The sequence below is a fragment of the Cryptomeria japonica genome, chromosome 5 (genome assembly GCF_030272615.1).
Source record: "Cryptomeria japonica chromosome 5, Sugi_1.0, whole genome shotgun sequence".
NCBI classification, from domain to species: domain Eukaryota; kingdom Viridiplantae; phylum Streptophyta; class Pinopsida; order Cupressales; family Cupressaceae; genus Cryptomeria; species Cryptomeria japonica.
In genome coordinates this window covers 2,445,540-2,517,628 of record NC_081409.1, presented here as the reverse complement: position 1 = coordinate 2,517,628, position 72,089 = coordinate 2,445,540, and positions in this window count along the sequence as shown.

Sequence of the window (72,089 nt, the reverse complement as noted above, 5' to 3'; positions counted from 1 at the left end):
ACCCCGAGGTCCCAACCTCCCCCGCCCCTCGGATGGGAGAGATGATGCTTGGTGATGTAGCTTGACTTCTCTATCATGGTGTGGATCTTCCTCTGGGTTGCCCTCTATTTCTCCTGTGGCCTTTGCTCCTACTGTTGCTGCTGATTCAGGGTGGCCCTCGACCACCACCTCCAAGTTTCCTCCCTCAGCTTTGGCAATCTCACCTCCCAGGCAGGAGGAAGGAGAAATTGAAAAAGATCTAGAAGATGGGTGGTCTGTGCTAGACCTGCTTCCTGGCCCCACTGATGTATGGGGAAAAAAATATGACCTCGATCCTCTCCCTCAGTTGCCACTACTTTGGCTGCCTGAGGAAGTTTTTTGATGAAAAGCTTTTTTTTTTTTGTTTCCAGCTACTGGCCGAGTGACTCTCGCGGGGTGATCTTGTATCCCCAACCTTTTTTTGTGTGAATATGTACTTTAATATTTTTAATTAATAGAGAAGGCCTATTCATAAAATAAAAATAAAAATAATGATGGATGGTTATGGGATTAACTGTATGCGAATAATGTTGTAATCATATGCAAAGGTTTTGGTAGGTCATATGTGATCGACTTGGGTTTGTGGAAGAGGTTTAAGGCCTCTGGCATTGAGCTTAACCGAAACTGTACTTAGGCATTGGAGATGTTATACTTGCAATTCAAGCTTCATTCAAAATTGTAGTCTGATGTTTTTTATAGTCAGTGAGGCTCCTTTTGTGATGAATAGTGCACTTTAGGATTTTGGCCTTCGTGCATGTGCAGGTGCCTTATTATAATATTTCTTCATCTGATCAGTGGATAGATATTGTGGGTCTCCAATCCCACCATGGTTTTTCCTCTTTGAGGTTTTCCACATATAAATTTGTGGTGTTATGGTGTTCATCTTTTTGGTTACATTGTTGCTTATTATTATATGCTTTTATGTTTACCGATTGCTAAGTTTTTGTGTTAATAAGGTTAAAAATAATCTAACCGATAGAAGACTGATTCATCCCTCCCTCTTAGTGTTCTTGGATTCCAACATGGTGGTGTTCACCTTGGTCCTCTAAAATTTTTGCACTCTAATGGGATATCGATTCATCACTATAAACGATGCTTATTCTGATAATCACAACTCAGTACCTATTTTCTATACATAGAAAGAAGGCGAAATAGGTTAGGAATAGGGGTGTTCCTAAGTCAAACCTTGATTTTGGAATTAACCATGAAATAGGAATGAAAGATAATTGAATTACAGTAATGGAAAGGTTCTTGATGTTGAATTGAATTTCATGTGTCTGGTGTAAGGGGAACTTCCAACCATATTTATTACAATTTCCACATAAACAATTAAGATTTTAGTCAAATCAACACATAGAATCCACAAGAAAAGAATAGACAACATACCCATGAAAATGTGACACAAGATATACCCTAGTAAAACCCTCATGAGGGAAACACCCAACCTCCAAAAGCATCATCCACCATGTATTATCAACAATGCATCCATTACAATACAACTATGGAAAGCCTTCGAAAACCCAACCATAACCAGGTATTACATGTGACCAAGCATGAATTCACACATCCCATGCCATGTTTCCTTCCTTAACGAATGCCTACCTGACTAACTGACCAACCCAAACAACTACCCTTGTGGTTGCTTTTATAAACACAAGCTCCCACAAAACCACCAAGTGGTATTACATCAAAACCATGTGATAATAAAATACAGTATTTTTCCTACCTACCTTTGACCCACATTTAATATTGGGTACTTCATCACAATTACATTCCCCAATATTAAATAAATACAATATAATAATACCAATGTGTCAATACAATTCATCAAGTGGTTACAAGAATATTCCAAGAGAATATCTACATGTTGCATGTCCATCTAGGTGCTCGTAGGTGCAATAATACAATATGATATTACAATATAATTTCATGTCCACCTCACACAATAATAAAATAATACAACAATGAAACATTATTATGCAAGGTTTACAAAACCATTTTCCTAGCATTCTCCCACTTGTTGTCACATGAACAAGAGACTGATCTCTCCACGCACATATACCATCATGGAATCCAAGTGTTCGATGTGCTCTATCAAGATAATTGCAACAAGAAATAGTGTGACCATCATCTCATAAATGAATTCTCCCACCCTCCATCATGCCACTGCCACTGGACATGAAAAGGCTATGTAAAGAGAAAGCCACACAATATGTTGCAACAAATGATAAGTCCTGCACCAAATGATATCGGAGCATAAACACTAATCCAAAGAAATCCAAAGAAAAGGTAGTTGTTTACATAGCTGAAATAACACCCACAACAATTGCTAAGACATCAACTATACATGCCTCCAAGGCATACAAACCAAGTGAATAACATCTTATCAACATATGCAACTTATGACATGCAACCATAAGCCCCAAGTGCAATACCTGCCACGTATGTACACCAAGGAACTCCCACTACATAGGTAATGTTAATATCAGAAATGAATCCACTAACAACATATCATAGAAGTGTAACCATGTAGTATCAAGAACATCCACATCAATATGAACATAATGTAAACTGATATCCTGCAAGTACCACTCTTACACCATGTCTCCAACATTCTACCATGTTCTCCACACCAACAAAATAAATAGATAAAGGAACCTCTATGCCATCTCCCGCATGGAAACACATGAACACAAAACCAATGAACACATAGCTCCAAAAAATCTCTAGCCAATGTAATGTGAATACAAAAAATCCAGGAAGATAACCAAAACAATGAGAGAAACACTACAAATCAAATCCTATAATATGTCCTTCTACACACACCTCTAAATGCAAAAATGTGTCGAGTATGATCTCCTCCATAAAACCCCACATGGAAAGCATAACAATATGTAAACACCATTCAATCCCTTGGATAAAACCAACATATATAACATGTAATCAACATGGATGTAAGCCTCTCATAACCAAGAAGATCAAACTAAAATCCATTCCCAATCTTAGGGAATACGCCTAATGAACCATCTCCCAAACTAATATCAATGACTACCACCATCATAATAATAAGTCAAATGCACAAGGAGATAACCAATGCCATATATCTCTCCAATGAACCCTCCAAAACTAAACATCTCCATAGCTCAAGGTCCATATCTATGAAAGATAGGCATGAATATAATGCACCTAAAAGGAACAATGGGCAATATCTCTCAAGTAATAAATCGCTGAGTAGACCAAGAGTGGGAAATGAGAATGCTCATCTAAGGTATCCATGATGATATGATGAATCAATAAGGATCTAGACAACTACTAAGAGGGCAGGGGGTGAATCAATAGATAGAAAAATGACTAAACTTTCACCAAACTCAAAAACAATCTCACAAGCCAATCTTAGAACTAACCGATTCAAACACTGAACTACAAACTTCAATAGCATTTACAGTTTACCGGTTTGATTGGCATATCAAAATAACAATATAAAAACTCTGAAACTCACAAACCATTTATCCAAAACATCAAAATACTTTACTAACAATAGTAAAAGCATATTTCAGATTACTACCGGTCATCTTATCATATCTAAGTGGATTTAACAGTTAAGCAAATTAACCATATCAAACATAACCACAAAAACTATTCACCACTTGACACAATGATTTTTGATGTAGAAACCCAAATGGGAAAAACCACAGTGGGGATGAATACCCACAAGTATTTTGAACTCTTCTCAAGTTCGCCTTGTAAGGAGCCAAGCCTGTTAAAGCTTTACAATAATTCCTGTTAAGAACAGATCCTATTAGGGACCACCCGGTTAAGGAATTGACTATAATGCCCTGTTAGAAGAAATAACCTTAATAGAAGGAGTAACCTCGATAGAGGATTTGAAATCCAAGCTAATGGATCACCTGGTTAGAGAATTTAGATAGCACTAAGCATGTTAAAGCTTACCCGGTTAAGGGATTTGACTGTTGTAATTGTTAGAGAATAATAGGGGCTTGCTAATCTGGTAAATAGCATTACTCTGCTTGATTAGATCCTTTTTATGCTTCTATATGCCTTCACACATACTATAGATATACCTTCTGGTTTTGAAATCAATCACACTAGAACTTAACCAAAATTGTCAACACTACAACAAAACAACTCATTGACCTTATAAGCAAAACAATAGGTCAGTAACACATCACAAACCTAAGATCTCATAGCGATTACAAAGAAATCGGTTTCAAGAATGATTGTTGGATAACATAGAAATCATTGCACATTGTTCAAGACAACCTCAACAACTCCTTGATAACCACTTCATCGAATCTTGTAATGCATCACGCGATTTCCTCTTCATGCAATGTACTCGCTCATTCCCAAGATAAAACCATTATCTCTACATGCCAAAAACCATTTGAAACTCATCACATACAACATGCATACGTGGCATAATCATTACCGTTCATCATTTGATCATAAACCAATACAACCGATTCACCAATATTGATTGGTTAGGGTTTGACACATCAATAGGTATGGTTATCGGTTGATCTCACTGCTTCTTAAGTAATACCGATTTCCTTCACTACCTCACCTACCGGTTGCAAAAAAACATCATATACCATTTACAATTGACATCAACGACAACATAAAAGTTCATCAATGCAATCTTTATACAAATACCAACAATCTCCCCCTTTGGCATTGATGGCAATATAAATATCAATATCCTTGATTGTGATGATTAAGAGTAATGCACATACACAGGTATAGGAATCCTGGTGTACATTTTACCATGTACTCTCCTTCAAATGAGTCTCCATGTCTTCTGCTAGTAATTGGCTATAGATCTTCTCTCTATCAATCATACAATTCTTCTCCATAATCATATAGTTCTTCTCCCCCTTTGACAGTAATGCCAAAGTGAAAGTAAAATATGCAGTGTCATACTTCAATGTTCTGCATCAACAATCTGCAACTTGATGCTCCCCCTGTGGAGTAACTCCACTCTACACCAATCCTGCTTCAGGATTCTTCAATGAGCTCTAAGACTGATGTAATCCACATCTTGCTCAATTGACCTCATGTAGGGGCACAACCCCTAGCTGACCTTTAAGATACTCAAAAGTAGTCTTAAGTAGAGATTTAGTAAAGATATTTGCTAGCTTCTCCTTAGTAGATACATGCTCCTGTAACATATCTTAACTCTACACTTTCTCCCTCAAGAAATGACATTTCAGCTCAATATTCTTGGTTCTAGCGTGCAACACCGGGTTTGTTGAAATATTTATTGCACTGGTGTTATCACATAAAATCTTTATTGGTTCTATGATCTTCAACTTGAATCATTCAAAAATGTGTTTCCTCCAGATTGCCTGGGTACAATTCATATACGTTGCAACATATTTAGCTTCAGTAGTGGACTGTGACATACAACTCTGCTTCTTGCTACTCAAAGATACAAGTCTTCCTCCAAGAAAGAATGCACCACCAGTTGTTCTCTTCCTGTCATCAACATTTCCTGCCCATTCTGCATCCGTATAAAATTTCAAATCAAATTTACTTGCATATGGATACCATAATCCATAATCAATAGTACTTTTCAAATATTTGAATATCCTTTTAGTTGCAATCATGTGTGTCTCCTTTGGGTTCTTCTATAATCTAACAGCTAAACCAACTGCATGAGCAATATCCGGTCTACTATGAACAACATAATGCAGTTTCCCTATCATTGATCTGTACTCCTTAGATAATTTACAACCTGTAACCATTGGTGTCCCAACTGGTTTACAATCATTCATTCCAAATGGCTTCAATACCTCTTTCACATATTTAGACTGTGTGATAAAAATACCACTCTTCATCTGCTGAATTTGCAAACCTATGAAATTTTTTATCTCTCCTACTAGAGACATTTCTAATTCACTTTTCATCTCATTTGCAAAGTCATCACTCATGTCATCATTTCCTCCAAATAAGATATCATCCACAAACACTTCACTAACTAGTATTTTATCTCCTTTAGTCTTGAGATATATATTGTTGTCTTCACTGGTTCTCTCAAAACCTATCTTCATCAGGTGTGAATGTAGTCTTTCATATCATGCTCTTGGTGCTTGCTTCAAACCATATAGTGCCTTGTGCAGTTTCCAAACTATATCCTTTGCATCAGTCAAAGCATAACCATCTCACTACTCAATGTATATTTCCTCTTCTAGTATTCCATTTAGAAATGCTAACTTCACATCCATCTGATATACTTTGAATCCCCTATATGGTGGAAATGCAAGTAGAGTCCTAACACATTCCAATCTAGCAACTGGTGCAAATGTCTCACCATAGTCTTCTCCTTCTTCCTATGCATAACCTTTGCATACCAATCTAGCTTTTTTTCTAACTACTACTCCATCTTCATTCAATTTATTCCTGAATACCCATTTAGTGCCTATCACATTTTTATTCACCGGTCTAGGTAATAGGTTCCATGTATTGTTCTTCTCAATCTGTTCAAGCTCCTGTTCCATAGATTTGATCCAATGATCATCTCCAAAGGCTTCCTTAGCAGTTCTAGGCTCAATAGTGGAGATCATGCAAGAATTTTCTCTAATTCTTCTTGTGGTTAATACTCCAACATCTTTATCTCCAATAATCTAGTTAGGATTATGATTGAGTCTCACATACCTTGGAATAACATGATCATTATGTTAGGCTAACTAGTGAACAACTGAGGGGGGGGGGTGAATCAGTTGTTAACAGATTATAACATTTAATCCACTTTATAACCTTAAACTAGATTAAGTACCGGTAAAGTAGAAATAGATACCGATAAACAATACAACTTAGCAATTAAACAGATAATCAGTGCAAAGCAACCATACCACATAACACCACGATTTTTACGTGGAAAACTCAGAAAAGGAAAAACCACAATGGGAAGCCTACCCACAGTCAGATGATACTTCTTCAGAAAGTATGTGTTACAACGAGGGACCTGCACATGCAGGAAGGCACACTGCCTAGAGCATACTGCTCATTACAAAAGAGTCTCATTGACTACAGAGGTTAAAACCACTTCAAGATATATAGACAATAATCTAGAATAATGAACTACCAGAGATAGCATCTACCATGCCTGATTATAGTCCCGATTAAGCTCAATACCGAAGGCCTTTGACCTCTTCCTTAATCCTAATTTGATCCTTAATGATCGAACCAATCCTCTGTCTGAATGAAATTACAATATTCGCATATTACATTCCAGTCCCATTATCTACAATGAGATCTTACATCATTTTATATCAACCCTAAGGCCTAAACCAATTAGGTCGGCCACCTAAAAGAAATTAAAATAAGATCATTACATAAATCCATATTACAATGATGTTCCATGTCGGCTTAAGACTAAAACAACAATAACCAATCCATAAAACATTGCGGTAACGTGTAGAGTACACATTAGACCCATAACCTAGATAGGTACCAGACCTATTCTGGGTCCACCACACCAAAGCAATGTCTTCAAGCAATTGAAGCACGATCAAAGAACATCTTCAGCATCCTGAAATCCATCTAGAAGCCACACCAACACCACTTATGCATCCTATCAAGATTCCTCAGTAAAAGCTCTGCCAGTTAAACCTTAAACCAATGCCAGTAAGAGTGTATGATAGCATTGGATTACCAAGTCAATACCAACTAATAAAAACATGCTCAAGGAACATGTAACACATAAAATACTCCATTGATCCAAACATGTCAAAAGCATCCAATAGATAGTCTCTTTTGTCGGTAACACTAGATCTTCTACTAGTAACCAAAACCTGTCTGCCAATAACTAACCATAACAGCTAGTGTTGACATCAATGACAAAACGTTAATGCAACACATAATCAATTCATCCATAATGCCAACAATCTCCCCCTTTAGCATTGATGGCAACACTAGATGTGAAAAACATCTAAGTATTGAGAAATGCCAAACAAGTCTCCTCCTGTGGAAGAAAACCAACAATATCATTAACTCTCCCCCTAATGTATACAACTCCCTTTTTAATTTATTGTTTACATCAATATCTCTCCCCCTTTGACATCAATGCCAAAAATCTGACAAAAATATCAAAGCAATAATGTAAACCTCTGAATCTCAAAGCTAACTACTTCCCCTGAGTAGTAGCACCACTCATCAGTGCCGAAATGAATAATATCTTTGATAATGCATGCCAGACTGATGACAAACTGCATCAATCAAGTCTTTGTCGGAGGGGCAGAAACCCCTAACCTATCTCTCAAATACTCAAATGATTCCTTAGACAGTGGTTTAGTGAATATATCTGCAATCTATTCTTTAGTGTTCATATAAACCAATTTTACTTCCTTTCCTTCTACCTTGTCCTTCAGAAAGTTATACTTTATTGATATATGCTTAGTCTTAGAGTGAAATACTGGATTTTTAGACATGTCAATAGCTACAGAGTTATCACAGTAGATAACTACCAGTTCACTACAATTTACCCTGATATCCTTCAACATTTTCTTCATCCATAAGACTTGAGTGCAATTAGTTGCTGCTACAACATACTCAACTTCTACAGTAGATAAAGAAATGCATGACTTTTTTTTGCTAATCCATGAAACCAGTTTCTTTCCAAGAAAGAAATCTCCACCAGAAGTGCTCTTCATGTCATCAGTATATCCTGCCCAATCTGAGTCAATATATGGACATAAAGTGAAATCATCATTTTTAGGATACCATAAACCATATTTTGTTGTTCCTTGCAAATACCGGAATATCCTCTTTATTACACATTCATGATTTTCTTTAGGATTACTTTGATATCTTGAAACAATACTTGTTGCATTCATAATATCTGGTCTAGTCTGAGTTAGATATAATAGATCACCAATCATAGACTTATACCTTGTTCGATTTACTAGTGTAGAAGTATCCTTGATAGATAATTTCTCACTTGTCACCGAAGGAGTACTTACCAGTTTGGAATTATCCATACCAAACTTCTTCAACAATTCCCCCAGATACTTAATTTGACAGATAAAAATGCCTTTGTCAGTTTGACTAATCTGAAAACCTAAAAAAAATCTCATCTCACCAATCATGGACATTTCAAATTCATTATGCATATTGTTAGCAAATTCCATGCACAATTTATGTTCTCCTCCAAAAATGATATCATCAACAAATACTTCAATAATCAAAATATCATCATCAGTGATCTTATAATATAAATTACTATCAGCACTGCCTTTAGTAAAGCCAAGCTTCAAAAGATATTTATCCAACCTTGCATACCAAGCTCTAGGAGCTTGTTTCAATCCATATAAATCTTTCTTCAATCTGCAAACCATATATTTATCATCTGTTAGTGAAAATCCATCAATTTTCTCAATGTATACTTCTTCCTCAAGTTCACCATTCAAAAATGCACATTTAACATCCATTTGATAAACCTTATAGTTCTTATAAGCTGCATAGGCAAGAAATAGTCTAACAACTTCAATTCTAGCTACACGTGCAAATGTCTCACCATAGTCAATTCCTTCCATTTGATAATATCCTTTACAAACCAATCTAGATTTGTTTCTTACAACTTGACCATCCTCATTCAGTTTATTCCTAAAAACCCATTTAGTTCCAATAACATTCTTATTTTTAGGCTGGGGAACTAAAGTCCAAGTTTCATTCTTCTCTATCTGATCTAATTCATCTTCCATAGCCTTTAACCAATGTTTATCCTTACAAGCTTCAATAACAGTTGTTGGTTCAACTTGAGATATAAGACATACCTCTTCATTTTCCAATCTTCTTCTTGTCATAACTCCCTTGTTTCTATCTCCAATGATTTAATCTTACATAGCTTGGTGTCTTCTAAACTTCAGGTTCACTGTTGTGATCATCAGTCACAGTTGAATTTTGTGATTGTGCTAGTGTAATTGTCTCAATTTCCTGTACCAATTCAAGCATTTCCTGTTCAGTTATGATCATTTCCATTGCTGATTCCTTGTTATATTATATAGATTGATTTTTGTACTACTCATCCACTTTCACATTAGCACTCTCCATAATTTTCTGCAATCTTTTGTTATAACATCTATATGCTTTTCTTTGAATTGAATAACCAAGAAATATCCCTTCATCACATCTAGGACCAAAATTTCCAATTGAATCATCTCTTTTGATATAACATTTACTTCCAAAAATTATGAAATATTTAACAGTAGGTGTATGTCCAAACCATAGTTCATAAGGAGTCTTACCGGTTTCACCTTTGATGTGAACTTTGTTGAATGTGTAGACTGTTGTACTTAGTGCTTCTCTCCAGTAGATATGAGGCAATTTGGCTTCCATTATCATAGATCTTTCTGCATCCAAAATGGTTATGTTCTTTCTTTCCACTACTCCATTCGGCTGAGGAGTTCGAGGTGCAGATAATTGTCTCCTAATTCCATTTGTCTCACGGTAACTATAGACACCAAAAGTTGTCCTATCAAATTAAATAAATATTTTTATTTATTTAATTATTTATCCTAATTCTTCTATTAATTGAATAAATCTTTATTTATTTAATTAATTCATTTATCCTCTTCTAGCCTTGTTCCTCATTTAAATAAATACTTTTATTTATTTAAATTATCCTTTTCCTAAATTAAATAAATACTTCTATTTATTTAATTGATCCCACTTCTTCTATTAATTAAATTAATCTTTATTTATTTAATTAATTCATTATCCTTTTTTACCCATGACACATGTAATTCATCTCTTAATTCCTACACTACCCACCCTCTCATTATTTTCTTATTTTCTCTACCTACCCTTTAATCCTAGCCGACCATTTATCTTTTACACCTCTCAATCTTATCCCTCCATTTCCTATAGTGTCTTCTATATAAGAAGATACTCTCTTTCATTATCAACCCTATTCAATCAACTAACACTCCTAAGCACTCCTGGGATTAGCATTTGAACTTTCATATGCGATCAAGCCTACTTGCAACCACATTTTCGTTCTTTGTTGAGCTCTTGTGCACACATAAAATCTGAGAGAAAATATATCAAGCAAGATCAATGGAGATAGGAAGAATGTAGATCCAAACCCTTTTGGACATGTGATGGTATAGTCTTTATGATTTCATTGATTTGCATTGTCTTAAGTAATCTTCATATGTTATGGTGGATCTTTGTTGTTGCTAGGATAGGGTGTTGTGGTTGAATCTATTTTAGTCTTTCAATGTTGTTGTTTCCATTTTTACCATAAACATTTTGGCATGCCTGGTGGGACCCTTGTCCCATTTGCATTTAACATCTTTTGTTGCAGATTTTGTATTTTTAAAGTTGCAGATCTGACATTTCCGACAATATTTTGATATTTTTGTGTCTACACATATTGGAACCACATTTTTTCTCTTCTTCCATGTCTGTGACCCCTGGGATCGCGTCTACGTCTTCAACATTTTTTTACTTTTTTTTGCATATTGCAGGGTCGTGTCTATGTTACTGAATCGTGTTTGTGCATCTTTTAATCATGTCTATGTTCTAGATACGCGTCTGTGTTGCTGAAACACGTCTGTGAGGGTTGAAACCGCATCTATGTCCTTTATCTGTGTCTGCATGAGATCCTATCACATCTGTGCTTTTGATTTTGCAATTTTGGTTTTTGTTTTAGTTTTGAGGGCTTTATTTCATCATTTTTTATTTCAAATCTAGTTTATTTGGACTAACATCTTATGATCTAGGTAACAAATTGGTGCATCTTATCCTTAAAGCAACACGTCTTGTCAAAGGCCCATTTTTCACAGTCTTTTGGATCTAAAATTTACCTAACTTGTGTGCTTGCAGGAGGGGTATTATTGCAAAACTCCTAACAAATATTTGTTGTAGAATTTTGGCAAGGGTTTTTGACCTTTATTGTGTGCCTCATTTTCATAGATTACCAAACACTTCAATTGGTGCACTAAAATTGAACCAATATCTTTTGTGTCTGAGGCAATAGGCTCTTTTTGTTTAATCTCTGGAGGGCCCTCTCCCCGTGTGGTCATTAGGACTACTAGTGAGGAGAGAACAACCCAAGTGGTAGTGAGAAAAACTCACCTCTTCTGAACCAATATAAATAACTATATCCATGGTGAAAGCCATGGGTAACATGTGTTGATTAGTTCATACCGACACTATGTCTCTCCATAAACCCATTTGATCAAATTTATTTGATCAGTTGTAGGGTGTAACCCCTACCGGCTGAGAGCCTTATGTATTTATAGAGCTGAAAGTGTCGCATGTATGGCCACACAAGTGGATGCCCTTACTAGCACCTTTTTGTTTTAGAAAGCCAAAATCCTTCTAGTTGTTGGGGCGGGAGGTTGGACCTCTAGAGCAGCCCACACACATACGGGTCTTAGTAGAGATACAAAGTTTGCCATGAGGAGTTTTTGTGGGGATTGGTGCTTGGCTTCCCCAGAGAACTGAGTGTTGAGGGTGGAGCCAGTGGGGTCAAGCATCTAAGTATCCGCTCTGAATAGCATAGCCTCAAGGGAAACCCCATGTGGGATCAACAGCTATTGTCCTGGCCAACCATAATAATTGTGCTTGTCTTCTTTTAAACATTCAAACATTCAAGATCAAACATCAAAACATTGTGTCTTTTGTATCTTCAAGTGTATGCAAAACATTTTTACATAAAACAACTTTTAGGACTAGGAGGCAACTAAGAGGGGGGGTGAATTAGTTGTCAATTAATTTCAACCCAAATATAACTTAATCAAACTTGATACATAATACCGGTAAACCAAACTTAATGTCGGTCAACAGATTAACAGTTAATATCAATACTGGTGAAATTGGTATCATGGATGTGTTGCATTGGTTTTGTCATTGATGTCAACAACATCCTCAACACATAACATAGAGATCTCCAGAAGAATAAGTATTGATAAGTGTTGACATCAATGACAAAACCAATGCAACACATCCATAATACCATTAACAACACACTTTTATTTGAGTCATTTTGAGTCCTCATCAACATTGTGTCCTCTTGTCATGAAAAATAGTCAAAAATTCAGATTTGGTCACAACAACAACTTTACACATTGGAAAAATTGCACCTAGTTTTTGGAAATGCGTCTATGCAGTGTTAAAAAATGTCTGTGTCCTCTATCCATGTCTGTGTAGGAAAAAAATGCGTCTTTGTCATCATAAGCAAAACTGCATTCACAAAATCTCATAAATGTGTCTATGCAGTGTTCAAACACATTTGTGTCCGTTAATCATGTCTGTGAAGTATACATGCATGTTTGTGTTCAGAATTGAAAAATACTTACAGTCCAACAAACAAAAGTATTCAGTTTCAGATTCATTGAGCTTCCTAGGTTATTTCTCTAGGTTTTCATCTAGCATTCAACCTAATTCTGGGTCTCGCAAAGTCCATCATTGATTTACACCTTGCATTACATTCACATTTGTCTAAACTTGACTCAAAAGGTCACTTGCTTTTCCTCATCTTACTTTGTCAACACACTACATACAACAACATTTTTTCTAAGTGGTCCCTCATCAAGGTCTATCACCTTTGGGTCTCATTTGGTCTTACTTAGAGTCAAGGTCAACTTACCTCATCAAGAGAAACTATCATCTCTTTTGAAGCCACACCTACTCTACTACATACACTTGGTCTTACACTTTGGACATTGCAAGTACACCTCAGATTCATTTACATTCCACCCAACTCTTGGTCTTCCATACTCTTTCCATTTTCATCTAGTCTCACACATCTTGGTCAAGACCTATTTCATGGTTGAAACCCATTCCCAAAAATCTAGGAGAGAAGCTAAAGAGGCTCAAGAGTCCACAAACATGAGTGCCTATGAGTATGACAATGGTATCTTCTTCAATTTTGATCATACCACATTACCTGACATGGACACTTATAGAAACACTCAAAATGTTGAGAATGTGGATAATACAATGAACACTGATACACACAATGACAATGTGGACAACTTTTCCATACATTCAGCAGAAGTGGAAGACTCCATCCTGGATCCCCATTTTAATAGATTGGTTGAGGAAATCATGAGAAGAGATAGACAATATTTATTATAAGTGATGGCACAAAGTGGAGCTAAGATATCTCATAATTTTGACATGTCTTAAATAGTGAAAAATTGACCTATGCAAGAAACTCAACTCAACATGGATCAAAGGAGGCCTAATAGTGGAGGTACTTGAGGACCATCTTTTGTACCAGAATCACCATCATCTTTGTTTCAAAAACCTAAGATCCCAAATACACACGGTCAAGTTTATGATACTCATGAAAGAGCATCACATGAACAACTCCATCTACACAGACCATTATGGAAGTCTTATGTGTATAAATACACTCAATTGCATACCCATACTAAGGACCAACCTCAAAAACAATTGGATATCCAAAGGCATGCTCAAAATTTGGATACAAGGAAACCCCATGTCAAATTTGGGGGCAACACATAAGAACAAACTCATGACATGCCTGTAGAATATGATATACATGGACAAAGCAGAAATTCCATTCCTCATTATGACTCTATACTAGGTGGTTCTCATACTTAGTATCAATATAGACCTCCTCCTTATGAACATGTTTATGATCAATACCATCCATACATGCAGTATGCTCCTCCTCCACTTGATGGCTCAGACATGGGATATGGTCCAAGAAGTCGGTCTCCACTTAAGAACAATTTGGAACAACAAATAAAGGTTTTACAAAATAAAATGGAGGATATAAATACACCAAAGCTAGCTTACACAATGAGAGACATATGTCCCTATCCATTTGAAAAAATCATTCCAATGCCTCCTTTTCCTACACATTTCATGACACCAATGTTTGATAAGTATAGAGGAAAAGGAGATCCTAAGGCACATATAAGACAATTTTTCACAGCTTGCATTGAGGTAGCAGAAGAAGAAACATATTTGATGAGATTGTTCCCACAAAGCTTAGGTGATCAAGCTATGGAATGGTTCTCCCAATTTCCACCTGGAATTAAGTCATGGGGTGATTTAGTAGAAGCTTTTATCCAACATTTCTCATACAACATAGAGACAAATATATTAGTTACCACTTTGTGCAACACCAAGCAAAAGGATGGGGAGTCATTTTTCATCATTCCTATAAAAATGGAGGAATTTAGCCAGCAGATGCTCTTGTGAAACTCCACAAAAACAAATGGTAGAGATGTTCACACACAATGCCCACAAAGAAATTGGTTAAGACTTAAGGAAGCTTGTTTGTCTACTTTTAAGGACATCATTGAGAAAGGCTTAGTGATAGAGAAGGTCTTAATTGAACAAGGAGTAATTAAGATATTCAAAGAAAACAAAGAGGACTTTAAAGGAAAAGACAAGCCAAGATTTTGGAACAAGAACAAAAACACAATAAATGATGGTGTTGTCGATGCTAACACAGTGAGACCCAAAATCATTCTTTCTGGATCAAGTTATACAAATAACCAAGTGGATACTCAAACAACTTCAAAACCATGAAGGAAATACACTCCATTGGGAGAACCACTTGAATTAGCTTTCAAGAAGCTAGTGGCAAACAAGATAATAACAATTCTAGACAATCCTCCATATGAGCCAAAGGTCAAACCAAATTGGTGGAATGATTATGAGTACTATGAGTATCACAAGAGAAAGGGACATAAAACAAGAAATTGTCATCATTTCAAGAACATCATACAAGATCTTATTGATAGAGGTGACATTGAGATCGAAGGACATTCATCCAATCAAGAACATGAGATGTTTAAGGAACTATTCCCTAAACATGATGAGAGAAAATCCAAAGCCATAGATGAGCAGATTAACTATACCAGAGCATCCTATAACTATGATTCAACTATTAATCACATTTTGATGGACAATTATGTCTCTACCATTATCATAAAGGACAAAACACCTAAAAATTCTACCTAAAGACCCAAAGTTGTCCTAAAAGGAATTGGATCTTCTTCTCAATCTACCTCTGAATGTAATGTCACAACCCATCGAGGTAAGGTCACTTTGCAAGGTGCTCCAGATAAAACCACCACTTACTCATCAACCAAACCTGAGTATGATCTGGTAGAACATTTAGGGAGGATTCCCGCGCTTATCTCCATCCTAGATCTTTTACGCATAACCCCCACACATAAAGCCATGCTTGACAAAACTGTGAGAGACACTTTCGCCCCCACTGATCTAAAAGTGGAATAGTTTCAATGCATGGTGGGATACCTTTCCATTCCACATTCCCTTACATTCATTGAAGCTGACGACACCTCCATAGGCCAACCACATAATGCACCTTTACACATTGAAGCCTTCCTACATAAACATCAAATAAAATGAGTCCTGATAGATGGAGGAGCTGGTCTCAATATATGTACTTTGAACACAATAATACAATTGGGATATTCAGATAAAGCTGTGAATGCTACAAAAAAAATTACCATCAAGGCATATGATGATGAAGAGCATTCATCCAAAGGCACAATCACTGTACCTCTCAGAGTAGGTCCGGTTACAAAGGATGTGGTTTGTCAAGTCCTAGACCTAGATCTCACATACAACATATTGCTAGGATGTCCATGGATTCATGAGATGAGAGCGGTCCCATCTACATACAATCAATGCATTAAGTCTCCTCATAATGGAGTTGAAGTAATAGTTAATGGTGATCCTAATCCATTTATATACTACAATAAATTGAGGCCAAAAGCCAAGACAATAATTCCAATTAATAGAGAAGCTATCCTATCTTCTGCATATATTAATCCTAAATCATTAGAACCTTCAACATCAAAGAAATGTGATCTTAAAGGGAAATATCAGGACAAAGGCATGGGTGAATACACTCTAAATCAAACCATGTGCTTGCAACAAGTTATGATTTCACCAAAAGAATATGGATGACTACATCCTTCTAAATGGGTAGCTATCATTATGCTAAAATGGGATTCAACTATATTCCAAAAGTGGGGTGAAATGGAAGAAGAAGACTTATACAAAATGCTTTAGAAAGACCCTAAAGATGGTACACAAGATCACATCAAGATACCATGTGAAAAATATGGCAAAGGATTCAAGATCCTACAAAAGTTTGGGTATGATGGTAAAAGTTCTCTTGGCTTAAGAAAAGAAGGTATCACTCAACCTTTGCAACCAGAATTGACATTTAAAAATCAGCGCTCGAAAGGGCTTGGTTTCATCTCTTCAAGGGTAAACACTCATAAATCAGAAGAAGCATTGCAAATCATGATTTCCAATGATCAACAAGAGAGCCTCTATTCCACTAACTCTAATGGATGGGAATGGGGTTAAAACAAATCCTCCAGTGACTATGAACTCACCGAGACATTTCAAGAACTAGGTGAACCCATAGAAGAAGAGGAATTTCATAGAAAATTCAAAGTTGGTCAAGAAACAACCCCCAAGGATCCCACACAATCTTTGTTTTTAGGTTATAGGTCAAAATCATGATGGATGAGGACACCTGTTCTCGAATGCGCTTTTAGTGATGACAATCTGGACTCGTTCACAATTGAGATAGATGAGGAGAGTGCCAATGATGACCTCAAAAACTACCTTGGCATACTTGAATGTAATTGTATCTACACCCTAACACACGCTGACTTTGAAAACATTGAAGGCCTTCCCCTTGTTCACCACCAACTTATTGAGTGGGACCATGAAGGACCTGTATAATTCGACACATTCCAAAATGATGAAGCCTTTATCAACTATTTAGGCATACGAGATGATCTTCTGCTTGGGGACCATAAGGAAGGATATAGTATATAACTCAACATCATGACATATTTTGGTGAGGGTGTTGGGCCTTCCAGTCGCAAAAATGTAAAAATAAAAACAAATCATGGGTTTTATGGTCAAAACCACATTGTGGCACTGTTTGACCCCAAAAAAGTAAAAAAGAAAGGACGTATTCGAGGGTGAAAACCTCTCTGAGGCACCCAAAGATGGAAGTCTCGACATTCTCCCAACATCATATGAAGAAAAATCATCCATGTTAGTAGAAGAGACCATCAAAACAAGCATTGGTACAGAGGAGATTCCACACAACATCTTCCTATTACAATCTCTGACAGAGAGAGAGAGACCAAAATTCATAAGTTTCTTCACACAATGACAAATCAATTTTGCATGGTCATAAGCCAATATGACTGGACTGGATCTGGATTTAGTAATGCATCATTTAATAGTTAAACCGGGGGCAAAGCTAGTGAAACAAAAATTAAGAAAGATGCATCCACAAGTGGCATTATTAGTCAAGGCAGAGCTTGCAAAATTTGTTGGATGCTAGATTCATACGCCCAATTGATTATCCTGAATGGATCTCCAACTTGGTACCAGTTAGTAAGACGGATCGCAGCATCAGAAAATGCACAGATTTTAGAGACATTAACAAAGATTGTCCTAAGGATGAATTTCTATTGCCAAACATCGACCTAATCATAGATCTCATAACAGGTCATGCAATGTTATCTTTGATGGACAGATTATCTGGCTACAATCAAATAAAAATCACATCTGAGGACCAGCACAAACCAACGTTTATTTGTCCTTGGGGAACTTTCTGTTGGAATGTCATGCCCTTCAGGCTAAAGAATGCAGGCGCTACATACCAACGAGCCATAACCACTATCTTTCATGATCTCATGCATGTAATTGTAGAAGATTATGTTGATGGCCTCTTGGGAAAATCAATAGATAGAGACACATTTGGACATCCTTTTAGTCATTTTTGATCGGTTGGAAAAATACAAAGTGAGACTAAGTCCCAAGAAATGTGTCTTTGCAGTAACCTCCAGGAAGCTCCTTGGATACATTGTTTCAAAAAGAGGAATTGAAGCCAAACCTACAAAAGTCAAAGTGATCCTAGAAATGCCACCACCAAGAAATATTAGTCAACTTCAATCTTTACAAGGAAGACTCCAGTCCATAGGAAGATTCATAGCACAACTTGCAGATAAATGTCATCCTTTCAGCACTTGCTACACAAAAACATCAAATTCAAATGGGATGATAATTGTCAACAAGCTTTTCAGATACTCAAAGATTATCTTCTGAATCCACCAGTCTTTATGCCACCGGTCTCAGAACAACCCCTATTACTCTACATATCAGCTACTTCAATAGCACTGGGGGTACTATTGGTGCAACAAGATGCTAAGGGCAAAGGAAAGACAGTATATTACATCAGTCGTACTTTGGTTGGTTATGAGATAAACTACACACTAATTAAGCGTGTGTGTCTTGCTATGGTTTTTGCTTCGCAAAAATTACAACATTACATGCTAACTCATAAAACTAAGTTGGTCGCAAGGATTGAACCATTGAAGTATCTTCTCAATAAGGTGACGCTTACTAGCAGACTAGCCAAATGGGTGATGCTCTTGAGTGAATTCAACATTGAATATGTGGACAGAAAAGTAATAAAGGGACAAGCTATTGCAGATCAGTTAGCAGATGCACCCATGATAGATGATACTCCTTTAACTTTAGAGTTTCCAAATGAATCCATCTTGATGGTATCACACATGAAGCCTTGGTAACTATACTTCAATTAATCATACACACAATATGGTGCAGGAGATGGCATCCTCTTTATCACACCTCAAGGAGATTCCATTCCTAAATCATACCGATTGTCATTTCCTTGCACTAATAACATAGTAGAATATGAGGCATTAACAACTGGATTACGAATTGCAGTTCAATGGAAGATCCAGGAACTTCTTGTTTTTGGGGACTCTCAACTTATAATTCGTCAAGCAATCGATGACTACCAAACAAAGGATGAAAAATTAAATCCTTACAAGAAAATGGTAGATGCATTTCATGAAGTTAACCTTTGAGAAGATACCAAGAGAGAAGAATCGAGCCGTAGATGCCATGGCTACTATTGCCTCATTGATTGATGTACCATAGAATGAAACCCACTATGAGTTCTTGGTGGATAACCTTTTGGTTCCCACGTATGAGATCACTCCTACTGAGATGATATGTGTCATTGGTCCTGATTCCCAGTTATACGGTTCCATTTTCACATGCCTTCATAATAACACTCTTCCTCTTAACTTATCCAATATTCAACACTGCACTTTCATTCACCAATATGCCCAATATGTCATTTTAGCTGATATCCTATACCGTCAAGGTCTAGATGGCACTCTCCTTTGATGTTTAGAAAGGGATGAAGCTCATATTGCATTACGTGAAGTTCATGAAGGAATATGTGGTCCACATTCTAGTGGTCCTATCTGAGCCAAGAAACTCATCAGGACTAGATATTACTGGCCCAATATGGAAAAAGACTCATCAGTTTGTCAAGAAATTTAAGCAATGTCAAATTCATGGAGACCTTATTCATGCGCTAGCACAAGAGCTTCAACCGATTGTGGCTCCTTGGCCCATTTGTCAGTGGGGACTCGATCTCAGAGGCAAGATTCACCCTCCTTCTTCAAATGGCCACAAATTAATTATCACTTCCATAGAGTATTTCACAAAATGGATTGAATTCATGCCTCTTACACAAGTCACTGGAAAACAGATTTCTACATTCATTCTTAACTATATCATTTGTTGGTACGATATTCCTCTTTCCATCATCACTGATAGTGTACGTCCCTTCAAAAACCAAGATGTTCGTGAACTTTGTGATCATTTCCATATTAATCATCATTTTTCCACTCCCTATTACCCCCAAGGTAATGGTCAAGCTGAGGCATCTAATAAAACTATTCTTAAAATCCTCAAAAAGATAGTCAATGACGCTGGCCGAAATTGGCATATCCAACTTAATCCCGCACTTTGGGCTTATTGCACAAGTGTTCGCACACCTACAGAAGCCACACCTTATTCACTTGTCTATGGTGTTGAAGCTATCTTGCCTATTGAGGTCGATCTACCATCTTTACAAGTCTCTTTGCAAAACATTATCAATGATGAAGACTACATGGTCTCTTGCTTACAAGAACTAGAACTACTGGCTGAGCGAAGACAAAATGCTTTTAATCATCTCAAGTCTTATCAACAATGAATGAGTCACAGTTAAAATCACAAGGTAAAGCCTCACACATTTGAGGTAGGTGGCGTAGTTCTCAAAAAAATTCCTAAAAATCAGCAAAACAGAGAGAAGAAGGGCAAGTTCAAACTAAATTGGCTTGGTCCTTACATCATTACAATAGCCTATGGATCCCATGCATATTAGCTCTCAACCTCAGAGGGTGAACCTTTGGACAATCCTATCAACAACATGCACCTTCGCAGGTTTTACACATAGCTTTTCAGAATATCCTAATTCAAAAATACAAAAAAATAAAAAACTTTAAAAATATAAAAATAAATAAAAATACAAAAATAAAATTAAAAAAAAATCGAAAAAAGTAAAGAGAAATAAATTAGTCCAACGGTGAAAACCACTTCAGTGGCGCTATGGACAAGTACCATGGTGAAAAACGGGTCACCAACGCCATGTGTAGAGACATTTATCCTTCCTCCTTCAGGATTCCATCTCATCCTTTCACTTTGCACACACTCACAGCCTATTCATCCATAATAAACTTATCCATTCCCAATAAAACCTCCCTTTTCACCCCTTTCCATCCATAATAAATCAACTCTTATTTGTGGTAAGGCAAATCCCAAGTCTAGTGATGGGTGTGGAACTAATAGCATCACATGTTCTGAGGAGTATAGTTTCTTCCAGTTTTCTTCAGTCTATCTGCGCACAATCTACAATAAAGCAACATTTGCATCGACAATCTGTTAGTTAGATGAGAGAGGGGGGGGGGGGGGTAAATCAGATAACCTCAATAATGATTACTCTAATCAGATTCAACCTTGGCAGCATTTACTTGATATGCAACTTATGACTGTAAATCATTCAAACTCATAAATAGATAAACATGAAACATTAAATCACATTTGACACCAGATTTAACGTGGAAACCCTAATAGGGAAAAACCACTGTGGGATTTCGGACCCACAAGAAAATATAATCTTCTAGAGTATGCTCAGTTAAAAGCAAATCCTGTTAAAGATTACATACACATTGCTAGATGTGACCCGGTCAAGGGATTTCCCTCAGATATGTTAGAATCTTCACTTTGTTAGAAGTGACCTTGTCAAAGGATTTCAAACACTCATTCAGAATGTTACCTTCCAAGAGGATTTACAAATAAGAATGTTAATTCCACTCGGTTAAGAGATTTCCTATCACTTACAAAAATAAATAACAGTAATAAAATATATCTAAAACTTCACATCTAAAATATTAAAGCAGATTCTATGTGCTCAATGTGCTCAAGATAATCTTGTCATAAGACTTATCTTTCTCCTTGTTGGGCTTCTCAATCTTTTCTTCAATCAGATCTTCAATCTTCTATACTCTGTAATCACCTCTGTAGCATCATTGTGCTTCAGTTTGCCCACATCTTTGTTCAACAACATTACTTTATTTATAAGCAATTCCCAACCACTTAATCTCCTCAATCACATTTCCCATGATTAATCTTAGCCATCAGATCTTCAAACTTGACTAGGTTCATTGTATCCTTCGATCTGAAAAATGTTTTATCTTGCCTTGAAACTTGTATACCTTTCTTGGTACTTGTGCTCGGTTAGGACCGTTCAATCTGTGATGTAGATCTTACTCTTGAATTTTAATTGTCGTTGATCCTTAACAAACTTCTTGCATGACATTCCTATCTTCAATAAACCTCCAACTCATTGGCATCCTTCATTTAATAATGTATACACTTATTTAATACATTCTGTTACTCCTCAGTTGATACTCTGTTAATACTGAACTTTACTCGATAGACATTCTCTTCTTGGTGACTTTTTCTTTCATTAACCGACATCGGTAACCTTGGAGTTTACTGACTAGCTCCTTGCTCGGTAAAATAGAATAGCATCAAACCTTCACTCATTCTATTACATGAAATCTTTTCCCCTTCTTGTTCAGTCTTCAAATACATATGTATAGGATATCAAAACAATCAAAACATCATAATCTCATCACTCTCTAACTTGGTAATAGTTTCCCATTGAATAACTTATTACTCCCCTTCATTTTCACATTCTTTCTATGTCACTTACCGACATCTTTATACTCATCAAAACATACTTTTTAAGATATGGCAACATCATACTGAATCAGAAAATCAATTGCTTGACATCAATGAAAAAATAATAATATTAAGACAGTAATCATTTTTATCAATTATATCATTCATCTCCAACAACCTTCTCAATATCATCAACCATAAAACTTATTGTAATGCCAACAACCTCCCAACTTATTGTAATGCCAATAACCTCCCCCTTTGGCATTGATGGCAATAAGAACTTGATTTATTCCAATTGATTCAAACTATTGTTATTCTTCTCCTGTTATCCTTGAGCTGTAAACAATCATCTCCCCCTTTGACAATAGTGCCAAAAGTAAGACTGCTCTATAATTACTCCCCCTGTGAAGTAATTTCCTTACATTTCAAACATATACAAATGTATCTCGGTCAGAGCAACATGTCTTCATTTACTATTTCTTGCACAACTTTAGACATCCTTCTAAAGTGTGTAAATCAACATCAACTTACAAATAGTATTCTTTGGAGTCATAGAATTGATGTTGTCACCAAACTCTGTCAGTGAGTGCTAGATAGGGGTAGGACCCCTAACTTACTTCTGAGATACTCAAAAGTGTCCCTTGGCAGTGGCTTTGTGAAGATGTCTGCGATTTGTTCCTTTGTGCTAACATATTCTAGCACACTATTCTTTTCTTGAACTTCTTCTCTAAGATAATGATACTTTATAGAGATATGTTTTGTCTTAGAGTGCATTATCGGATTCTTTGAAATGTTAATAGCACTTTTTATTATCAAAAAATATAGTTACTGGCTCGGTAACTATCTCATTCATTCCTTCCAATAGTTGTTTGATCCATGCTATATTGGTACAATTCAATGTTGCAGCGACATATTCAACTTCAGCTATTGATTTTGAAATGCAACCTTGTTTCTTGCTAAGCCAACTTACTAGTCTTTCTCCCAAAAAGAAAGCTCCACCGCTTGTGCTTTTCCTGTCATCAATATTTCCTGCCCAATCAGTGTCAGTATAGACTTTTAAGTCAAAATAATTCATCTTTTCATATAGTAGACCATAATCTTCAGTGCCTCTCAAATATCAAATTTTCTTGACTGTTGTCATATGAGTTTCTTTGGGATCTGCAAAAAATCTTGCAGCTATACCTATTGCAAGTGCTATATCAGGCCTGCTGTGAACTACATATTGCAACTTTCCAATCATAGATCAGTAAAGTGTCTCATCAACAGATGTAGACTCATCATTCTTTGATAGTTTACAATTAGTAGTCATAAGAGTACTTACATGTTTAGAATCCTCCATTCCAAATTTCTTCAAGATTTCCTTTATATACTTGGATTGAGTAATGAAAATCCCATTTTTCATTTGCAATATTTATAAACCTATAAAATACTTTATCTCAATGATTAATGAAATCTCAAATTCTTTGCACATTTCAATTCCAAAGTTCTTACATAAAGAATCATTTCCACAAAAAATAATATCATCAACAAATATGGCTGACATTAGTATTCCATTCTCATCATTCTTCATGTACATGTTGTTCTCACTAGTCCTCATAAATCCAATCTTTAATAAGTAAGAGTGCAAATTTCATACCATGCTCTAGGTGCTTGCTTTAGACCATATAAAGCTTTGTTCAACTTACATAGTTGATCTTTATTCTTCTCTTCAATAAATCCTTCAGGCTGTTCAATATAGACTTCTTCTTCTAGTATACCATTCAAAAATGCAGATTTAACATCCATTTGATATACCTTGAAATTTTTGTAAGCAGCATATGCCAACAATGTTCTTACTCCTTCAAGTCTTGCTACAGGTGCAAAAGTTTCTCCATAGTCTATTCTTTCTTCTTGAGCATAACCTTTGCAAACTAGCCTTGCTTTATTCCTAATGACCTCACCTTTTTCATTTAGCTTATTCCTAAAAATCCACTTTGTACCAATTACATTTTTCTCTTTTGGTCTTGGGACCAGTGTCCATGTTTCATTTTTCTTGATTTGATCAATCTCTTCTGTCATAGCATTTACCCAAACTTCATTGCTTAATGCCTTTTTTACTATCCTCGGTTCAAATTCGGATATCAGACATGTGTTGTGTCTCAGTTTGTTCCTTGTCATCACTGGAGCATCCTTATCTCCTATAATCTGACTTGATGCATGATTTCTTCTGACATATTTTGCTAATATAGGCTCGGTAGGCTCTATATGATCTTCTTCATCACTCGATAACATAGTAATTTCTTCATTGGCTTTCTCGGTAAAACTTGTCTGTTGTACATATACAAACTCTTCATAATTTTCTGGTTCTTTGGAGTTTCCTTCATCATTCCTTTCTATAAATTCATCAATTTTCACATTTGCACTTTCCATAATTTTGTTAGTTGATTTGATCAGACATTTAAATGTTTTACTCCTAGAGGAATAACCAAGAAATGTTCCTTCCTCACTTTTCTGATCAAATTTTCCATTTCTATCATCTTTGTGAACATAACATCTACTTCCAAATATTTTAAAATAACTTACATTTGGTTTCTTGTCATACTAGATTTCATAAGGTGTCTTCATAGTTCCTTTCTTCAGCTGTACTCGGTTCAAGGTGTAAACTGCAGTGCTTATTGCTTCTCTCCAAAATATTTGAGGTACTCTCTTTTCTATCATAAAAGTTATGGCACAATCTACAATTGATCTGTTCCTTCTTTCAACTATTCCATTTTGTTGTGGTGTCCTTGGTCCTGACACTTGTCTCTTTATACCATGATCATTGCAAAATAAGTTAAATTCATCAAAAATGAATTCTCCTCCTCTATCAGATCTAAGACATTTCAACTGTCTTCCTGTTTCTTTTTCAACTCTTGCCTTATACCATTTGAACATTTGAAAAGCTTCTGATTTCTCTTTTAGAAACATAACTGACATCATCCTTGAGTAATCATCCACAAATAATATGAAGTATTTATCAACATAGTAACTTTGAACTTTCATAGGACCATAAAGATCAGTGTGTACAAGATCTAAAATTCCTTTAGAAGTGTAAGACTTACTTGTAAAGCTTGATTTGTCATCTTACCCATCTAGCATCCTCGACATATTGCATTCTCAGGTTTTTCCAAGCTTGGTAGACCTCTTACACGATGCTTCTAACTTATTTTGATCAGATTATCAAAATTTACATGACAAAACCTTTTATGCCCTAACCAGGTATCTTCTATTTTTGCATACAGACAATTGTTTCGAGTTGAGTCAATCTAAAATGTATTACCTCTTGTTTGAGTCCCGGTAGCAGCCAACTTTCCATGTTTGTCATGAACTTTGACAATTCCTTTCTGAAATTCTATTCGATATCCTGTATTATTTAGTTGTGCTACACTCAATAAATTGTATTTTAGACCTTCAACCCAATATACATCATCACATTTAGCATTGTCAAGAAGTGTGATTGTACCTTTACCTTTCACAGGACATGGTGCATCATTACCAAATCTTACATGACCTCCATCATAATCTTCTAATTTAACAAACTTGTGTTTATCACCTATCATGTGATGTGAGCATCCACTATCTATGATCCAAGAATCATTTTTATTTATGTGTGATATTAGGGATTTTTCTTCATACCTTTATTCATCTGATCCATCTTTGATAGCCACATATACAACTTCCTCTGTCTCAGTCTCATCAGATTTATCATCATTGGATTCCTCATTAGCTACTAGGCATGTCTTTCTTTCCCTCCTTCTGAAGTCTCGATGCCTTCTATATTGGTTGTCTTTCTGTCTGTCATCTTGGTATTCTTTCTTTTCATCATCTTTGTCAGAACAGTTTGAAGCCATATGTCCAATTTTATCACAGTTAAAACATTTTAAAGGTAACTTCCCCTTATACTTACCTTTGCCTCTTGGTAACCTTCTGGCCAATAATGCTTCAAACTCTTCTTGCTTTCTGATTTCCTCATATAGTTTGTGTACTTCTTCCATGTTTTTATGAAACCTCTCACTTGCTCCACTATGATTTCCTTCAGCATACTTAGACATTCTATCATTATAATCTTCAGATTCACTGAGATGAAAAGAACTGAATGCAGATTCAACTTTGTTTACCGAAGACCCACTGTTATCAAAATTACTTAACTCAAAAGCATGTAGCTTACCAATAGTAGCATCCAAAGAGACTGGAATGTTTGGTATAGACCTCAATTCATTAATTGTAGAGACTCTAATGGCATAAGTAGGTAGAAGTATTCTCAGCAACTTACTTGTTACATCCTTTTCTTCAATAGTTCCTCTTGCTCCTTTGATTTGATTGACAATTTCCTTTAACCTTGTATTGTATTGGATTATGTTCTCACCTTCATTCATTCTCATGGATTCAAGTTGTCCTCTTAGACTATTTGCTTTTTGTCTTTGAACATGTTCATCTCCACCATACACAGATGTGAGCTTATTCCACATTGCTTTGGCATCATTACAACCTTCTAGATCATTAAACTCTGAGTCAGTCAAAGCTGATGTTATCTCTATCATTGCTTGAATGTGTTCTTGCTTTGCCTTTATTTCTTCCATTGTCATAGGGTAGATGCTAGGTGTAATGTAATCATTCTCCAGATAATATGTTACATATTCTCCAATTCCTGATAAGTGCAGCATCATTCTTTTCTGCCATGTGGTGAAACTTGACTTGTTTAGCTTTGGTGCATCCCTTTTATACATCTTCGGATCTTGCCTCAAGTACCTTTAAACTTTTCTTCCAGAGTCCAAGCTCTGATACCAATTGTTAGTTAGATGAGAGGGGGGGGGGGGGGTGAATCAGATAACCTCAATAATGATTACTCTAATCAGATTCAACCTTGGTAGCATTTACTTGATATGCAACTTATGACTGTAAATCATTCAAACTCATAAACAGATAAACATGAAACATTAATCACATTTGACACCAGATTTAACATGGAAACCCTAATAGGGAAAAACCACTGTGGGATTTCGGACCCACAAGAAAATATACTCTTCTAGAGTATGTCCAGTTAAAAGAAAATCTTGTTAAGGGTGAATTCACAAAGCTGGTTCCCACTTTTGCCAACGAAGGAATTTGGCGAAAGTGGGAACTTCGATTTTCTAGGTGTTCGAGCGAAATAGTAGTATTCGCTCGAACTACCCCTGGGAGTTCAAGCGAACCACGTTGTCGCCCTGGGTTCACTCAAACCATAGGTGACTTTGTACGGGCTGAAATCAAGCCTATTGGTTCGAGCGAATGGGGGTTTGCTCGAACCATAATGGATTTGAGCGAACCCCATTCGCTCGAAGTATTGTTCATTCAAACCCTCTAATTTGAGGTTTCTCCCAAAAAATTTTAGAATTCTGAAGAATTAATGACTTCGGAGCTCTGGTTCAAAGCACGAATGAAATAATCTTGATAACCCAAAAATATTAGATTGTAGTACTCGGAGCAAGCTTTCCAATGAGTATAATTGTGTTATATTTTGAATTTATTATGTTCTTGTTTTTTTAATTTTATGTAAAATTGGTTTTTCATCGAACATGAACTTCTTTGTTCAACGCATTGGGAAAAATAAGAAACTAATTCAGAAAAATTCTGAAAAATATCTATGCCCCTAGCATTGATGTCTTCTTTCTAACAAAAAAAAATAAATTGAATTTTGATTTATATAGAACAAGTTATGTGTTCAAATGTAAACCTATGTCTAAATTATGACTAGTCGGACTTCAAACCTTTATAAAATGAAAAATATTGAACATATCACTATAAAACCAAATGCAAGCCCTGGATATTGATGTTACAAACCAAAATTTGAAAGAATTGAGTTTTTATCATTTATAGAAAAAAAGTTATACGTTTCGGGAGGCACCTCTCTCTTAAAAAATGTAGTTTGTTGTAAAAAACTACTTTTCGAGGGAGATGGAAATTTTTTTTAAAAATCCTTCAAAAAAATTTGAAAAAAATGTATATAGAATCTACAAACAAAATGCTAGAAATCACTAATTTACATCATCTTCAAATTTTTAATAGTTTAAAAGTTATAGTTCTCGAAAGTTGAAGATTATTTTAAAAATGTACATCTTAGTGTCAAAAGTGGCAAAAAAGTGGGAACCATTATTGTGAGTTCACCCTTAAAGATTGCATACACATTACTAGATGTGACCCAGTCAAGGGATTTCCCTCAGATCTGTTAGAATCTTCACTTTGTTAGAAGTGACCTTGTCAAAGGATTTCAAACACTCATTTAGAATGTTACCTTCCAAGAGGATTTACAAATAAGACTGTTAAGTCCACTCGTTTAAGAGATTTCCTGTCACTTACAAAAATAAATAATAATAATAAAATATATCTGCAACTTCACATCTAAAATGTTAAAGCAGATTCTATGTGCTCAATGTGCTCAAGATAATCTTGTCATAAGACTTATCTTTCTCCTTACTGGGCTTCTCAATCTGTTCTTCAATCTTTTGTACTCGGTAATCACCTCTATAGCATCATTGTGCTTCAGTTTGCCCGCATCTTTGTTCAACAACATTACTTTATTTATAAGCAATTCCCAACCGCTTAATCTCCTTAATCACATTTCCCATGATTAATCTTAGCCTTTAGATCTTCAAACTTGACTAGGTTCATTGTATCCTTCGATTTGAAAAATGTTTTATCTTGCCTTGAAACTTGTATACCTTTCTTGGTACTTGTGCTCGGTTAGGACCGTTCAATCTGTGATGTAGATCTTACTCTTGAATTTTAATTGCTGTTGATCCTTAACAAACTTCTTGCATGACATTCCTATCTTCAATAAACCTCCAGCTCATTGGCATCCTTCATTTAATAATGTATACACTTATTTAATACATTCTGTTACTGCTTGATTAATACTAAACTTTACTCGATAGACATTCTCTTCTCGGTGACTTTTTCTTTCATTAACTGACATCGGTAACCTTGGATTTTACCAACTAGCTCCTTGCTCGGTAAAATAGAAGAGTATCAAACCTTTACTCATTCTACTACATGAAATCTTTTCCCCTTCTTATTCAGTCTTCGAATACATATATATAGGATATCAAAACAATCAAAACATCATAATCTCATCACTGTTTAACTTGGTAATAGTTGCCCATTGAATAACTTATTACTCCCCTTCATTTTCACATTCTTTCTGTGTCACTTACCGACATCTTTATACTCATCAAAACATACTGACTCAGAAAATCAATTGCTTGACATCAATGATAAAATAATAATATTAAGACAGAAGTCATCCTTTATCAATTATATCATTCATCTCCAACAACCTTCTCAATATCATCAACCATCAAACTTATGTAATGCCAACACAATCAGCAATAAAGTATCAGTTTCATGGATTCAATCAGTTTTAGATGAGACACGACAGCAACAATGGGCTTCAACAAATCAAATCTGTTCAACAGGCTCAAACAGCATAATGGTTCGATGCTATCTATCTTTTTGTGAGAGTAAACATTGTGACCACAATCAAATAGACTTATACAAGTGACAAGAGACACTAAAATGGAGGACTATAGTGGATGTTGGCATCGAGTCTTGGTTTTCTTTTTATTTTATCTTTTGGTGACATGTCTTTTAGCTTTTCTAGGATGTTTCTGACTAGAGATTTTATCTCTAGGATGTACTTGACTAGAAAGGCGAGGATGGGGTATCATCACTTATTTTTCTTTTCTATCTATGGACTATCTCTTAGTAATGCTATGACTTGTCCAAGGATATAAGGACACTGTGAGTCTAGTATGAACTGGGGCATTCCTTGTTTGTGAATGTCTGATCTCTATGCAAATAGGTACAATGACTTTTCGGGTTGAATATATACCTTGATTGTCATAATAAAGCTCAATGATGATAATAGCACAAGAAGCTCTTTCACTTCCATATCTTCTATCTTCCATCCCCCTTTCTTGATTGACCTCCATCATCCTTGAGTCTGTGTAGCCCGCTATCACATGACTGAGTATAATGACAAACCAAAAACATTTCATGTAGTTTGCACCTGCACCATCACATGTTAGCATATCTCATTTCATACATACATATAAATATCACAATTGCATCACATCCTGCACACAACACATGTTAGCACATTTTACATTCTCATCATGTAAATAGTTATTTGCATTATCATATTCATCTGCATTTCATACATTCACATTCACATTTTCATAACATTTAAAAACATAAAAGAACAAAAAATATATTGCATTTCATCATGTACATATTTGCATCCATATCACATGTATCACATACAAGCAACATCACATAGGTGCACATGCATATAGCTGCCACAAAGATGAATCATCTCATATATATATCAAAATCATAAGTGTCATGATACAATGATGTCAAAATCATATGGCTACAATCACCCGAAGGTATCTACATCATCCTACAAAAATGGTACAAAACTGATACATAGGGAGCTCGTCTAAGGCTATGATGAACTCCCTCCCTTGGAGCTGGTTGGCGTCGATGGAGTTTGAGCCCTGGAAGGACCTGCCTTAGGATAATCTCTCCTCCCCTACTCGCAGAACATAGGCATATCCAGCCCCTGTGTCCTCTTATGCCTGCCTCCCTGCCCTCAGTGCTGTCTCAGCCTTCGTATAGCGCTGAATAGCCTGATCCCTCTCCTGCTCGGTGTCCCTCAGCTGTCTCCTGAGTCTAGCTGCATCCATCTCCAGATCCTAGATCTTATCTACCTGTCCTTAGCATATCTCCCTCAAGGATAGTAGCTCATCCTCCTCCTCTCTCCCCTCACCCTATCCCTGTGGCTGCTCTTGTCCCTATCCTCATCCCTGTACCTATCTGGGAACCTGTGCTGCTAGCACCTAAAATAGAAATCCACCTCTACCCCTCACTATATGCATCTGTCTCTCCTCTCCACCCTCTCTCCTCTTTACCACTGCACCCTGCCTCCATCATTGGGCTCTACCTCCACAATCCCCACTATCATCTTCATCACCCCCACCATCTCCCTCTATCAACTCCCCTGGATCCGTCAGCCATGGAAACAAATGCTCTCCCCAATATGTAGTGTACTCTGCATCCATCCCTGCATCCTCTACATTTGCCCATATGTCCCAAGGCATGGGAATCATTTCTAGAAGCTGTGTCACCATCTAATCATAAGACACTAATGGACCCAAATGCACCTGATCCCTCACGATCCACACATACATCCGTGAACCTTGTGGCATCCATTGTATCCTACCGAACTACCTGCATACTCTATCTATCAACTGCCACTCAATCACATATGGTGTCCGTCCAATTAGATACCTACTCCTGAATACATACAATAGCTCCACTGCATCATCCTACCACTCCTCATAGTCTAAGTAAGGCCTCTGTACTACACTATCTATCTCATCCATAACCCGATGCCAATACTCTAGCCTCCCAATTCATGGTTGAGAAGTAATAATATCATATAGATATACATATCTATGCCCATGTCCCTTGCCTCTAAAATGTATCGGTCATGTAACCGACAAATGCTCATATGCCCATACCTACAATAGTGTCACTCCGCATCCTATTCCTGTTGATCCGTGATATACAAACTAATGCAACTCATAATACAAGTGTGCTAGCAGAAATGGCCCCCATGCAAACCTAGTGTGCTCAGTCACCAATGTCTCTAGAGTCCTCCCCCATCCCATAACCAACCCTCATGTCATCCTATCCCGATATAGGAACCCACTAATCACTCATGTCAGCAACACTGGTAGTGCCAATCCTGTAGCCGTCATGGTGTCCCAAGCCACATGTCCAGCCCTCATCTCTAGTCCTGGATCCTGAAATAATCATCTCAGTGCATCCCTATCTCCCTCTTGATCAGAAGGAACCAACTCCCCAATGATTGATATCCTCAATATCCTATAAAGAGACCCGACTTTGACTAGAAAAAAATACAGTCAAACAGAAAAATTGAGCAAAAAGTCCAACAACACGAGGTCCGACTTGGAACCAGCTTTCTGACACTTATTCATTTTTGAAAAAATGACTCTGTTTGCCCAAATTATAGCAAAAGCACCAACCCCCCTAAAAGGGGCAAGAGGGAGGTGCAACAGGTGCAGGGTCGAGCGGAGGTGGCCCGTGGGCGGCGCTCCTGTGGCAAGCAGGTGGTGGTGCGGTGGTCGGGCGGTGGAGCTGCAATTTCTGATGGAGCTGCGGGAATGGGTGGTTGTTTCTGGCAGGTGCAGGTGAGGAAGGCTAGCGGCGGCTGGAGGAGAGGTAGCCATGGGGAAGTAGCGAGGCCGATGGGGGCTGGCAGTGGCGAGTGTAGGGCCGGGAAGGCGGGGCTGGCGGGGGCCAGGGAAGTGCCGACAACAACGAGCACAGGGGCCGGAAAGGCGGGGTTGGTGGGGGCTGGGAAGGCGGATGCTGGCAGGGCCGGGGGCCAATGGTGTCAGAGCGGCCAATGACGCCAGACCTGCGGTAGGCTAGGGGGCCTCACGGTACCCTGCGTACTATGGGGAAACCCCCCAAAAAAGGTTTCTGATTTTTTTAAAAACACTTCGCCTTTTTTATTTTTATTTGTTCGCCTTTTTTATTTTTATTTGTTTTTCAAACAAAAATCATTTGGCTTGCATGTCGTAAAAAGGCATTTTTTTTTTTTTGAATTTTTTTTCTCAAACTACGTGCCAAGTCTGTATGACCTGGTACTGGAGAAAAAAAATACTTCCAAAGGTTCAGGAGCCAAAAAAGGTCAAGTTTTATATGACCATATGGGTTTTTGGGCCTTCTAAGCACGATGGTGAGGTTCGTTTAGGCCCAAAGTGCTCAGAAAAAAGGCCTATCCCTAGGTGCATAAAAAAACTTCCTGAAACCCCAGATCTGCTTCCAATGCAAAAAATCTCAAAACAAGAACAAATAGTTGCAGATCTGAAGCTCTGATAACATGTGAGATTTGAGAAATACAACACCATAGGAGCCCAAATAATCTCTGCAAGATGAATAACCTATTACAAGGAGATGCAAGGAAGCAATAACATAAAAAATAAATACACAAAAAATATGCTCAAAAGATGAGAGCTCAGTATTCACCAAATGTGTAATGTGATAATCCTTACAATACAATGAAAATAATTAACCTCTAATAGGTCAAGAAACCCTAAAAAGGAAAACCTAGGCTTGCACATAATAATTAATAAAAGAATTAATTATTATGCACCTAAAGTTAGCTTAAGTGTATAAGAGATAAAGGGAACTTAAATAATTAAACAAATGTTGTTTAATTAATCAAGTAAAGACCCGAATACTCTAACACCTCTAAGGTGACTGTCATCTCACCCATCGGCAAATGAAATGTACATGTCTCTGAGTTCCATCTCTCAGCTAATGCAGTCAACAATCCCATGTTCGCCCAAAACTCAGGCACATACATAATGTATCGCATTCCCATAGCCTCCATTGCTACTCTATCCTCGAATGTCAACTCTGCTCGCAAACTCTAAGTTGAAGGGAATCCCTCTCATGACTCCAGCATCGGTACATCCTCTTGCAGTCAAACAAATCAATTGTGTCAATCCTAGTGGTACTCCATGTTCATCACAAAGTGCTTCTTTTTATCCTAGTGCTTCTATCTATCATATGGCACTCTATCCTAGTGGTACTCCATGTTCATCACAAAGTGCTTCTTTTTATCCTAGTGCTTATATCTATCATATAGCACTCTATCCTAGTGGTACTCCCTGTTCATCACAAAGTGCTTCTTTTTATCCTAGTGCTTATATCTATCACATGGCACTCTATCCTAGTGGTACTCCCTGTTCATCACAAAGTGCTTCTTTTTATCCTAGTGCTTATACCTATCATATGGCACTCTATCCTATTAGTACTCCTTGTTCATCACAAAGTGCTTCTGTAGACACCTAAAAATGGTCAACGCTTGCGGAGTCATGCTTTAACATTTGCGCATTGCCTCATTTTAGGTTTTTGCGTCGCATTAACATTTCTCCTATGATTCGTACTTGGTCTTTATCATTTGCGAACATCGAGTCATTCTTCTACATTCTTCATTTATCTCGCTCTCGAATTTGGTCTTGTCGACAACACTATCTAGTCATGATTTTAATCGATCTTATCCTATTGCATCAATGTGCGTGCTTATTTGTCATCATTTTGGACATCGTAAATCCTAATTAGGGTTTTGTCCTCCTGTCAATCTTGCGATCAATTTGTCATCGATCATTGTCCTCTTATCAATCTTGTCATCTGGCGATCGATTTATCATCAATCATTCAATCTTGTTGTTTAACGATCAATTTGTCATCGGTCGTTGTCATGTTCAACCTTGTCATTTTGCGATCGATTCGTCATCGATCGTGGTCATTTTGGATCTTGTCATCTTGCAATCTAGTTTGCTGTCAATCCTCGTCCTCTTGTCAATTTTGTCAATTTGGATCAATTTGTCATTGTTCCTCATCAATTGGCGCATTTTCTCAATCAAATCATTTATCACATTGGTCATTTATCAATCCAAAATCAAATCATGATCGAGTCAATTATCTTTCATCAAGACCTAATTCATCTTCTAGGGTTTCATGATTTCATCATTTAACCTTGTGTGTGTTTTAGGATTAATAATTTTTTTATTTATCCTAAGTCTTCTCATTGCAATTAAATGTTCATTTAATTGGCTAATTATTCCTCTTTGTGAATTAATTAATAAATGACAAATTATTAATTAATTTACCTAATTTCTAATTTCCATCAATTTCCTAATTTCTTAATTTTCTAATTCCTAATTTCAATTTCCTCCTATTTCTCTCCTAAATTCATGGAAATGACATAGAAATTTGTCATAATTTGTCATAATTGACAATCAATCAATCCTTGCATAGAAATTTGTCATAAATTGTCATAAATTCTTGACATAGAATTTGTCATAAATTGTCATAAATCCTTGCATAGCAATTTGTCATAGACATGTCATAATTTTGCTATTCTTGATTTGAATTTCCATTCGAATCACTATCATGCTAATTTGATCTTTTTCTCCAATTTCTCTATAAATTAGATGAATTTCTTCAATCAAATCCCTTGATTCTTGACCCCTAATCAGATTATCGAATTTCTAATCAATCACATTTCTATTACTCTTGATCAAAAATCTTGTCTACTTGCTTTCAATTATGTGTATGCACTTGTAGGTGAGATCCACAACCAAACCATTTGAAGAGGAAAGAAGAACAATGGAGCTGCATGAAGGAGCATTCAAATCACATCTTTGGTTTGCATAATCTTTAGTTTTGAATGTTTTTATTTCATGTCTCTATTGAGTGTTGTTTAGGATAGATCATTGCAATTTGCTTTCATGATTGGGCTATGATTAGTTTTTATAATGTTTGTGATGATTTCCTATTTCCTAACGTACATTAATTGGTGAACCCGACGTGAAAACTAACCTTCTAACCTCTTTATGGTGTTTTGAGTGCTTTCAAGTTGATTTGCAGGCCAAAAAAACCCAAAAACAGGGTCGTGCAGGGTTTTCTGGAGACTTCTACGCCTGTGTTGAGCATTCTGCGCCTGTGTTGAAGACATTCTGCGCTTGTGTTCTGCATTCTATGCCTGTGTCATGGGTTTTGCACCTATGTAAAGTCCAGATCAGAGGTAAAAATGCAGTGTTTTATCTGAAATTTGTTTAGTTTTTGCATTCTGTTTTCTGTGCTTTGGATTTTGGTACTAATTATCTGTGCAGAATCTTGGCATATGCATGGCAAAGACAATAAATCAAACTACTAACATGTGTTATGCAAAATCGATAGTCAAAGAATAAACACCTCAAACTTCTAACTTGGGTTTTGTAGGTTGCCTTGGAGAAACAACTAAACCTTGTGTTTGCAATTAATTTTTAGGCACTTAGTGATTTTTAAATAGGTTGGAATGAATGTGTTTATGCTTTTATTGTTGAGTGTGACATTGGAGTAGGAGAGTATGCTCTCATCCTTCTTAGGGTGATCAGAAATCCAGATCTTCGATACCATGCTCATGTCTTTGATTGTTTGTCTCCTTTAGAGGGCCTGCCTTCCCGACCACTTTGCTTTTGCAAGCAAGTGATAATCATGAGAAGGGGATGACCCAAAGTGAGTACGGCTATAATTCCTTGGCATTCTAACTCACTATAAAAAAATACCCGATGAGCGAAAGCTTTGAAGGAAGTATTACGTGCGAATTGCAGTTACTTGGGAAGTGATGACCCTTGGACTCTTTCTCATATCAACATCTAAGTAGGGCCTCTTGGTCTAAATCATGCTTGCGCGACTACATTTGTTTGGTATCTTGATGGGCTTAATGTCTCAATCATGCTTGCGTGACATCAAGGAGTAATGCTTAACAGAAATCCTTACTAAACACCTTGTTTTTAGAGGCCAAAAACCCTTCTAGTTGCTTGAGAAGGACAAATTCGGATACTTGGAAGAGATACTAAGTTCGCCATGGGGAGATTTCCATGGGGACTGATGCTTGGCTGCCCTGAGAAGTGAGTGCCGTGGAGGGGAGCCCATGGGGTCAAGCATCTATGTATTCTCCTTGAATCCCATAATGAGTCTACCTATCAAGTACCTAATGTCCTTGCCTACCATAAGAAATGTGGGAATGAGCATGATTGTCTTGAGTCTAAGTTGCAATATCTTGTATTCTTTGCTTGTCAAAAGTTGAATTGCATCCCATTTCAAAGAGCAAAACAAATTGATCCAACATAAGTTTAAACACAAGGGACATTCATCCAACAAAAGTTGATAAAGATTCATAATTCATCTTCAAACATGGTTGTCAAATATTGTCGAAAATCTTGTCTCAACATTCATGTCACTTACATTTAGGTTCATCCTAGGTTGCATTTTGTAAAGTTCATTGTCAAGTACCAAGGTTAGGTTTCACCTAAGTCATACTCTTTTCAATAAAAGTCATCCATTTGCATATGTCCTCTTGTCATCAATTTTTCTATTGGATCTGGACTCATAACTGTGACTAACATCTCTATTTTTCCTCATAGGTGGGTTAGAAATTGAAGCTCTAAATGCATATTCAGATTTCTAAGCACTACCATCATAACCATTTTATTCAAATGTAGTAAGTTTACCAATGATGGAATTAAGAGTTACCTTTATTTTGTCAATAGACTTTAGCTCCTAAATGGCTACAACTCGGATAGCGTAGACTAGTAGAAGGGTTCTCAATGCATTACTAACCACTATGGCATCCTCCACTTTACCACTAGCACTCTTGATCTCACCAACTATTTCCTTGATCCACTGACCATACTATTGAATATTCTCACCTTCAACCATCCGCATTTCATCAAATTTACTTCTTAGACTCTCTTCTTTGGCAATCTTCACGTGCTCATCACCACTATACATTTCATTAAGTTTCTTCCACACATCATAAGAAGTCTCAAAACCATGGACATCAACATACTCTGAATCAGACAAAGAACTGATAATGGCCTCCAATTCTTGATTATTATCTTGTTGCTCTTTCTTTTGATAATCAGACATAGTCCCACTAGGTGCAATATATTATGTAACAACATGTTCCCAGTATTGACTTCCTAGACTCTTGATATAGATTTTCATCCTATCACTCCATATTTTGTATTTTTTCCTATTAAACTTTGGACCTTCTTTATTCATCATGTTCTTTTAGATCTTTACCTCAAGTTGTTAGGCTTAGACACTAGAGGACCTAAAATCCTTTGATACCAATTGATGATATGATGAATCAATAAGGATCCCCACAACTACTGAGAGAGGGGGTCTAAATCAGTAGATAGAAAATCAACTAAACTTTCACCAAACTCAAAAACAATCTCACAAGCCAATCTCAGAACTAACTAGTTCAAACACTGAACTACAAACTTCAATATCTTTGTCAGTTTACTGGTTGACATATCAAAATAATAGTATAACAACTCTAAAACTCACAAACCATTTATCCAAAACATCAAAATACTTTACTAACAATAGTAAAAGCACATTTCAGATTACTATCAGTCATCTTATCATATCTTAGTGGATTTAATAGTTAAGCAAATTAACCATATCAAACATAACCACAAAAACTATTCACCACTTGACACAATGATTTTTGATGTGGAAACCCAAATGGGAAAAACCACGGTGGGGATGAATACCCACAAGTATTCTGAACTCTTCTGAAGTTTGCCTTGTTAGGAGCTAAGCCTATTAAAGCTTTACAAAAAGTCTTGTCAAGAATAGATCTTGTTAGGGACCACCCGATTAAGGGATTGACTATAATGCCCTGTTAGAAGCAATGCCCTGTTAGGAGTAACCTCGGTAGAGGATTTGAAATCCAAGCTAATGGATCACTTGGTTAGAGGATTTAGATAGCACTGAGCCTGTTAAAGCTTACTCGGTTAAGGGATTTGACTATTGTAATTGTTAGAGAACAACAGGGGATTGTTGATCTAGTAAATAGCACTACTCTGCTTGATCAGATCCTTTTTATGCTTCTATCTTCCTTCACACATACTACATATACACCTTATGGTTTGGTAATCAATCACACTAACACTTAACCAAAATTGCCGACGCTACAACAAAACAACTCATCGACCTTATAAGAAAAACAACAGATCGGTAACACATCACAAACCTAAGATCTCATAGAGATTACAAACAAATCAGTTCAAGAATGACCATTGGATAACATAGAAATCATTGCACACTGTTCAAGACAACCTCGACCACTCCTTGATCATTGCTTCATAGAATCTTGTAACTCATCACATGGTTTCCTCTTCATGCAATGTACTCACTCATTCCCAACATAAAACCGTTATCTCTACATGCCAAAAACCATTTGAAACTCATCACATACAACATACTTACGTGGCATAATCATTACCATTCATCATTTGATCATAAACCAATACATTTGATTCACCAAGCTCCATCGATTAGGGTTATCGGTTGATCTCACTGCTTCTTAAAGTAATATCGGTTTCCTTCACTAGCTCACTTACCGATTGGAAAACAACATCATATACTAGTTACAATTGACATCAATGTCAACATAAAAGTTCATCAATGCAATCTTCATGCAAATGCCAACAATCCAAGTCATCATGAATCATCTAAGAACAATATCCTCTCAAGTTCATACCAGGTGAATGCTCCTTGGACTTCTTGTTGAAGCCATCAACCATTCCAATAAATATCTCTAATCACAAGAGAATATCAGCATCACCTATGTCTCTGTGTATTCATGAGTACCTGTAGCTGACCAATCCATTCCAAACTCCAAATGCAACACATCAATATCATGAAGTATCAAGCAAATGATCATGTGCCCAATATGAAAAGAACTACCAAGATCAATATCAAAGCTCCAACCGTAGAATTAGGAACAATGATGGACTTTTAAAGCACTGAGAGGGGGGGGTGAATCAGTGACACCAAAAACAAAACTACTTTAAACACTGACTAGTAGAAATACTTAATAACTTTGTTAAACATTATACATGCAATCCAAAATGATATAACAACATCCACAATAAGTATAACATCCACCATAACCCAAGTGTTTATACGTGGAAAACCCAAATAGGTAAAAACCACAGTGAGATGGGACTCACAAGTTAATTATCTACAGTAATAGATAACTGACCGGTTAAGGTCTACAAAGTGCTCTTCTAGGAGCAAATCATGTTAAAGATCCCAAAGATTAGTTAAAAGCTATACCCTGTAAAAGGTAGTACCCTGTAAGGAGTAACCTTGGTGGAGGATTTTTGAATCCAAACTAATGGATCACTTGGTTAGAGGATTTATACAATGAATCTTGTTAGAGCTTACCTGGTTAGGGAATTTGACTATTGTAATGATTAGAAAACAACATGTAGTGTGATCTAGTAATAGTACAACTTGCTTGGATAGATCATTTTCTGTGCACTCAACACTTCTTTACCATCATACTTTGCAACTGAATACTTATGCCTTTGCACATAACATATCTCTTTCGCTCATACAAAATAATTTGTTGTGATGTCAATATATAGAAATTTATATTTCATGTCATCCTCTAGAAATCATATCATAATTACCTAGGTGTAGTGTATCCGGTCAAACAATCATAACGCGTCACAAAAATACTGCCAAAACTTGTTGGTAAGGATAACTCATCACGACTAGTGATAACTCATCACATAATCAATGAATACCAGTTGGAACAATCAATACCATTTGGAGTTTAAACATATAAACCATTTATCCTTTGATTCTCCTTTGATAATCTTTGTGGGATCTTCATGTTGATGTCGAGGTAAGTATAATCATTGGTTGTCTCCATGCATATACTAGTTGTCACCATGTACCGGTTAGATATAAACCTCTAGTATACAGGTTGTGATATAAACAACTTTGAAGTTACACCATTAGAACATATGTGTGTGTATGTGTTTCATCAATGACAACATATGATGAAGTTTAATTATTATAATCATCATCAAGCCAACAAACAAAACATGACAAAATGATCTAGCCATCTCCTCCAAAGAGATAACATGCTCCATGTGAACATATCAAATAACCATATCATGCCATAAATCTAAACTAGAATCAAGAGTGCACCATGACATAATATCAACCATCCTATCAATCAAGGATAATATGTCAAATGAAAGCATAAACCACACCTCAAAGAAGGACTCCTTGAACCCTCAAGATGTCAACATCCTCAAATATCATGAAGATCACCATCTCCTACAAGTGTACTCACAAATGTGGAAGACCCTTCTACAACAACAGGATCTAAGGTATCCTCCAAACATCTGTACACAAAGAAGATCATCCACCATCCAAAGGTGAATACACATCACTACTACAAGATCCCACTAAACCGTGATACCAAGCTCTTCATAACATCATGATAACCATATCCTAAATGAATATCATCCAGGTCTACACACATACAACTAAAATGTAAACAATATCAAGTGAACCATGAACTCCATCTCAAGAAGATGCAAAACCACCAACAAACAATCAGGAACCAATCCTACACCGCCACATTATCATTGTCAAAAGATCCCACTAAAAGTGTAACCAATCTATCCATGACAACATGATAAAACCATCTTCTAACATGAGAAATAATCAAATCCATCTAATAATCAAAGAGCTCAAAGTGCACATCATGAGCTCCCCAAAATTCAAAGTAACCATGATCCTCAAACAAGAAGATACACTACCATAACCAATCAAGAATACAAAAAAAATCATCATCAATAAAAGAGACTACAAATACAACCATGTCATGCCAAAGTATCTAAACACGAGAAACATCCATAGCACCATGATCATATCCACCGAATTGAGCATCTAACTCAATGTGTCCAACCTGTCAGCATCACATAATCAACCATGTAGGTCCCCCATCATGATTGTACCTGATAACAACATATCTCCTCCTCACTATGAGAACAAAGTCAGCAAACCAATGACTAAGCCAAGCCACCAAATTTAAATATGTATAAACAATGAAAGATCGATGGGCATAGACAACCCATATCCAAGTCATAGGTGCAATCTTGTAAATAAAGATAGCTCACAAACCTGCAACACTTGTAGACCAACCAATGAAATATACATACCCAAACCAAACTGATATCCATGTCATCATAAGAGAAATATTAGATACAACACCGAGTGTACAATGACATCAAATCAAAATCTCTAATATGTAGCATGTCATAAACTCATAATGTCACCATAGTCAAAATGAACCATAATCAACTCAAGTCAAAATATCAGCATATAAATCATGTCAAATCTACTCCAAACCTAAATTAAATTGAAGTTTTCTCTAAGATATTTCCATCAACTATTCGAAATCCAAAATTTGATTCTATATGCTCAAGTTATTCTCTGTGAAAGAAAAACAACCAATTAGGCTATATGCAAACAACTGGACTCCAAAAAATTTCTCCAATATGCCATAAAATCATTTTACAATTTTCTCCAATATGCCCATAAAATAAATTTTCATTTTTTTAATAAAATATCACATTGGCCATTGGCTAGACCTGCTGGGCATATAAAAATACATGACATATAATATAACTGACAACAATTTTAAATTTTCCAAAGTTTATTTATAAACTTTATTAAGAACAAATTTTGATTATTAATGAAAAAGGAATATTTTTTATTGTTATTATACCCACCATGGGGGGCTGGGCCCGCACCCACTAGGGTAGGTGGTCCCCACGGGGTTTTCCTGCTCGGGGATCTCCCCACAGGATGGGGGCCCCATGGGCCTGCCGCCTACCACTATGGCAGGACAAACGGTAATCAGTGACCCTAGGGCTCACCGGGCCTACCACCGCCCACAGTAGGGGGCTGATAGCCTTGTAGGGGTTGACATTTTCTGCAGTGACTGTCGATACCTACAGGTACCATGGGTACATGGGTGTCTACGGATCCCCCCTCCCACTAATTTTAATTTTTTTTGTCTACCTTCAAAGAGGTCATTGAGAAAGGAATGGTGATAGAAAAAGTCCTTATTGAACAAGGTATCATCAAGATATTCAAAGAGAACAAAGAGGAATCAAATGGGAAAGACAAACCATGCTTTTGGAACTCGAATAAGAACACAGTCAATGATGGGGTAGTAGATGCAAATGTCATGAAACCAAAGATAACCTTCACTAGTGCAAGTTCTTCTAACTCAAACAATCAAGTGAACAGTCAAAGGCAATCAAAACCTTGAAGAAAATACACCCTGTTGGGAGAACCAATTGAAACAACATCCAAGAAATTAGTGGTAAACAAGCTCATAACACTACCAGATAATCCACCATATGAGCCAAAAGTGAAACCAAATTGGTGGAATGATGATGAATATTGCAAATATCACAAGAGTAAAGCACATCTTACTAGCAACTGTCACAGATTGAAGAATATCATATAGGATCTCATTGATAGAGGTGACATAGAAGTTGATGGACATACCTCCAATGAAGAGCATGCGATGTTTAAGGAGCCATTTCCTAAACATGACAAGGGAAAAACAAAATCTATTGATAATCAAGCCAATTATACCAAGATGCCTTATGATTATGATTCTACCATTAATCACATTTCAATGGACAATCATGTTTCTAGTATCATCAAGGATAAAACTCCTGAAGGTCCTACCCAAAGGAGTAAAGTTGTTTTAAAAGGCATTGGACCATCTTCCTCATCTTCTACAAATGAAACATTTGAATGTAATGTTACAACCCATCAAGGTAAAGTCACCTTGCAAGGTATTCCATCTAAGACCACAACCTCTTCATCCACAAAGAATGAGTATGACCTTTTAGATCAGCTAGGGAAGACACCCGCCCTCATTTCCATCCTTGAGATTTTATGAATATCTCCCACACATAAGGCCATCCTTGATAAGACTTTAAGAGAAACTTCCATACCCACTGATATGAAAGTGGACCAGTTTCAAGCCATGGTGGGATACCTTTTCATTCTGCATAGCCTCACATTCACAGAAGTTGATGACACATTTGTAACCCAGCCTCATAATGCACCTCTACATATTGAAGCCTTTATCTATAAAAACCACATCAAATGAGTCTTGATAGATGGAAGAGCAGGTCTGAATATTTGTACATTAAACACTATTAAGAAATTGAGATATTCTGAAAAGGCTGTGAATTTTTCACATGCTATCACCATAAAATCATATGATGACGAAGAGCATTCATCCAAGGGAACAACAACCTTACCTCTCAGAGTTGGGCCAGTTACAAAGGATGTGGTAGGCCAAGTCCTTGATTTAGAACTCACATACAATATACTCTTGGGACGTCCATGGATTCATGAAATGAGAGTTGTTCCTTCAACATATCATCGATGTATCAAGTTCCCACAAAATGGAGTTGAAGTAACCATTAATGGTGATCCGAATCCATTCATATATTACAATAACCTACAAGCAAGATCAGAAATAACAATCCTAATCAATCGAGAAGTTGTTGCATCTTCAGCATATGTGGATCTAGAATCCTTAAAACCTTCTACATCAAAGCAAGCAGAGCTCAAAGAAAAATTCAACGTTAAAAGCATGGGATGTGGTGAGTATATATTTCATGTTGATCAACTCCCACTATCTCCTAAGACATTTAGTGGACAAGAAAAACCTACAAACAATTTGCAATATCAAGGAATTGGGTATGAACCACCTAGTGTTGTGGCTACTAAGTGTAAATGCAAATCTCCTCTAGTGGTGCAAGTAGCTCTTGATGTCAATAGTCCTAAGAGTGGTTCCAACAAAGAATATGTTGAACGTATCACCAGCTCTCTTGAGAAATCATATAGCTTTACCATTTCATCCATTCATTCCATTTCCACTCTTCTCCCAAACTTGGATCAACAAAAATCACAAAAGCCCTTACTTATTGGGGATAAAAAATCAAGCTTTGAAAATAAAAATCTAAAATTCAAAAATAAAGAAAAGGTCTTTAGTCCAAATCAAAATCAAAAGCTATTGGAATTTAAAAAAATCAAGGTCAAGGATAAAAATCCTATGAAAGAAAAAGAGAAAGAGATGATCTCCCCTAGTACCAAAATAACTGGGGGCAAAAGTTCTACAATTTTAAGTCAAAAAGCATACTCGTTGATCCCAAGTCTCCATCATGCCATCCTACTTTCACTTCTTTTCACAATCATAAGCCTTCATAACTCGTCCACTTGTTTCGCACACCCATTACATTTTGGTGATACATCACATCAATGGACCTTTAATGGAGCTTCTTCGAAGGACTTTGTTATCAGGGATGCCCAAAGTTCTTTAGGTGACACGCATACGGGCTTGTGTAGTCCACACTTTAGTAATTCTATCTCAGTTCCTTTATCAAGCAAGATAGTAAATTGAGCTACATATCATTCAATCAAGGAACAATGTAGTTACAATAATAAGATAAAGCCTCACACATTCGAATCCTAGAAATCAGCAAGATAGAGAGAAGAAAGGGAAGTTAGAACCAAATTAGATTGGTCCTTATGTCATCACAACAATCTACGGATCAGGTGCATACCAGCTCTCAACACCAGATAGAGAACCTTTGAAAGATCATATCAACAACATGCACCTTCACAAGTTTTACACATAGCTCTTCAGAATATCCTAATTCAAAAATACAAAAAATTATAAAAAATAAAAAAAATCGTTACTTGGTGAAAACCTGGCAAACAGGCACCTTGTGACACAAAAAAAAATGAAAAATAAAAAAAAATTAAAGAGAAATAATTTTTTCCAATGGTGAAAACCACTTCAGTGGTGCCCTAGACAAGTACCATGGTGAAAACCTGGTTACCGATGCCATGTGTAGAGACATTGCTCCTCCCTCCTTTAGGATTCAATCTCATTCTTTCACCTTGCACACACTCACAACCTATCCATCCATTATAAACTTACCCATTCCCATCATGGCTTGTTATTGATCTTTCTAAGATTGGTCAGCCATTCATAATACAACCTCCCCTTTCACCCCTTTTCATCCATAATAAATCAGGTCCAATCTGCAACTAGGGCAAAATCCTAAATCTAGTGATGGAAGTGGTACCCTGAGCATCGCATGTTTTGAGCAAAATCATCTTTTCATTCCTCATTTTCATGCACACTCCTCAATAAAAGGCCATTTGCATCACCAATCCACAATAAAGTTGTGTTCTTCTTCACAATAAAGTATCATTTTCATAGATTCAGCTAGTTTCAGATGAGACACAAGCAACAATGAGCTTCAACAAATCAAATCTTTCAGCAGACTTTGGCAACAACATGGTTTTCAACATTATTGGTCCTTTATTAAGATAACATTATGACCAAATCAAACATGTTAGCATATGGGGCAAGAAACACAAATAACATGAGGACTTCATTATGTGTTGGTGTCATGTCTTGGTTTGCTTTTGATTTTATCTTTTTGGTGACATGTCTTTTAGCTTTTCTAGGATGTCTCTAACTAGAGATTATATCTCCAGGATGTCTTTGACTAGAAAGGCAAGGATGAGATACGTTCACCTATTATTTTGCTGTCTGTGGATTGTCTCTTAGTAATGCCATGACTTGTCTAAGGCTATGAGGACATTGTGAGTCTAATGTGAATTGGGGAATTCCTTGTTTGTGACTATTTGATCTCCATGCAAACAGGTACAATGACTTTTTGGGTCAAACCTATACCTCGATTGTCATAACCTATTTGCCATAATAAAGTTTAATGATGATAAAGAACAAGAAGCTCTTTCACTTCCATATCTTCTACCTTCCATCCCCCTTTCGTGATTGACCTCCATCATCCTTCCTTGAGTCCATGTAGCCCACTATCACATGACTGAGTATAATGAAACACCAAAAATATCTGCATTTCATGTAGTTTGCACTTGCCTCATCACATGTTAGCATATCTCATTTCATACATATATATATATCACAATTACATTACATCATGCATATATCAGTGGTTAGTATCTGCATCCACATATAAAAACATAAAAGAAGAAAAACATATTGCATTTCATCATGTACATATTTGCATCCATATCATAAGCATCATAAAATCATCATAAAGCATATAAAAGAATCACATAGGAACACATGCATACAGCTGCCACAAGGATGGATCATCTCATCTCATATATATCAAAATAATAAAGTGTCATGATACAATGATGTCAAAATCATATGGCTACAAAATCACCCAAAGGTGTCTACATCATCATACAAAAATGGTACCAAAACTAATACATAGGGAGCCATCTAAGGCTATAATGAACTCCCTCCCTCAAAGCCAGCCAACCTCAATGGAGTCTGAGCCTTAGAAGTCCCCACCCCAGGATAATCTCTCCTACCCACTCTATTTGGTGGTGGTGGAGGAGGACCCATGACCCCACCACTAGACGCCTGTCTCTTGTCTCTCTCTCCAGTGGTTGTCGTAGTCCGCAATGGTCTCTAGAAGCTCCTAGCCCACTTATCAAGTGGTACAACTCCATAATATAAGTCTCTCCAGTAGACTATCTCATCCCCTGCTCATAGAACATAGGCATATCTGACCCTAATGTCCTCTATTGCCCATCTCCCTGCCCTCAGTGCCTCCTCAGCCTCCGTGTAGTGCTAAATAGCCTGATCCCTCTCTTGCTTAGTGTCCCTCAACTATCTCCTGAGCCTGGTCCCATCCCTCTCTAGATCCTGAATCTCATCTTCCTATCCCTGGAAGATTTCTCTCAAGGATAGTAGCTCATCCTCCTCCTTTCCTCCCTCCTCCCCTTGTCCCTGTGCATGTCCCTATCCCTGTGCTTGTCCCTATCTTGGACCCTATGCTGCTGGTACTTCTATAAAGATAGTCCACCTCTACCCTTGACTACATGAGCTGGCCTCTCCTCTCCTCCATCTCTCCTCTAAGATACCCTCCTCTCTACTACTACACCTTGCCTCTACCATTTGCCTCTACCTACACCATCCCCACTATCATCTCCACCATCCTCACCATCACCCTCTATTAGATCTCCTAGATCTGTCAGCCATGGAAATGGATGATCTACCCAATATACATTGTACTCAACATCCATCTGTGCATCCTCGACATCTGCCAAAATATCCCAAGGCATGGGAACCATCTCCTGCATCTGTGCAATTGCCTAATCATAAGACAGTAACGAACCTAAATGTGCTTGATCTCTCACTATCCGTGCATACATCCCTAAGCCACATGGCATCTGATGTATCTTGCCAAAATGCATGCATACTCTACCAATCAACTGCCACTCAATAACATATGGTGTCTACCCAATCAGATACCTACTCCTAAAAACATATGGCAAGTCCACTGCATCATCCTCCCACTCCTCACAATCTTGGTAAGGCCTCCATACCACACTATCTACCTCATCAATCACTCAACACCAATACTCTAGCCTCCCAATCTGTGGCTAGAAAGTAATCATATCATACAAATGCACATAACTGCGTCCATGTCCTTAGCCTCTAAAGTGTATTGGTTGTGTAACCGGAAGATTCTCATATGCCCATACCTACAGTAATGTCACTCCACACCCCAATCCCGTTGATATATGATACACAAACTGATGCAACTCATAATGCAAGTGTACCAGCAAACACGACCCCCATGCAAACTTGGTGTTCTCAGTCACCAATGTCTCTAGAGTCCTCCCCCATCGCACATCCATCCCTCATGTCACCCTGTCTGGACAGAGAAATCCACTAATAACTCTTGCCAACATCGCTAGTAGAGCCAATCCTGTCGTTGACATGGTGTCCCAAGCCACGTGTCATGCCCTCATCTCTAGTCTTGGATCCTATAACACTCATCTCAATGCCTCCCTATCTCTCTCTCGATCACAAGGAACCAACTCCCCATCGATAGGTATCCATAGTATCCTATACACATCCTCTAAGGTGACTCTCATCTCACCCATCGAAAAATGAAACGTGCATGTCTTTGAGTGCCATCTCTCGGCTAATGCAGTCAACAACCCCATGTTCGCCTGAAACTTAGGCATATACATAATGTATCATAATCCCATGGCCTCAACTGCTACTCTACCCTCCAATGTCAACTCTGGTCCTGATCCCTGAGTCGAAGGGTATCTCTCCTGTGACTCTAGAATAGGTAGGTCCTCCTGCAGTCAAGCCAATCAACTGTGTTAATCCTCGTAGTACTCCTTATTCATCACAAAGTGCTTCTTTTTTATCCTAGTGCTTATATCTATCATATGGCACTCTATCCTAGTGGTACTCCATGTTCATCACAAAGTGCTGCTTTTATCTTATCTTTTAGGCCCCCTACTTGAGTGTATCCTCTTGAGTATCTTATCAAATTGACAATGTATGTTCTATCACAAAATTGTCAAATTTCAACCTAATCCAATTAACAACATGTGTCCTATCACAGAATTGTCAATTTCTATGGTACTCCCTGTTCATCACAAAGTCCCTTGCTCTATCCTATCCTAGGGCCTCTGCTTGAGTGTATCTTCTTGAGTAGTTTCTTGATTGGAAATGTATGTTCTATCACAAAATTGTCCATCTTAGCCCTATCTGTTATCCTAGTCTTCCTCAGAGGACCTGTTTGAGTGTACCCTCTCAGCAGCTTATCCAATCGACATCGTATGTTTATCACAGAACCATCGATTCGACCTTTAAGACATAAACACGCATTTATGACACAAACATGCTTAAATACTACACAAACATTTCTACATTTCATAGACGCACTTGAAACACACAGACGTGCCTCTATCATGCATATACGCGCCTGCCCTCCATAGATGTTTCTGCATTACACAAATGCGCTCACATTTGTCATAGAAGATTTTTATATCATAGACGTGTTTAGCTTAGGCATAGACGCACCTATCCTACCCAGACGCGCTTGGCACCAACGTAGATGCGCCTTAAGGTCTTTTTCCCTGCTTGAAAATTTCTAAGAAATACCTCAAATGCATTTATTGACCTACCTAATAAGCATTTATTGACCTACCTAACATGCATTTATTACAACAATTAATGCAACAAGGTATAAGGAGGTTTTGTGGTACTCACTAACTCTCCTGCATCTGATAGCCTCTGATATCAACGAACGCGATCGAATCTATTCACCAATGCCATCGTTGTTGAATGCTCTCTACTCTCTCTGCACTCTGGTCTCTTAGGTGTGTGGATGACAATGAAGATGTTTTCCCTAGTAGTCTATCTTATAGAATACCCTAGCCCTAATCTCTTGAGTTAGTCTTCTTTATCCCATGACCCTGTCACTCTATCCTATCTTAGCAGTCCTTTCTAGCCTTTCTTTCTTATCGACAAATTGTCTGTGATCTTTTCAGAAAAATTCATCCAATCTCTCGAGGGGGCATATCATTCTCGTCATGGGGAAACTTTGTATCAGTTTATCTTATCTTCTTTGAGCCAACATGACAAGCTGCACTATCTCAAAGAGAGGCAAAATGTAGACACCTAAAATTGTCCTATCTAATTAAAAAAATATTTTTTATTGATTTAATTATTTAAGCCTAATTCTTCTATTAATTAAATAAATCTTTATTTATTTAATTAATTTACTTTAGCCTCTTCTAAACATTTTTCTTATTTAAATAAATACTTTTATTTATTTATTTAAATTGTCCTTCTCCTAAATTAAATAAATATTTTATTTATTTAATTGATCCCACTTATTCTATTAATTAATTAAACATTTATTTATTTAATTAATTCATTATCCTTTTCTACCTATGATGCATGTCATTCATCTCTCCATTCCTACACTACCTACACTCTCATTATTTTCTTATTTCTTCTACCTACCCTTTAATCCTAGCCGACCATTTATCTTTTACACCTCTTAATCTTATCCCTCCATTTCTTACAGTGTCTTGTATATAAGAGGATGCTTCTTTCATTATCAAAACTCCTAAGCATTCTAAGAATTCTAATCAATCTTATGCAATCAAGACTTTTTGTGATCAAGCTATCAACCACATTTTTGTTCTTTGTTGAGCTCTTATGCACACATAAAATCTGAGAGCAAATATATCAAGCAAGATCAATGGAGATATGAAGAATGGAGATTCAAACCCTAGTGGACATGTGATGGTATAATATTTGTGATTTTGTTTATTTGCATTGTCTTAGGTAATCTTTATATGTTATGGTGGATCTTTGTTGTTGTTAGGCTAGGGTTTTGTGGTTGAATTCATTTAGTCTTTCAATATTGTTGTTTCCATTATCCATTTTTTACTATACACAATATCATCAACATACAATCAATTTTTTTAGGAAATGATCCCCATCAAATTTATAATAAACACAGTGATCTGATTTAGAACATTCAAATACCAAACTCATGACATATATCAAATTTATGGTACCACATCCTAGGACTTTGCTTGAGGCCATATAGAGATTTCTATAATTTATAGACCAAATTACTTTTACCTTACACCACATAGCTCTCTGGCTGTGTCATATAAATATCCTCCTCCAAATCACCATTAAGGAAAGCAATTTTCACAACCATTTTCTCAACCTCTAAATCATAAGGAGCAGCAATAGAAAGAAAAAATTTAATGGATGCCATTTTTGCAACAGGAGAAAATTCTCACCATAATCAACACCCTCAACCTAAGAAGTAGCCTTTTGCAACCAACCTTTCTTTATACTTCTCAATACCTCCATCTGAACCAATATTTTTCTTGAACACCCATTTACAACCAATAAGTTCCCATCCTTTATGAAATGGTATAAGATTCCTTGTATCATTCTTTTTCAAAGATGTCATTTCTTCTTCCATAGCAATCTTCTAGGATTCTGCATCATTCAGACCTAATGCCTCTTCTATAGATCTAGGTTCATCCACATTAGTATTCAAAGAAAAAATACATTTCCAATCATCAGGTGAATAGATTTTAGGTGGTTGTCTATGTTTTGTAGACCTTCGAACAAGCTGATTTGGAGTTTCTTACTCTTGTTTTGAAGATTCAGAGGTAGGAGCTCTCTTCAACTTCTTGCCTATCTTGTTGGAAACAATGCAACAAACTAAGAGGGGGGGGGGGGGGGGGTAAATCAGTTTGCTCAATAAATTTAACTCAGTTTAGCCATGAATTCAAATATAATACTTAACAATAAAGCATAAATAAACATGACATCAATAAGACACATAAAACCAAGATTTTAGATGTGGAAAACTCAATTAAGGGAAAAACCATAGTGGGAACCTACCCACAATGAGATAATATCTTGTTAGGAGTAAGTAAAATATTACAATGGGGAATGCACATGCATTCAGGCACACTGCCTAGATCTCACTGCTCAAAACAAGAAAGGAGACAACCCTTGGGAAGGATCACTACCTTACAGGAAGACTCACTATCTTACAAAAACATTTTAATTACATTCAAAGGATTATGAACTGATAAAATAACATCTTCTCATGCCTAAGTATAGTTCCAATTAAGCACACAATCACATAATATTCTCTTCCACACTTCTTCACACTTCTTCACACTTCTTCACAATTTTGCTCTACCACTGAATAATTAATACATTATTCACACATTGCATACCTCACACAATGAATATTACATATATTTATACATGACATCAACCTACCTTTCAAGGTCAGCTCAACGCATATCACAAATTACAAAGATACAATCATACATGCTATAATAGTAAATATGAACCAATACAGTATTGGGTAAGGCATAGCATGGACCTAAAAATCCACCACAAATACAAAATACCTCCAAGAATTATGCCTCGATCATCTGCAACATGACACAATCGTCATGTCAACCAAGAACATGAAGACCACCGCCAAATTAGGAAAATCATCCATAACATGCTCAACGATCAATGCAAACCACCAATACACATAGCACATGATATAGAAACATCCACAAGCAACGTGAATAACACCGCAACAACCACACCAAATCGAATGACTAGAATCATCATCATCTCTCTACTAGAGCTCAAGAACAATCACAAAACTGAGTGTCAAATTCAAAGTTGCACTTGTGAACCTCCAAATCATGAAGCACTCAAACTGAGGACACACATCAACATCCAGAACACATCCCACACATCCACATATTGATATATTTCAATACTAGAGCAATACACATTGATTTATCAAACACTATCAACACTGAGCAACTCAATAAAACAACCACAATACAAGATATCATAGCTCAATCAATTCTTCATGCGGACCTTTGAAATTTTTTCTAAATCAACTACAGATAAGTATCTCAAAACCCTTTAATCTGCATTAGCTCATCTGCAACACACAGGCCAAACCAAATCACTTAATCTGACTTCAAAATTGAAATACACAGAGGAATATTGGTGTAGGGTACCTAACACTCCAAGTATGAAATATTTATTTTATTTTAAGTTTGTGTGTTATCTTTGTGATGTAATAAGGGACCAACCATTGAGGACTCATTAGAGCCATGGTTGAGTTGTCCAAGTTTTGCTTTGAGTCAATTGTGTTCAGGATGCTGACAGCCTGAGAAGTGAGATGCTTAGATAGTTCATAGGTAAAATAATCTAGATGAATGCATTCATGTATTAGGGGTCAATTGAGTTTTTTTTAGGTCTTCTAGCATGTTTGAGGACCTTAAGGAGCCTTAAAATGCATTAGAATGCAAAATTGCATCTTGGAGCAAAAATTTGTAAAAAGTTGTTGAGCAACATTTTGCAATTTCTTGAAAAAGTTGCATTTTTGGTTATAGGCATTAAAAGTTGGTTGAATAGATTGAAACAAGAACATATAAGCCAAAATTCACTTCATTGTATGTGTTGGAGGATTGGAAATTCAAGAGAAAGTTTTTGGTTTGTGAAGCAACCTTGTTTCCACCTGTTTTTAACATTTTATTCTTATTTTCATTGTTTGTATGGTCCAATACAAACTAGATGGTGTAAATTCATTGCAATTATAAGTATTCATTGTATTTGTCTTCTTTAAGATTTATTTGGAGGTTTGATTTTCCTAAGTTGTAGATATTTCTTCCATTCTTTAAAACTAGGAGAAAAACCCTTACAAGTAGGGTTTAAGAGCAAGAAAATGGCTCTAACCTAGGCATTCTTTGATGACACTTGTTGAAATAACTAAGCATAATAGGTTAGGGTCTTTACATAGATTTATAATAGGGTTTTTGGTGATGTAGGTCCAGGAGGATGAGAAACAATGAAGCCCTAGGCTCACCGTTGGGAGTAGGTGAGTTAGGACAACAAGAAAGGTGTGATTTATGAGCACATGGGGATTGGTGTAGGACCAAGTGACACATGAATGGAAAGCCCTTTGAGTTCCCTTCAAGATTATTAAATTTTTTGGAGCATGATATTTGACCGGTGAAGAGTTTTAGACCCATCTTTCCAAGTCACCAGTGAGGCCTAAACCCTTCAAAATAGTTCAGCATTGGAAACCCCACTTGTACGGATAAACCAGATGCACTTTTCCAGTATTGTCTGTAACTTCCAAAAGGGTACTCAAACACATGATTTATTTCTAGGCTTGTTTGGGACTTTTGAAAATTAAGACCCTAAAACTGGCTAGGGAGGGATAATGCAATTAGGCCTAATTTGGTCTCGGTATAGACCTAGAATGGTTAGGAAGCCAAGGCGATGGATTTGGTGAGGATTAAACCTCAAACTACATTAAAGACACCTTGTAGATGAATTGGGAAACCATAGGAAGTGGTAGTGTGTTAAGATCCTTGCAGGAGTGGTTGGAGCCCAGGAGAAGAGTGTGTGAGTAACTGAGGTGGCAACCTCAAGTGGTGGAGTTGATTGTCCAGAAACCATTGGCTATACCTAGGAGGCAAGTCAAGAAGGTTCAAACCTTGGAGGATCATTATCATAACCCTTGCCAAGTGCCATAGGAAGGACTTGAGTAGTTAAAGGGTTGAGTAGGACAAGTCACTTAAGGAGGTGTATCAAACCAAGCTCCAAGACTCTCTGCATCAAAGTGGTATCAAAGCCATTCTTTGAAAGATTTGGTGTATGCCAGATTGTGAAGAATCAGAAGCAAGTTCAATGCCTCCAAAGGAAATGAATCTAGAAGCCATTTGATAGTTGGTGGTAGAGATGATAAAAGGATTGAAGGATGTAGAAGGAAGTAGAGGAACCAAAGAGGTTAAGAAGGAGAAGGGGAAGGTTAACATAGAATGGGGTGATGAGACTGATGAAGAAGTGGAAGATGGAGAGGAACCAACAGCAGTAGCCATGCCTCAAGACCAAAAGCTATTCTTGGATGCAGTGAAATCCATTTCTAAAGACAACTTGGATGGATTACCCACATATGGAGGAAACCTCAATGGAGAAGAGTTGCTAGATTGGATAGAGGCTCTCAATAATCACTTTGATTACAAAGAGGTAGCAAAAGAGAAAAGAGAAAATGTGGCCAAATCAAGAATGAGAGGATCAGTATTGGTTTGGTGGAATATGATGCAAGAAGAAAGGATACAAGAAGGCAAAAAGAAGATAACTTCATGGGAGCATATGAAGATCAAACTTAAGGCACAATTCCTTCTAGGAGATTATGAAGTTCAAATCCATAAGAGACAACAAAATCTAAAACAATGGGAGTTAGATTTCAATGCATACACTGAAGAATTCCACAAACTCAGTTTGAGGGCTAGGAAGCATGAGAATGAAGTGGAGAAGTTGGCCAGGTACATGAATGGCCTTAGACAAAATATACAAGATGAGATAAGTATCCTCACACTAGACACTGTCTATAAGTGTTTTCAATTGGCCCTAAGGGAAAAAGAAAAGATCAAAAGGAGGAGTGAACAAAATCAAAAACATAGGGGAGGTAAGAATTTCAGAGGTAGAGGAAACTTTGGTAGAGGGCAGCAATCACCAAGAAATAAAGAGTAACAAGGCCAAGAAGGCAGTGGGGACTCTCAGAGAGGAGAATTTAGAGGATCCTATATAGCAAGGAGCAATTTTAGGGGTAGGTTTGGAAACTCGGGAAGAGGAAATACAGTCTTCATCGATAGGTGTTATCATTGCAATCAAGTTGGGCATACCATGAGTAATTTCCTCGGGAAAGCCTCAAGCTCCACAAGATCATACATGGGGGAAAGAAGAACTCAATTTTTGCAAGAGGAGGACACTCAGAGTGTAACTTCTTCAATCAGCAAGGCAAGGCCAATGACAGATGGAAAAACCTTGATGATGAGGAGAACAATGCTCAAGATACCCCAAGCTCAAGAGCCACCACAAAGGAAAAGCTTGTTTAGGACCACTTGTGGGTCACATGGGAATATTTTTAAAGTAATTGTAGATTCAAGTTCCACTGAGAATATTGTCTCAGTTGAAGTGGTGGACAAACTCAAAGTAAAAAGATTGCCTCATCTCACTCCTTACAAGGTATCATGGCTCAATCGGGGTCAACATGTATTGGTTGATGAACAAGCATGGGTGGATTTTGAAATTGGTGAGTACAAGGACAGATTTCTATGTGACATATTGCCTATGGATGCTTGGGATTTGTTGTTGGGCTATCCATGGCAATATGATGCGAGAGATGCTCATGATGGGGAGAAGAACAACTATCTTATCACCAAGAATGGGAAGAAGTATCAAATGGATCCACTACTTGAACCAAAGGAAGAAAAAAAATAGGATCAAGTGTGATGCTGATGAGAGGAAAAGAGTTTCCCAAAGTGTTGAAACAAGAAGGTCATCAAGGCCATGCTATAGTGTTGAAGCCTAGATATGAAGCTAAGGAAGATCCAATGAGTTAAGTGCCTCAAGAGGTGCAAGGTCTACTCAAACAATATTCAAAAGTGATAGGGGATGACATACCTGATTCTTTTCCTCCAATGAGAGATGTGAATCATCAAATAGACTTAATACTAGGGGCCAATTTGCCAAACAAAGCTGCTTACAAATTGACACCTAGTCAAAATGAAGAGATCACCAAACAAGTGCAAGAACTCTTGGACAAAGGGTTTATCAAGAAGAGTTTGAGTCCATGTGTTGTTCCTACTATTTTAGTGCCTAAAAAGGGAGGCAAATGGAGAATGTGCACGGACTCCAGAGCAATCAACAAGATTACTATAAGGTATCGGTTTCCCATGCCAAGGATTGAGGACCTATTAGACAATCTAGGAGGTGAAAGCTACTTTAAAAAGGTGGACTTGAAGTCTGGTTATGATCAGATGAGAATTAGACCTGGAGATGAATGGAAGACAATATTTAGAACCAATGCAAGCCTATATGAGTGGTTGGTGATGCCATTTGGCCTCACCAATGCACCTAGTACCTTCCAAAGGCTCATGAATGAAGTCTTAGTTGAATTTATTGGTAGATTTGTTATTGTGTATCTTGATGAAATTTTGATCTACAACAGGTTCAAGGAGGAACACCTCAAGCATATGGAGATGGTTTTGAAGAAGTTGAAGGAGGCTCAACTCAAGATTTACCTTGAAAAATGTGTTTTTAAAAATAGAGCTAGTATACCTTGGTTTTGTTATTTCTCATGGATGTTTAAAAATGGATCCAAGTAAGGTAGAAGCAATACTTAATTGGCCTATCCCTAGGGGCATAAGTGAACTTAGAAGATTTCATGGAATGGCATCTTTTTATAGGAAATTTGTGAGAAAATTTAGCCATGTTTGTGCTCCTATTCTCAATACCATTAAAGGAGGGATTAAGTGTCAATTTAAGTGGATAGAGGAAGCCAATAAGGGGTTTGAAATGTTGAAAATGAAGATAGCAGAGCTACCAACCCCTAGATTGCTTGATTTCAATCAATTGTTTACAGTAGAATGTGATGCAAGCCAAAGGGCAATAGGGGCAATTTTAAGCCAAGAAGGACATCCTATAGCTTTCTTCTCAGAAAAGTCAAATGAAGCTAAGAAAATGTACTCCACATATGACTTGGAGTTGTATGCAATGGTTCAAGCATTGAAAAAATGGCATCACTACCTGCTGCCCAAAGAATTTGTAGTCTTCACTGACAACCATGCCCTTAGTTTCCTCAATGGGCAAGAGAAGTTGAACCAAAGACACCTAAAGTGGGTTGAGTACTTACAATCCTATACATTCACTATTAAATACAAGAATGAGATAGCCAACAAAATGGCTGATTCACTAAGTAGGAGAATCATGATCATGTAGGAGATACAATTTCAATGTGTGGGTTTGAGTGAGTTAAAAGTCCTCTACAAGGATGATAAGGATTTTGCTGAGATATATAATGTTTGTACTGATTTTTCTAACACCGATCACATGTCTCTTATTTAGAATACAGGATACAAGAGGTTTTTTAGTTTAAAGGTCATCTTCTTTGCATACCTCAATGTTCTATGAGGAAAAATATTATTCAAGAGAAGCATCAAGGAGGCCTTGGAGGTCATTTTGGCATTTATAAGACTTTGGAGCAGGTTGGCAGGTTTTATTATTGGGCCAAGTTGCAATAAGAAGTGAGAAGTTTTGTAGAGCAATGTACCATCTGCCAAAGAGAAAAAGGAACCTCAAGTAACACAGGTCTATATCAACCCTTGGTCATACCTCAGAGGCCTTGGGAATGTTTGAGCATGGATTTTGTGTTAGGCTTGCCTAGGACACCAAGAGGATTTGATAGTGTGTATGTGGTGGTAGAAAAGTTTAGAAAAATGGCACATTTCATACCTTGAAAGAGCACCAATGATGCCACCTATATTCCAGGCCTCTTCTTCAAGGAGATAGTTAGAATTCATGGTCTTCCAATTAGCATTGTTAGTGATAGAGATGTGAAGTTTTTGAGCCACTTTTGGAGGACACTTTGGAGGAAGTTGGGCACTGGGTTATCTTTTTCATTTGCCTATCATCCTTAATCTGATGGTCAGATAGAGGTAGTCAACCGGTCATTGGGTAACTTGCTAAGATGTCTTACCAAACAACATGGGCAGACTTGGGATCTAGTACTTGGACAGGCAAAATATGCATATAATGACTCAGTGAACCATAGCACAGGTAAAATTCCTTTTGAGATAGTGTATGGATTCCATCCTAGGGGCATATTAGAGCTCAGATATCTCAGTTCAATGGCACCCAAGAGAGCACAAGGGGAGAACTTTGCAAAAGGTATTAAGTGGTGTATGATAAGGTAAGGTGGTCCTTACAACAAAAATCCGAGCAGTATAAGGTTCAAGCTGATAAAACAAGGAGGAAGGTACAATTTAAGGTAGGGGACTTAGTGCTGGCATACCTTAGGAAGGAGAGACTTCCAAAAGGGAAGCCTATCAAGCTCATGATGAAGAAAATTGGACCTCTCAAGATGGTGCACAAGTATGGGCAGAATGCATGTGAGGTTGAACTTCCTCCTACCTTGGGGATATCTCCTATTTTCAATGTATGTGATCTATATCCATACAAGGGAGAGTCACCAACAAATTAGATAGGCATGCCATCACCGATTCATGAAGATTGGATAAAGGATTTGCCACCTAGTCAACTGGTTGAGTTAGAGAGTATCTTGGATACCAAGATAGTAAAAAAGATAAGGAAAGGAGTCTAAAAGCACTAACTTGTCAAGGGGAAAGGGTTATCTGATTCATATGCCATGTGGATGTCAGAGGCAGATATACTTCAGCATGGAGTGGAGATTTCAGACCTTATAACTCAAGGGACTTGAGTTCTTTGTCCCAGGGGAGTATGGTGCAAGGCACCTAACACTCCAAGTATGAAATATTTGTTTTATTTTAAGTTTTTGTGTTATCTTTGTGATTTAATAATGGACCAACCATTAAGGACTTAGTAGAGCCATGGTTGAGTTGTCCAAGTTTTGGTTTGAATCAATTGTGTTCAGGATGCTGACAGCTTGAGAAGTGAGATTCTTAGGTAGTTCATAGGTAAAATACTCCAGATGAATGCATTCATGTATTAGGGATCAATTGAGTCATTTTTAGGTCTTCTAGGGTGTTTGAGGACCTTTAGGAGTATTAAAATGCATTAGAATGCAAAATTGCATCCTGGAGCAAAAAGTTGTAAAAAGTTGTTGAGCAACATTTTGCAATTTCTTGCAAAAGTTGCATTTTTGGTTATAGGTGTTAAAAGTTGGTTGAACCAATTGAAACAAGAGCATATAATCCAAAATTCACTTCATTTTACAAGTTGGAGGATTGGAAATGCAAGAGAAAGTTTTTGGTTTGTGAAGCAACCTTGTTTCCGCCGATTTTTGACAGTTTTACTCTTATTTTCATTGTTTGTACAGTCCAGTATAGACTAGATGGTGTAAATTCATTAAAATTATAAGTATTCATTGTATTTGTCTTCTTTAAGGTTTATTTGGAGGTTTGATTTTCCTAATTTGTATAGATTTCTTCCATTCTTTGCAACTAGGAGCAAAACCGTTGCAAGTAGGGTTTAAGAGTAAGAAAATGGCTCTAACCTAGGCATTCTTTGATGGAACCTATTGAAATAACTAAGAATTATAGGTTAGGGTCTTTAAATAGCTTTAGAATAGGGTGTGTGGTTTTGCAGGTCCAGGAGCAGGAGAAACAATGAAGCCCTAGGCTCACCGCTGGGAGTAGGTGAGTTAGGATAGCAAGAAAGGTGTGATTTATGAGCACATGGCGATTGGTGCAGGACCAAGTCATACATGAATGGAAAGACCTCTGAGTTCACTTGAAAATTATTAATTTTTTTGGAGCAGTCTATTTGACTGGTGAAGAGTTTTAGACCCATCTTGCCAAGTCACCGGTGAGGCCTAAACCCTTCAAAATAGTGCAGCATTGGAAACCCCACTTGTACGGATAAACCAGATGCACTTTTCTAGTAATGTCTATAACTTCCAAAAGGGTACTCAAATCCATGATTTATTTATAGGCTTTTTTGGGACTTTTGAAAATTAAGACCCTAAAACCGCGTAGGGAGGGCTAATGCAATTAGGCCTAATTTGGTGCCGGTAGAGACCTAGAAGGGTTAGGAAGACAAGGCAATGGATTTGGTGAGGCTTAAACCTCAAAATAAATTTAAGACACCTTGTAGATGAATTGGGAAATCATAGGAAGTGGTAGAGTGTTAAGATCCTTGTAGGAGTGGTTGGAGCCTAGGAGAAGAGTGTGTGAGTAACTGAGGTGGTAACCTCAAGTGGTGGAGTTGATTGTCTAGAAACCATTCACTATAGCTAGGAGGAAAGTCAACAAGATTCATACCTTGGAGGACTCATTATCATAACCCCTGCCAAGTGCCATAGGAAGGACTTGAGTAGTTGAAGGGTTGAGTAGGACAAGTCACTCAAGGAGGTGTATCAAACCAAGCTCCAAGACTCTCTGCATCAAATATGTTGACATCAATGATAACACATCACTCTATTCAACAATCTCCCCCTTTGGCATTGATGGCAACATATCAATGTGAAAAATAGTAAATGCAAGGAAAGAGTTCATCTACCAACAATCTCACCCTTTGGCAAACATTCCATACTCAAATATCTGATTCTCTCCCCAAAATTTCTTTAGGGATTTTCACATGCTTCTCTCCCTCTTTGACATCAATGAAAAAGGTGCATATGCACATAATGATTCTCACCCCCTTTGCACTAGATTAAGAATCTGAACATCTAAACCACAACACTGACTACTCCCCCTAAGTAGCAGTCTCACTCATCAATCCAGGTCACAAGATATCTCTATGAAGTGCACCAAACTGACGCAAATACATGCATATTAGTTCTCATCAGGAGGGGTAAACACCCCTATATTCTCTCTGAGATACTCAAAAGTGTCCTTAGGAAAAGGTTTTGTAAAGACATCTTCAATTTGTTCCTTTATAGATACATATTTGAATCTGACATCCTTCTCATTAACCTTCTATCTCAGAAAATGAAACTTGATAGATATATGCTTAGTCTTATAATGTAGTACCATATTCATAGAGATGTTAAAAACACCATGTAGCATCCTAAAATTGTGACACTTGCAATTTTGACTGCATTTGGGTCTTCACGATGGCGGCGCAACGTTGAACCTGAATGGAGACCCCGAAACCTATTTACGACACCAAAAACTGCATTTTTCTGCACCCTGGCCTGATCCCTCCTTGCACCCTGCTGTCCCGGGAGGTGGGACCATGGCGCCCAGCGCCCTGGTCCCTGGCCCTATTTTGGGCCCGGTCTCTTGTGGGCATCGGGTCTTTAAGTTTGCAAATTGGAAAATAATGTTTCCTGGTCGGCTACCCTTTTAGCCCTATGTGCTAGGTTAGTCCTACGCGCTAAACCACCTTCCCTATGTGACCCTCTGCGGTCCTTATGCGCTAGGTCAAACCTATGTGCTAACCTGTTGATGCCCAATACTTTACATGCGCTATTATCCATACACGCGCTAACCTAAAAATTTTATGCGCTAACCTACAATTTTCAGATGCACCCCTAAATTTAAACTTGATGCGCTACTTCACACTTTGCATGCGCTACTGTGGACCCTAGATGCGCTAAAACGTAACACCCGAACTTTGAAATTCAAAAAATGACCAAAAATGACAAAACAAAAAATCAAAAAGGGGTCAAAAACGTTGACTTACTGGTGGTCCACGCGCTACAGGTCTCCGGTACCTCTGAACGCGATCTAAATGGTGTCTGTGATAGGGAATCGGCATTTTCTCTCCAGAGCAAATTCTCTTTCTTCACAATCAACAAAGCACAAATGAACCTAAATCAACCCCTTTTCCCCTTTTATAGGAGGAAAATGAAATTAGGGTTAGCCGTAGGGACTTGTAATATGGTCGTGGTCTCCCCTATACCAAAACAGTTGTAACTTATCAGGAGATGAATCAATCTGCACACTTTTTACATACACGAAATCATACACATCATACGAACATCATCAAATTAAATAAAAAAATTTCAAAATTGATTCATCTCCCGAGGGGGCATCACACATCGAATCTGGGGCACGACTTGCAAATCAAAAGAGCGACACAAAAATTGCATTTGATCATAAAATCATAAAAACACATCATTTTCTTTGAAATAACATGTGCACACACGTCACTTCAAAGAGGGGCAAAACGTAGACGTATAAAAATGACCATATTCCTAAATGAATATTTTATGTTCATTTCTCTATTTGATTAAATCCAATTTAATTAAATTATCCACCTTCTTCTATTTAATTAAGTAAATTACTCATTATTTAAATTAAATTCACTATACCCATTATTGAATAAATCATTTTATTCAATTAAATCCCCCCTATCCACTTTTAATTAAATTCAAATTTAATTAAATAGTTATCCTAAATTGAATAAATCTAATTTATTTAATTTCTCCAAATTGTAACCAAATTGAATGAAAATCATTTAATTCAATTAAATCCTATTATCCCCCCATCCACTTGCAAAATCCCAAACCCCTTCCTAATCCCTTCTAGCATCTTCTAATCGCTTCTAATTAACCTAACCCTCCTCTAAACTTTGTCACATCCCTAAGCAAAGGGAAGTCACTTCTCAAAAACCTTAAAGTCTTTGATAACCATTAAAGGTTTTCAACCTTCAACCACCAAAACCCTTAAAGTCTTTGAAAACCATTGAAGGCTTCCAACCTTCAACCACTTAATCCCCAAAGTCTCCAATAACCATTAATGGTTAATTCAAACCCTCCCACATGGTTAAAACATTTGTTTTAACTCAACCTCTATCCAACCCAAGGGTCTCATCAGGCCTTTAATGCTTTGACCATGATTATCTCTTAATCATTTGCACAAAGGTTTATCCTTGGATTAACTCTTAATCCAATGGGTAAGCCTAACTTAGACTTGACCCTTAGCCTTTACATAACCATGAGGTCTTCTCAGGCCTTTAATGCCTCCAACCTCTTGTCTCAACCCAATCCTATGTTGACAGTTGTCACCATTTTGTTGGTGCCAATTGTGCACATGGATCCTCAACTTTCAAACTTGGCCCTTGATTAAACCATTCAATCTTGACCATCCATTGCCCTGTTTGTGCTATAAATAGAGCTCTCATTCCTCCATTCTAAACAATCATCTTTCAAATTTGAAGCATCACACTTATGCTCAAATTCTTTCAAGCTTTCATTTCATATATGCTCATCATTTAGCCTCTTTTTAGATCAGAAATTAGACTAATATGCATGCTTAGATTACTTTCTTTATCATTTTACTTCAATCATAGACTAAATATAGTATGCTAGGATAGTATTCATACTAATCTTGTCATCTTATCATTTAGTTTATTGCATTTTAGCATCATACATAGCTTACGACACATCTCATACTAAAATCAATCAAAAGCATCTCTCGTTCTCATATTTGCCATCCCTAAACCATTTTGCTCAGTGATCTGAGAGAAAAAACATTGGTTTGAGGGACATTGTGAGATAGAGAACCATGGGACCCTCCTTGGGAAGCTAAGTAATACTACGTTACTCCATCGCTTGCACCAAGAAGTCCTATGTGTGTGCGTGGACTAGTATTTAACTAAATTTTCACATATTAAGTTTTATTCGCCCAATTTTCCCACATACATTTCTGGCACCCACCGTGGGGCCCAACCCCAAATAACAAATTGGGTTTTGAAACTAATCATTTTTGCAAGCACGCAGGAAAATTGAAGTAGCGCTTTCAGTTCACTATTTAGCGCATCCAAACAATAGAGTAGTGCATCCAACTCCCTGTTTAGCACGTGTGGTCTGAAGATTAGCGCGTGAAGACATTCTTTTAGCGCATGACTCCTTCTAACACTTTCCTGTAGGTCTCGACACGGGCGAATCATAGGGTAGCACATTCAACAACCAGACTAGTGCATACGATCCCCAGTTCAGCGCTTATAACCCATAATACAGCGCATGAAACCCAAACAGTAGCGCATCAAATTCAAAATTTTCCTGCAGGTCTCGAAAAAACCACAGAACAGCGCTTCTAACTTTCAGAATAGCGCATTCGTTTAACAGTGTAGCGCATTGGAAAATAGTTCTAGCGCATCCTGTCTCTATTGTAGCGCGTAAAAGCCATTCTGTAGCGCATAACAGACAGAGGAAAATTTTAAAATTGTAACCAAAAAAGAAATTTTAGACTTGTGGAAGTCCACCAAATCAGCTAACAATTTTTTTTGGTTTGCTTGCAGGACTCTGATAATTTCTTGCAGGTGGAGCAGATGCTTTTCTTTTGTAAATCAATTTCTTTTGTTGACCAACACATCAAAAATTTTGCTTTGTTGACAAAATTCCTTTCATAGATCAACAAATCATTGCTTTGACAGGATAAAAATGAACATCATGTTTTGTGGAGCAACATCTCCACATAGATTTTAGCAAAATCACTGATTTGAAAGACTAAAATAAAATTGATTGCTTTGTCTCAAAAATGGTAGGAATATGCTCTCCCCTTAACCGGGTGATCAAAAATCCAGACCATTCTTACAGCTTTATTTCATTCAAGCAATAAATCCTTTAGCAGGCCTGCCTTCCCGAGGAGTTGCAATCAACTCTTAAAGTCGTTTATGGCCGGTGTGAAGGGAACGACCTAAGTGGGGAATAACTTTGACGCCAAGAATTCCAACCCACTATAATCAAATGTGGAAAGTGACGAAAGTCCTTTTCAACGGTTGCACGTAGTGATTAGCCTTCCCCTAGTATCCTCGAGATACGTAAAGCCTTTGTTCTAAAGGTTGGGAAGCCTCCTGAGGGAGTTTATCACTGATGGCCGAACGGGAAGCCTGATTACGAACCATAGAATTAGAAGCTTTGAACTGAGTTAGTAACCAACAATTTGTAACATCATAGTGCAAGGGTGGGGAAGAATCCGCCCCCAAGATTACTCACCATATATCTCCCAAGATAACTACTCAACTGTGAAGCAATTCACTTTGGGTTAACTTCTGGCAAAAGGCAAAAAAAGGGCACCCCCTAGGGGGTGACACGGTTGTTTGAGCTGACGGAGTATCGAGACTAGTGGGCTATGATGTTATTTATGACCCTTGAATAAAGAGTCTTTCTGAAATGTATTACTTGTATCCAAACTTGTTAAAACATTGGGGATTTGAACACATCCTCACAGAACATACACTTTTTGTTAGATTAGGCAAAATGGTTGTACTTTTTGTGCCATGCTTGCATTTATTACTTCAGAAAATCATCCATCGCACTTGAAAAATTCTCAACAAAAATAAAAAATCTCAAGAAAACACCCAAACTGAAAAATCAGGGCAGTCTAGCGCATAAGAACAACATCTTAGCGCGTGGAAGACTTTTGCTAGTGCATCCAAACCTCAAATTAGTGCGTGGAGTTAAAACAGTAGCGTTTTATCATTAGGCAAACCAGTATACAATCCTTTAGCGCATTCACAACACAGTCTAGCGCATCACAGCAACCTCTTAGCGCGTGGGAACCAAGGATTGGTGCATAAAACAAAACAGTTAGCACTTCACAGGCCCAGTGTAGCGCGTAGCTTTTCTAAACAAAATCCATAACAAATTTCAACAGTCCTAACTTTAGCGCGTGGAAGAAACAACTTAGCGCGTAGAAACCATATTTTAGCGCATATACTCCAACAGTTAGCGCATTTTAAAGCCCAGTCTAGCGCGTAGATTTTTCACCAGTTAAACAAAAATTTTCCAAAATCCAAACTTTAGCACGTATCTGGGGGCAGATTAGCGCGTGTGCTCATTCCTTTAGCGCATCAGGTAAATTCAGTAGCGCATGTAAACTCTGTTTTAGCACGTGATCTAAGGCCGAAAAACAGAGAGTCCAAAACTGAAAAATTTTGAAAATTTCAAAAATATTTTAGAAGACTTTTTTTCATCAAAAATCATCTTTTATCAAACCAGAGTGACAAAAACAAACTATTAAAAACTTTTCTCAAGCTAAATTTGTGTTAAACAAAGTTGTCTGAATCCTAAACAAATCGCACAATAGAGGATGTCTCTCCTATCATAATCTGGAAAATTTTCGTCATCAGTGACATCAAAATCCTTTACCATCTTACGGATTTCTATCTCAAAAAACTTGTTTAAAATTCTCAAATTGTCAAATCCAGTTTCCAGATCGGGAAACTTTTATCCATATCATTTGACACACTTTATCGTGAAGGGGCAGCCTTCACTCTGATAAAGTAAGATTTGAAATTTCCAAAACAAGAATCAACTGAATCCAAACCAATCAAAGGAAATCATTGATCACTCTTGCATGACTAATCCCCTTATTCTGAGAAGAAAGAACCTCTATCGTAACATCACGTTAAAGAAACGACAACCTAGTTTTTCCAAATTTATCAAGCGAAATAGTTTTTTATACATCAATCGTCAACTCTTCAAATCTCATCGGGTATTCCTTCATCACGTCAAACATTATATCCAAAACAAATCTAGCGAATTTGACAAGGAACCCTTGAAGACAAGAGCATACTGTCAAAAGTCTTCTTTTAATCAAACCATAAACCGCGGCGGGAAAATCAATCCAACATTCTTGCCCGACGAGTGCATCACATATAACACATCTCGACCAGAACCACCAACGCCTGAGCAACACACCGAGGAGGCTTTTGTACCTTTCATCACTGAAAGCTTCTACTAAAATGCCTGTTACTCGCTCTCAAAGTAACAAACAAAGCGAGACACCCATTGAGTCCAGTATGAATTGAAGATTATCAAATCCTTTTGAAGTTCCACCCGTAGAAGAACCTGAAATTACTGAATCCCTTCTTCGGGAATTTCAAGTAAATCTCTCCTTCCAAAAACTTGTCGAAAAGCTCATGGAAAATGACAAGGAAAAATATTTGTTGATGCTCACAAGCAAGGGCGTTAAACTTCCTGAAGATTTTGACCCAAACATTTTTCAAACCGGATCTCGGCAATATGCATCTCAAGAACAAAATTGAGAAGAAGAAACTCGCATACCTGAACAACATAACTTTGAACAACACATTCCAGAACAACGCATACCAGAAATGCGTATACCTGAATTAGAAACACCAGAGTAACATATACCATTTACCACTCCTTTTCAGCTGAGAACCAATACAAGGCAAGAACTTTTTCCTCAGCAAGACAATGCACCCTTGATTGCTCTTACTCAACAAATGCAAATGTTGCAAAGACAAATACAGGATATGCAACAAGGGACAACAGTGCGGTACTCTTTAAATGAAATCTGTCCTTATCCATTTGACAGAAGCTTGAACATGGTGCCTTTTCCTCCAAACTCAGACATTCCCAAATTTGATAAATATGATGGGAAAAGCGATCCCAGAGATCATGTACGGGAATTTTGCACACTAAGCCTTGAATTCGCTCATGATGACACCTATTTGATGAGGTTATTCCCCAGAATCTTGGGAGGGCAAACCATGGAAGGGTTATCCAAAATTTTGCCACCTATTAGATCATTTGATGATTTGGTTAACAAATTCATCACCCACTATTCCTACAACATCCAACATGCCATAACCATGCTAGATGTTTGCAACACCAAACAAAAGAACAATGAAACATTCATGGCATTCCTTCAATGCTGGAGACGCATGGTCTCCAGATATCTTCGAGATATTCCTGAAAAAGAGAAAATGGAAATCTTCATTGATAACTTGATTGGCGAAATGAGTTACAGACTCAAACTTCAATGCATACCATCTTTCGCTAAATTGATTGAAAATGGCATTCAAGTAGAGGAAGCATGTGTCAAAAAGGGAACACTCAAATTCTACAAGGAAGGAGCAAACTCATCAAACTACAATAACCAAAACAACACCAACTTTGACAAATCTCAATTTTGGACTCGAAACAAAAACGAAGGCAACAACGAATCACATGATCCTAAATTGAAACAACCAGTGCTTGCATTATCTGGAAATCCTCAGAACACGAAAAATCCTAAAAATACTACTCCTAGTGCTAACACATATGCGCAAAACACTGATCAAGGACAATTCAACACAAACAACACCAACGATAATCAAGGCAAAAACATGAATCCAGGACCTAACAACAATCCACGCAACAACATGAACAATTTCCAAAAGCATATCTTCACACCACTGGGACAATCACTACAATCCGAATTCAGAGAACTTTTGGCAAACAAGATTCTTTCTTTACCACCACTCAACAATTATGAACCCCTAATCAAACCACCTTGGTGGAATGATTCACACTATTGTGATTTCCATCGCAACAAGGGTCATAGAACAAACGAATGCATGAGATTGAAACATATAATATAGGACATGATTGATCGAGGTGACTTAATGGTCGATGGTCTCAAAACAAATGGGGATCACGGAGCCTTTAAAAATCCTCTCCCAAATTACAATAAAGATGAAGCATCTACTTCAGATGATACACACGGAGCTCGTATTAATCACATCTACAATAACACTATCAACCATATATCAGCTGAAGATCATCAAGTAAATTTCATCACCATCCAAGATCAGCGTGATCATGAATCTGTCAATGTAACAACCCGCACTCAGAAATATGTCTTGAAGGGACATACTGCACCTACAACTACCACACCAAAAATCCAATATGACTTGGTTAGCCAACTACGCAAAACTCCAGCTCAGATATCTATCCTGGAATTATTGAAATTATCACCCAAGCACAAAGACATATTGGAACAAGCACTATTGGAAACCAATGTACCTCAAAATCTAGATACAGACAGATTTCAAGCCATGGTCGCCCATATGACAAGACCTCATAACCTCACCTTTTCAGAGCATGACAATGCTTCCTTGATCCATCCACATAATACTCCTCTCCATATTGAAGTCATTGTTTGTAAACACTGAGTCAAAAGAGTCCTAATAGATGGAGGAGCCGGCCTTAATATATGTACTTTAAAGCTTATACGTGCATTAGGCTTCTCAGAAGAATCTATTGACCCTTGCAAGAAAATTACCATAAAGGCATATGATGATGAGGAAAGGTCCTCTAAAGGCACAGTGATATTACCTATTCAAGTAGGCCCAGTACAAAAAGATACTATTTGTCAAGTCTTAGATATTGATCTAACCTACAATATCTTATTAGGACGACCCTGGATACATGAAATGCAAGCAGTACCTTCTACATATCACCAGTGTGTCAAGTTTCCTTATGATGGACAAGAAATCTCCATATCTGCTGATCACAATCCATTTCAACATTGCAGTACAATGGGGGCAGCCCAGGACAGTTTGGTTCCTCATAATAGAGAAAAGCCGCAACCTTCAACATCAGATCCACAAACAGCAAAATCCAACTCCTTATGGGGAGACTTCAAGCAAAAAATACAAATCAAAGACCAAGGCATGGGAGAATACTCTTTGGAGCCTTTATATTTGGCAAAATTGCCAACCTCACCTAGATCACATGGTTTGCCTACTACATCAACACAACTAGCTACTCAGCCCATCACTAAATTTGATGGTACCTTCATCCAATTGGGTACTCTAGCACATGAATCAGAAGACAAAGATGTTCTTAGCTGGTTATACAAAGATGAAGAAGAAAATCATAGAGCAAATGCTCTGGACATTGTTCTACCAACACACATGTATGAAAAAGGCTACTTAATCATGAAGCAAATGGGATATGGCGGTAAAGGACCTATTGGCAAACGCAAAGAAGGAGTCACTAAACCTATAAATCTTCCTTCACAACCTAGCAGAAACAAAGCAGGATTGGGTTCTAAACTCATGTTCCTATTGAAACGGCCACCTCACCTACCTATCAAACCTCAATGGAAAGTAAAGACACCGTACAAAGAAGAATCTTGGCAGGAAGCACTTTTTGAATCAGCAGAAACAATCCGCAAGGTACGGGAATGTCAAGATCAGAAGTTACATCAGGAAAAACTTCTAAGTCATAAGAAGGCCCTATCTGCAGCAGTAGCTCATATTCAAACACTAATATCTCAAGAACAAATCAGGACATCTTCAAATACCGTTATTCCTCCCCGAAGAAGCACAGTCTATGAACAAATCCAGCAAGTAGAAGATGGATCTGATATAGAATCTACAAAAACCATCAAAATGGTAACCATCATCAAAGATTTGTTTTCACCATACAACACACCTGTTTACAGCATAGATAGAATTTGGGATGATGCCTATGAGACAGATTCCAATGAATATGAATGGGGTACCTGCTCCAATGCTACTACTGATATCCTGGATGATACTGATTCTATATCCCTTTCTCAGGAAGAACATAACGTAGAGGATAGACCTCTTGAATTTGGACGGCAAAATATCTATGACGCTCAGGAAAGTGAACAGAAACATTATGAACAAGTCTATGTGGAAGATGATACCATCGAGGACCTCGACAAAATCTTAAATTTCTTTAAACCCAAGACCCATCACGATGAAAACTCTATCCTAACACTTACGGTAGCCGA